Below are 72,089 nucleotides of genomic sequence, written 5' to 3'. Positions count from 1 at the left end.
ATACTGCAGGTGCCCAGCAGGAGACTCGTACCTACTTACAGAGATAAAGAGCTGGCCAAAAAGGTGTGAAGACTGTTGGAGTCACACCCCATTCCCAAGGCAGTGAAAACAAGAGCATACTGGCATCTGCACAGTAGTTACATTTTTACAATACTTCTGCAGTTGGTGTTCTGCTAATGCTGCGAAGATTTTAAAAAAGCGAAGGCTAAAACAAAACCCTCGTGTCCTCAGTGGGAGCATCTAGGGTTTTCATATCACACCACTTACAGATGTATTACAGCTGGTACAAAGTGAACGTGTTGTGAGATTATTGCCTTAAGGTCAAATCACACCACAAGCCTTTATCTGGATGATCTTATAACAGAATTGTGATATACTTGCCATGTCAACTTGAGGCCAAAAAAACACTACTTAACACAATAGATGAGGTATTATTTTATGCAATAATTATTGCTATGGAATTCAAGAAATAACCACCATAAAATCAGTGGTAACTAAACATTCCTTTTCTTAGATGTTGCATATAACATCAGCCAGATAAAACAGCGTGAAGTTTAGATGTTTGGCTAATTCAAAAAGTAAATGCATACTAATAAAATGACCAATTTAGGAGCAATGTGCACACACACGCACGCGCACACACACACACACACACACACACACAAGTTTGTACTCATATTATGTCCAAAGCAGTTGGGTTTCTGACAGCTTTCTTAGTTACATCATAGAAATTTACAACATGGGGCCATTTGGCCCATCATGTCTGTGATGGCTGAAAAAGACCTTTCCGGTGAATTGCACTTTCCAGCTCTTGGTCCATGGGCCCATAGGTTACAGCACCTCAAGTGAATATTCAAGTGCTTTATAAAATGTGATGAGGGTTTCTGCTTCTACCATTCTTTCAGGCAGTGAGTTGCAGACACCCAACACTCTCTGGGTGAAAAGAATTCTCAACTCTCCTCTAATCCTTCCACCAATTGCATTAAATCAATCCCCCTGGTTATTGATCTCTCTACAAAGGGATACAGGTCCTTCTTATCTATTCTATCTCAGCCCTTCATAATTTTATTCACCTCAATTTAATTTTCCGTCAGCCTCCTTTGTTCCAAAGAAACCAACATGGGCCTATTCAATTTTTTCTCATAGCTAACATTTTCCAGTTCTGGCAATATCTTCGTAAATCTCCTCTGTACACTCTCTAATGCAATCCCATCCTTCTTATAATGTGATGACCAGAACAGTAAGCAGTACTGCAGCTGTGGCCTAACTAGTGTTTTATGCAGTTCTAGCATACCCTCCCTGCTCTTATACTCTGCTTTGACTAATAAAGGAAAGTATGTCATATAACTTCTTAGCTACCTCATCTACCTGTCCTGTTACTTTCAGGGGATCTGTGGACATACATTCCAAGGTCCCTCTGTTCCTCTACACTTATTAGGATCCTATTGTGTATTCTATTGCCTTGTCTTCCCCAAACACATTACCTAATTTCTCCAGACTGAATTCCATTTGCCACTTTTCTGTCCACCTGACTAGTCCATTGATATCTGTCTGCTGTCTTCAGTTTTCTTCTTTGTTATCATCAACGCAGCCAATTTTTGTATCATCTGTAAACGCTTTAATAATTCCCCCTACATTTAAGCATAAACCATTGATACATATGATGAAAATCAAGGGATTTAGTTCTGAGTCCTGCAAAACCCCACTGGAAATAGCCTTAGTCACAAAATCACCTGTCAACCATTACCCTTTGTTTCCTGTCACTGAGCCAATTTTTGATCCAACTTGCCACTCCCTTGGATCCAATGGTTTTTACTTTTGTGACCAGTCTGCCATGTGGGGCATTGTGAAATGCCTTGCTAAAATCCATCTAGTCGACATCAAATGTACTACTCATTGACCCTCCTTGTTACCTCCTCAAAAAATTCAATCAACTTTATGCAACGGTTTATCGTCCACCTTAATTTGTGAACCTGTAGCACAAAATGGAGGCAAGGACTAGGCTATAAAAGGTGACCACAATTTTCTGATGTGATTGTTAAATTCAAATTGTTTTGCAAAAATGAAGCAAAGATTTTTTTTGTGGCTAGTTACTGATGTCATCTATTGCAGGACAAATACTGAAAGAAAACTTGAATTTCTATTGAACCTTTTACAACCACAGGACATCCCAAAGCACCTTACAGACAATGAAATATTTTCGGTCTAGTAACAATATAGGAAATGTGACAGCCAATTTGTGCACTGCAAGGTTCCCCAAAACCAGTGCAATAAATGACCAGATCATCCTTTTTCCAGAACATGAGGAAGGACCATGAGAAGATTTCCCCAGTAATGTGAACACTCTACACAAGAAAGCAAAAGTAATGACAGGAAAAGCAGCCCATAAGCAGCATACTTTAACTTCCTTTAATGTGGAACTGGTGATTCTCTCCTATAGATCCATCACAGCAAGGGGAAAGAGGAGGAGGAGTGGGAGAGGAGGAGGAGGAGGAGGAGGAGGAGGATGAGGAGTTGGGTCCCTTTGCTTCAGACAACAGTTTCAGGCAAATCTTCTGTTTTCCCTCTCTCCAAACTCCGCATGAATGTCTAAGTGTGTGGGAGGGAGAGGAGGGGAAAGGTTAGCAGGAATGAAAACCTGAGTCACAGAGCATAAGGGAGTGGAAAGTGGAAGAGAATTCTGCAGCAGAAGCTCAGGGGAATGGAAGATCTTGGCTGATGAACTTGCAGACTTAGATCTCAAGAGTCCTCTCCAATCTTGCTAAACATCACACCTACAACAGGTATGCAGGACAATCTCAAGATGTGCAGCAGATGACAGGAGTCAAAGTTGAGTCTATTGCCAGGGAGTTCTAACCTCATGTAAAATTAATTTACAGAGCTGCCATCTTGGACCACTGTACTCCATGTGGCTAAGGAACTCCCACAGTGCTATTAGGTAGAGAGTTCCAAGGTTTTGGCCTAGCAATGATGAAAGAATGGCACAATTGGTATTGATGTGGTAAAGTAATCTTTGCATTCTGAGATTTACATTTTGAAGTGCACCCTTAGGTTTTGCACCTTAGTGTGGTGGGAAGGGGGAAATGTGGAATATATAGTGGAGGTCATCATAGGTAGAACTGAGGCACTTGCCATGCTTTATATTGAAAATGACCACGTATTTACCGGCTGAAAACCACTGATCCAATTTTAAGAAACTGAAAAACGACTAAGGTGGCTGGAGAGTCAGGTGACTTTTGTAATTTCTGCACAGATTCAGACTCAGGTCTCCGGACATTTCTTAATTAAATGACCATTGGTGGGGTGCCCTCCCTTGAATGCACATGCTGGAGACAAAACCACTTGTGGAATTCACACCTTGCCTATGTACTTATCAAAACTCAAAACGCATGGACTCCCAAACTCACTGGGCAGAATCATCCCAGAATTGCACTAAGTGTGATGCTGGATATGAAAAATGACATTTTCCCTGTTGGCTGCAATGGTGGATTTGCGCAACATATCATCCGCTTCCTGCCTCATTAATTATGCAGCCATAGGAAACACGCTGTCTTGCTGGCGGGCAGCCTCTGAATCACCCACCACACCATTACCTCACCGTTTCCTCAATCTGGGTGCCATACCTAAACTGTAGACGCACACACAGTTCTCAATGCTTGTAGCCTAGGACTGCTTCAGTGAAGACATGGCCCTGAAAGCCAAAAAGAGTTCAGTGACCTGTCACTGGAATGCCTTTCGGAGGTCCATTATGATGTCCTCCACCCCTGCTCTGGCCGCAGGAGGTCCAACAATCTCACCACTCCAGCTTGGGCAGCGGTGGCAGTGGTGCTCAGTGACAATGCTGCACAGGAGAGGTTGGCCATCCAGTGCAGAAAGAGGATGAATGATCTCATCCATGCAGCCAGGGTAAGGCAACATTTGAGTATTGCTGAAAAAAGAGACGTGTCTAAGCTTTTCATCTTGTACTTATTAGGACACTCACAAGAATACCAATATAAGGGGGAAAACAACAATTTATACTGCATGTGAAGAGAATGCTGATTGGTTGGCAAGTGGCATTGCCATGGTGAATATACCACTGATGGTAACTGACAGGTAACTGCCAAGCATTGTTTGAAATTTAAACCACGCTGCTTGACCTTGATTAGTCAAGGCATTGCCCTAAGGGATGAGTCAGCGAATGGCTGTCACTTATTTTGTTTAGCTGAAACAGGTGCAGTATATTGACATGTTGTTTCTCTCTGCTGTGAACAGGGCTTTGTGTATTCATATATGTAGTTTACAGTCTTAATGTCTTACAGCATTGCAAGGCCTTAAGACCAACCTGGACATACACATCAGTAAAACTGACAAAGGGACGGGAATAGTCAACCCTAACAAGTGTGACTATATCAACAAGATACACACCATTCTTAATGGCAGGTCAAAGTTCGTTTGCGTTTGCTCAACATGACTGCACACCCTTCCTTGAAAGTAAGCTAAAAAAAATACCTGCTGAATTTGTGTAAGAGCGATGAACTACTGCATGATATACATGACAGGATTCATCCTCACGATTCGCTACGTCAGTGTATGTATGTACTGCCCAAGACACAAAAGTGATGCCCCTTTACGCTCTATCTTAGCTATGACTGGTTCTGCACAACATGAATTAACCAAATGGTTGGGTGAATTGTTGCAACCAATTTTGACCAAGTTTTCCACATATGCAGTAAAGGTGTCCTTCACATTTGTGAAGGCCATACAGGACTTGCATATCCATGGCAATCCTGGGTCCATGTGCTCATTTGACATTGCTAGCCTAATGTCCACTAAAGGAAGCCATAGGTATTTGCGCTGCAGCACTATTTCATGGCGATCTAAACCCGCCACCATAGTGTGAAGCAGTATTAATTAAACTTATGAACTCAGCAACTCACGCTGTTGAGTTTAGTTTTAATGACACCATGTATGTCTAATTGAATGGCGTTGCCATGGGATCCCCTCGAGACCCAGCTCTCGCAAACATCTTTGTTGGGTTCCATGAGAAACATGTCTTCGATGGAACAACACCTAACCTCCTAACCCTCGCATATTTCCAATATGTGGATGATACCTTTGCTATATTTAAATCCACAGCTGCATTTCCTTACATGTCTTAATGGGGCTCCATCCTGCGCCCAAATTCATCTTTGAAATGAAGCAGTCAAATGAACTCCCCTTCCTTTGATGTACTAGTTGAGAAATCTGCCAGGGGGGGTTCTCTACCACGGTTGACCGCAAGCCTACCTTCACTGGTCAATATACACATTGGGACACTTACAATTCCATGCGCTATCAGATTGGTCTTATCAGCAACCTTGTAAATAGGGCCTGAGCCATTTGCTCACCATGCAAGCTTGATGCTGAAAAAGGGGCATCAAAGGCATCCTGCAGGATAATGGCTACCTTGACCGGATCATTTTGTGCTGTATATCATGCATACTCATGAACGGGCCTAAGGCCGTCACTTTTGGCCCTGAAAAGAGCCCAGGCTAGCTCAGGTTACCCTAGATGGGCAAAGTATCTCAAAAATTTGAGCAACAGCTGAAGCTAGCTGTTTCACGCTGCTACCATACAGCAGCAACACAAGTGGCATTCACCACTATCAGGGTGCTGCCATCAAGCCAAAAAGACGTTCTGTCTATCACACAAATGAGTAATGGCGGATATGAATTTCAGTGCCAGTGTGATGCTAGGTATGTAGGCCGTATGTCCCAAAGACTGGTGGATCGTATCAAACAGCATGTCCCAGTCGCTGTTCACAACGGGCAGATTAGACTGTAGCCAACCAGCCCGTGCTTGCAAAACTCAAAAGGCAGTGTCCAACATTAGATCTGATTCAGTGATTGGACAACATTTGCTAAATAATCCTCAATTTGCAAAGAATTATGCTGACGACCAATTTAAGATTGTCAATCAGGCTCGTAATGTGGCACATTTATGTATACTGGAAGCTACATATATTAATACATAGGGCCCTATTCTTTGCAGATGGAAAGATCATATACACACATTGCACCTGTTTCAGCTAAACAACAAAATAGCCATTCGCTGACTCATTCCTTAGGGCAATGCCTTGACCAATCAGGGTCAAGCAGCGTGGTTTAAATTTCAAACAATGCTTGGCAGTTAACTGTCAGTCACCATCAGTGGTGCATTCTTCATGGCAACGCCACTCGCCAACCAATCAGTACTCTCTTCACATATAGCATAAGTTGTTGTTTCCTCCTTACATTGGTATTCTTGTGAGCGTCCTAATGAATGCAAGACGAAAAGCTTAGACATTTTTATTTAGAAATACCCAAGTTCTGTACTACCAAACGGCCACACACTCATAGGCCCATCACACATTCACTGGCATCTCATTCACTGCCAGCTCAAGGGACATCACAACTCACTCTCTCACACACACCCTCACATCTCCATCCGGCCTCATCTCCTCTGGAGGCTGCCTCCTCAGCCCTCACCATCTTGAGGCCACTTGCACAGATCAACATGTGCCCCACACACAACCTGGGATACCCCCCTTCTCCAGTACAGCCCTTGCCCTGCAGCCGTTGAAAAGCCACCCACCGCTTTATGGCTGGTCTGGTAGGTAGAGACCTGCCCATGAGCACCCCCTAAAAACGACGTGGTGCTGCCTGTGAAGACTGGTGCTGATGACCACGAGTGCCACCCAAAGCATAGTAGACAAACAAACCTCGAAGTCCCAAGCAAAGTGCAGCTCACCAGATGCACAACGCTTACGTACAGTTGTGAAACACGTTGGCATGAGTGCCCGGTTGTTCCAGATTCCGGCGAGCAGGGCTTATAATGATGCTAAAGTATTGCAATTAGGTACCCGACATGGAGAGGCGGGAAACGTGGCACACCATCAACGGGTGGAACAGATGTTTGCGAACTGGTTTTACAATGACGTGAAATCGATTTTTGCAATCTGCTGATATTTTCTGCTCCCATCCACTATGACGCCTGCCGCAAGTGGGAACGGACAATTTCTGGGCAGAGATAGTGGGCCTATCTCCAAACTCAATGCTTAGAGAGCTACAGGGAAACCAATTTATTATAAGCACATGTGAACAGCCACCATGCATTCCCACTGGAAGTTTCCAATCATCTGTGCAGTCAGAGGTAGTGAGCATGTGGTTACATGATCAAAACTGACTTCAGACAACAAATCTTATTACACCAAGCATCAGGGAGAAATGAGCCAGCCTGGAAATGAACTGAGGACAGAAGGTCCCCAAGTAGACATCCTGGGCAGAATTTTCCAAGCCCGATGGCAGCAGGCATGATAGGTGGTGCGCATGGAAAATATAAAGCGATCTGCTTCACAACGGCATGAAGGCAAGTCGCCCACCGACAGTGGGCCGCTTTTCCCACCATCGGTCGGTGGGGAACTAATTGTAATAATTGTAATACATTGGCATATAATTAAAAGGCCATCATGCCAGGCTCTGGGAACCCCGCCATATCGTTCATTCAAGCCGGTGGGAAAGCACGCCGATGTGTTTCACAACAGCACTTGGTGAGGTGCACTTGGCGGCCTTCACTTTGGGGGAATTGAGGTGAGTGACCAGCAGCGTTTGCCACATCTCGGCTGTTGTTTATAGGCCCCAGGGGCGCCGGGGTGGAGGGCGCGGGGCAACTGATATTCGGCCTCGGAAGTGACTGCTGAGGGGGATAGATGATGTCCGGGGGCTTGGGGGGGGGGGGGGGGGGGGGGGGGGGCGGAGGGGGGAGTGCTCGCCAACCTCGGAGGCGACTACTGGGGTCGGGGTGGGGGGGGGGTGTCAAATAATGCCCAGTGCTGCATCCTGCCCACAGGCAATCTAGGTGGGGGGCAGGGTAAGCGAGGGAAATTGTCACGCATTAGGGACACCTGTGTAAACTGACCATGTCTCTGCAACTGAGACAGATCAGGCACAGCCACAGTGATACAATTGGGCTCGGGCTCCTAGCCTGCTCGCCCATGCAAGCAATACAGAAGCACCAAAGGGCCAGCAAGTGCTCCAGACTTTAAACACCCCCCCGCCCTGCACAGACTTCAAGTCTGCCACCACTTCATTGGACCGCTGAGCAGCTAGACTGCACACATTGTACAATCTCCTCACCATCGCTGGCCATGTAGCAGTCATTGCTGGAGGCGCTCACAGCGCCTTGCAATCCCAGCATCCTGGTTTGGACTAGTGTCCCCCATGGCGCAGGCTGACAGGGCAGCCATGCAGCGCACTCAGCTCTGGCCATCCGAGGGGTGACCAGCACTTCCTGGGAAGCATTAAGGGGCAGTCACACAGGGTCAGGAAAAGTGCTAAGTACAGCCATGATAACCACGTCTCTCTCTTTCATGCAGGAGGACCATGTCAGGATCATGGATCCTGGTGACCTAGCTGTATGTTTTATGGTTTACAGAGACCGTAAAAGTCAGAGGAGAAAGCGACTGAGGCTCCTGGCTGTGCAAAGACTGGAGCAGCAACCTCATGAAGGAGCAGCAGGGGCTCCTGCACACGCTGCCGAGGAGTGACAGCGAGCCTTGGCTGGGTCAGCGCCTAGCAACACCCAGGGTCTGTAGACACTGCCTGCCATTCCTGCGGATGACTGAGAACCAGTGTCACCGACGACTGCGCATATCTAGGAACCTGGTGGCTCACATCTGCCAGTTACTGCAGGACTTGGTGCCAAGGGGACATGGAGTCCAAGGGGACACTGCAAGTGGCTGTGAAAGTGACCGCGGCACTCAATTTCTATGCCAGTGGCTCCTTTCAGGGCTCCACAGGTGATCTCTGTGGGATTTCACAATCTGCCACCCACAAATGTATCCATGAGGTCACAGATGCCATCTTCTCCATAGCACACAACTTTGTGCATTTCACCCAGGACCAGGGCAGCCAGGATTTGCACTAATTCCCACAGGTGCAGGGTGCAATTGACTGCACTCATGTGGTGCTCAGGTCTCCACCACTACACTCAGTGGACTTCATCAACCGCAGGGGCTTCCACTCACTGAACGTGCAACTGGTGTGTGACCACCAGAAACATATCCTGCAGGTGTGCGCATGGTTTCCAGGCAGTGTGCACGACGTCTACATCCTCAGTCGCTCGCAGATCCCTGCAGTCTTCCAGGGTCCACAGAGGCTGCAGGGTTGGCTACTCGGGAATGAGGGCTACCCACAGTGGCCGTGGCTGATGACACTCGTGCGGCGGCCTCAGACTGCAGCTATAATATATAAGGCTCATGCAGCAGCTTGCAACTTGGTGGAGCAGACCATTGAGATGCTGAAGATGCAGTTTCGGTGCTCGGACTAGTCTGGTGGAGCCCTGCAATACAGTCCGCAGAGGGTGTCACACATCGTCGTCGCCTACTGCACCCCTTACAACCTGGTGCTGCAATGGGGAGAGGAGCAAGCTGAGGAGAAGATGGAGGAGCTGTGAGGAATCTTCTCTGATGAAGAAGATGCTGACAGGGATGAGGATGAGGGGTTCCTCGGTAGTGAAGATGACGGGGATGTGGCTCTCGCACTGGCTAGACGAGGCAGGCGCTCCCAGGAGGTCCTCGTAGCTGCCAGATTTATGGAGGATGATGACAACATGCAGTGAGGACATTCCATAGATCTTCTCATAGCCTCTGAGAATGTCTGACTCCTGTCTGGCCGAGGGCAGCTCGCATGCGCTCCATAATCAGGGCCATCTCAGAGATGCAGCCTGAAACTTTAGACGCATCTGATGCTCTGTCCACCTTCAGCAGCCGGTGTACAGCTTCACTGGTCACAGATGCTGGTGTGATGGGGGCCAGCCCCACCTTAAAGGTGCTGAGAGCACACAGAGTGTGTGAGAACTCTGTGGCGCCTGCCCACTATGTTCTAGCAGCAACGACCAGCACCGCTGAGGTACAGGCGTCAGTAATGTTTCCAGGGAGTGAGAGGCTGGACCATCACTGTGGTCTGAAGGCTGCACAGAGCACAGGGAAGAGGTCCTGGACTGAGACACCTGCCTTTTATCTTTTGCAGAAAGGTTTCACATCTGAGTGACACCGTTCATCAGAACAAGGAGCTACAGGCAGGGTGACATTCTTAGGAGTTTATTGACAATAGTGAAGAGAATGTACAAGTGATCAACACCCATGGCCAGGCTGTGCAATTACTTTTACCCAACTTTTAGTTTAATTGTTTTAATTTGAAAGAGTTACTTTTACCTAACTTTCCTACGTCTTGGTGCTCCTCGGACATCCACAACATGGGTGGGGGCAGCTTGCTGACTGCAACGCCCTGTGATAAATTTGGCGTCCTCTGGAGGGCCGAGACTTGGAGGGCCCCAGCCTGCTTTCGGGATCCTGCTGTGTGGCAGTGGCACCCTCCTCAGTCTGTGAAGCTGGATCTGCAGAGGTCACAGAAGGTAGGATTCGGATGGACCAGTCACTCCCAGGGTCACATGAGTGGATACCCCTGGAGTGTGCACCTGCTGATTCTCCTCCCAAAGGTGCCCGAGGGCCCCTGGCTGACTCCGCGTGAGCAGAAGGGATAGTGGAGTGAGATCAAGCTGCCCAGCACCCCTCTTGCATACACACCGCTGGAGGCCAATTATAGCATCAGTGACAGAGTTAAGCCCACGCAGCAGTGCAGGAGTGACGTCCTGGACCAAGGTCTCCATGGCGGCCACCATCCTGCTAGTGTTGACCTCCATGTTTTGCAATACTGGTGCTATCACCTCAGCCTGAAGACGGATGGACTCCTCCATCGTGCCTTGCAATCTGAGGAGTGCAGCAGACATCCCTTCTCATTGCTCCCTAGCTTGCCTTTGCAGCTCCAGCAACTGTGACATGACCAAGTCTAGAAGCTTGTCATTTGACTCGGGCTCAGCAACATTCTGGCCTCCAGCAGTCCTCCGAGTGCCGGGGACCTGGGAAGTTCTTGCCTCTGCCTGCTGTGGATCAGAAAGTGCGATGTGCTCACCAGATTGCGATCCCGAAGCTACTCTAAAACTAGGTCCCACTGGACTGTGCTGGTGGAGGGTGTAGGTGAGCACTGTGTTGGGACTTCAGGGAGGGTGCCACAGATTCCTCTTCAGAGGTTTCTTCGTGGCTTGATTGGAGCCCCTGGGTCATGGACTCTGTTGGCTGTTTGGGAGATGTGCTTGTGAAAGCAAGGGGATATAATTAGTACATGGCAGTGGCCTGTGAAAGAGGACACATCACTCACAGCATGGTTGTCTGATGGACATTGCACTGCTGGATCCTCACTTGGTAGGGCAGCGCCAATCTCGCCATCAGCACAGAACCGGACCAGATCCTCGCCGGCCAGAGGAATTTTTGAGTTCTGTTACAACTTTGATTTCCGAAATCCCTCCACCTGTCTGCAACCTTTCCGTCCTGTTGTGAGACAGTTTGTCCTGCAGATTATAAGTATATCTAGCCTATGGGTAGAGTGATCCCATGGACAGTAAGGGGACAATGATGGTGTGTGTGAAAGAGTGAATGGTGATGTCAGTGAGTGAAAGCCCTGTGTATGTGTGATGGGTTTGTGAGTGAGAGATTTGAGAGTGATGATAAAAGTGACTTACCCTGGCGGAACGGAGGAGATCATTCATCTTTTTGCAGCACTGGGTGGCTGTCCTCCTCTGCAAGGCATTCACACTGACCACTGTCTCCCAAGCCCGGTTGGTGACATTGCTACCCATCCTGCAGCCAGAGTGGGGGTAGAGCAAATCCCATCCGACCTCCACATCATCCAGCAGTCACTCAAGGGACCAGTCGTTGAATTGGGGTCTGCAGTCTTTTTGCCTTTGTGGGCCATGTCTCCCAGGCAATGGTGGTGAGCTGGTGGCAATGAGTGTTTTGCTCACAGCTGCGTTTTAAGGATGGCGGCCAGCCTGATTCAACAGCAGGGGTACGGGAAGCGGGCGAATGAGAACCCACCTGCCATGAAATTAGCGTGTTTCCCAGGAATGCATAAATATCAAGGTGAACACGGGAAGGTACGGCATGAGAGCCCACCATTTTCGTCGGCAGGGAGGACTTCATTTTACCTGCCCACTACTGCACTTAGTGCAATTCTGGGAAAATTCCATCCCCTGTCTTCTTTCTCCACCCATCTTGCAAGCTCCAACCTTGTCTGCTGTTTGACCATCCACATGCCATAGGCAGAGGTTTAAAAAAATATCAAGCCAGCAGCTGCCGTCTCCGGAGGAAAAGCTAAATCAACCATCAACATTTAAACTGCCTCAACGCTGATCCCAAGGGGCCACTGAGCCCAGCCTGCACCCATCCAAGTCATCAACGTACAAGATCCGTATGACTTTAATTTTTATTGTACTTTAAAATATCACAATCTATCCTCCCACTTTGTAACCTATTTGTGTGTGTGAGAGAACTGAGTGCATGAAAGCTGGAGCGTTTTTATTATTTTACTTAGACCGGGTCAAGTACAATAAATATTATCGTCTTTACTTTTTAAAAGCTCAAGGATACCTGTACATGCATGTCCTTTAACTGTTTACATGCTGTGAGTGTAAACATTCACTGAATTGGCAAGCTTATGCTTTAAAAAAACCAGTTGGCCAAACAAGGGGTGGGAAAGAGGCGAGCCACTCTACCGATCCTCACCTGATCGTAGCACAGTTCCAGGCACCTGGGACTGTTGCTTTCTCCAATTCCTGTTGTTACTCCTGATGTGTTCTAGTGCCCTTCTGCCAGCTAAAGCTTGCTCCCCTCCTTTGGTGCTTCCTTGATTTTAGGGATTAAAGTTGTGCAATACACAGCAAGCTTCAATGTATGTCAAACCCATTCTGGAGGGTAGCACAGTGCATCCCCCACCCCCCAGATGAGGCCAATCTAGACATCTGAAGCAACACTTAAATTCCCCAACTGTTCTCTTAATGATCATACAAGCAGCTAGACGTACCACATTCAGCCAAAGAGCACATTGCTACTTGAGGAATTGGAATCCCCTCTGGTTAACAGAGCTCACAGAGTTTGCAGATTGAACTCATATACCACCCATAGCTCCTTGTACTTCAGTGAAACCAGCTACTTTACATAATTGTCACACTACTAGTGTAGTCACACCAAAATGAATGAAATGCCGTTTGTGAAGCAACCAGTGACCCGATGAGTGTAGGAACAGAATGTGTAATAACTAATATTGCAGGGGTTCCCAACTATGGCCAGGAAGGAGCCAGAGTAGCAATCAAAATGAGATCTGTTGATCCTTTGACTACCACTAACAAAGCCCTGTGTATATTCGAGATGGGATACAGGTGTGCTGTAAAAAGGTGGTACAAAGGTTTCCTTGTCACTTTAGCCTTTGGCCAGGCCCTAGTGTCTGCAAAGTCATGAAGAGAGGGTGGGTTACAATTCCCAAAAGGAAGGTGGACATGCTGTTGTTCCCTACAGATCTTCTTCCAATAAGGAAACTCATAATTCTGCCTTTGCAGCAGGCAGGAAAATTTTGGTATCCAGAGAATGCCAGAATAAGACAGGGTGAAGGTAAAATTCAAATCGCTCCAAAAGTTTTCAAGTAAAGTTCCCTTTACAGCTTACTTCTGCCAGGATAAACTAATACTGCTTTATACAGGCAGGCACTGAAAGGAAAGTTTTACTAATTTCTGGTCTGCATTAGATTCTCTACCACAGAGGGCTGTAGAAGCTCAGTCACTGAGTATGTTCAAGACAGATAGGGATAGGTTTCTAGTTATTCAAAACATTCAGGGATATGTGGATGGTGCAGGAAAATGGCACGGAGGAACAAGTTCAATCATGATCTAGCTGAATGAGCAGGCATGAGGGGCTGAATAGCCTACTCCTATTTCCTATGTTCATCAATTTTAGTATCACTAGTACAATGAGTGCAAATTTACCACACGAGCACGAGACAAAACAGTGAGCGTGAGACAGTAGCATCTCGAATGATTGAACAATACCAGGGAAAGGAAAGTTGAACTTTATTTGCATATCAAAATGCACATATTTTAAAATTAGTGCAAATGGATCAAAGAAAATTGTTACATGCAAGTCACTTTTAACCCAGAATTTATAAAAGTGATCAAGTTATTGACCAGGTGTGTATAGAATGGTGATAGTACTTTCCAACAGATCCCCCACTCCAATATGTACCAGAGATTGTCCAAACTATCATTCAGTTAATATCTTGCTTATTTAGGCAAGAGGTGACTCCTGGTAACACGTGGCTTTAAGCCCATTCTGGATTCTGATGTAGAGCAAGCAACCATTTGGTATTATTTCACATTGGAATAATAAATCAAGTATTGAGAATAAATTCAAATATTCTTTTGCATCATAGTTTAGGGTGGAACTTTTCCAGAAATCTATCTGAAAATACAATAAAGTAATTTTTGTCTACCTCATTTTGCTATCATTGTTTTGTTTTTTGCAAATACACAACCTCAGGTTCACAAAACATTTGTAAAATGGTACACCTTTAAACAGCAAACAAAGAAAGAAACGTGCCACAAAAAAGTACATACTTAATCAGCATCAGTGTTAAGTGGAAAAGGCCAAATTGTATGGGAACAAAAGAAAACCATTTCGTATTCGATACACAAACATACAAAATCAAAAATAGATCCTCTATAAGAAAATCAGTGTAGAAAAGCCCATTTGACCACACTGTAAATATTATGCATAAAATTATTTTGTTTCTTTCCAAATTAATTAAGGAAGGAAGGATAAGGTCATGAATCAACAGGACTGCAATGGCTGACAGTCCACTTTGGATATCAAATGAACAAACCGCTGACAGCAGGAAGAACAGCATATAAAAAATATTGCTTAAATATGAATACATAACCTGAATAGGAAAGTATTAGTAAATAAGTCAGTACCTGTCTGAAGTTACCCACTCCCCCCCGCACCACCACCACCACCCTCCCTTCACATTCACCAGTCAGCAGCAGGAACAGTACCTCTCCCAATATTCTAGTTAATAAAATATCCGGAAGAGGTGATGCAGCAATGTCAACCCCAGCTGTATTACCTTCTTTCACCAGCAATCTAGTTCAGACTGCCAACAGGAATCTAGAATGTCAGAACTGGTTCTCAAATTCAGGCCTCAGAGTTGGGACTAGGCTGCCACTTTACTACTAAAGTTTAAAAAAGTTTGTTTACCCAATCATTTAGCTGTTCATCGCTTAAGAAGCATTGCATTTTGTAGAATGGACAATTTCAATATTTTCTGGCACTTAGAAGATTTAAGAACAGGAATAATTACATAGGATTTCCAGAAATTCACCATAAATTTTTGAAACAATAGTTTAATCTTGTAAATACTAAATTACAGCAACTTTTTCTTTACACTAAAGGCTTCAAAAGTACTTCCCACTTAAACCCATAGTAACATTGTAAAAGTAAAACCAGCGCTAACAACAGTCAATATGTTATTCCAATAACTTTAGTCTGTTTTATGTCTACTTGAACTCTGCAGGGCTTTTCAGTGGCACCTCGGTACATATTTTATGCAGATGACTATTTGCGCTGCAAGATTCCAAACCTCACCCAAAAGCTTTCACTGGAACAGAAAGATAACTTTGTGGATCCCGCAATTCTTGACGAGTATCTTATTCGGCCTTCTTTGTCCTCCTCTTTTTGATACTTTCACTTTCTTCAGGAGTTGCACCCAAGGAGGCAGGGCACTGTGTGCCCGGGGCTTCCCCTTTATCAGAAGCTTCTGTTTTAAAACTTGGTTCAGTGGAAGTGGACTGCCAACTAAATGCCATATGGTACAAAGCAACTTCCATAGGTGCAAAAGGGGAATGATGAATGTTAAAGAGCACCATTGCAACCTAAAATACAAAATAATACATTTGCCAAATTGTATAGAGCAGAGCAGCCTGAATGATGCCAAAAGAACACAAATAAAAACAGCATGGCAACTTAAAAAAGTATACATGTTCATGTAACTCAAAATTAGCAGCCTTCAAATGTATCTTAGCCTGGTAAATAAAGTCTCCAAAACAAATCCAAAAAGTTATTATTTTAGTGTTGAGGTCGCAGAGCTGATCAAAATAAATACAGTACAGGATTAATGACAAATTCTTCAAATAAAAAGGCTTTATAAGAGGCAAACTGAATATGAAAAGTGCTAAAGTTCTTAAATGTTGCAGATGCCCTAAAAATGATGGGGAAGCAAAAAAAAGTAATGCTTAAATGTTAAGAACTACAGAATTTACTGATCAACTGTTTATACTGCCAGCTTACACGAGTGTTAAACACCACTACACTGTTAGCTGAGAAGCACTCTCACAGCACTGGGTTTTTATTGACAGTGCTCAACCAGATTTAATAAATCATTCAAAAATTCTTCATTTAAGTCCCATAAATGAAGTCATTCAAAACACAGCAAAAGACCAGAAAACAAACAAGGAATGTATGTATTGAAGGCTGGCAGAATAGTGCTTAACCTTTCAGTTAAACATCGTTTTCATGAATGTTTAGTTAGCAATGAATAAACAATCACAAAAAAAATTACCTGAACCACCCTTCATGAGTCTTGCAAATAACATAACTAGTATATGTTAAAGAAACAAATGCATCCATACTGGGTAAGGAAAACATCAGGTTTCAATGAAATCAAAGCACTTGGTTTATTGTGTCTGAACATATCATCCTTTCCAGTCTTTACAGCAGAAACATGCACCCCCACCAACACTAGCACACAACTTCCAAACCACTATAAACAACACCACTGCAGAGCTTCTAGTCTTTAGAACACCTTCATAGAAGATCACATCATGTATTCTAGAGTTTGCATTTGGAGCAGTACATGAAAAGCAGCAGAAAGAATAGTCAAGAAACTAGATCAGAGCGCAATGTATCCTACTGAAGTATTTCAATTTTGTTCTGCACGGATTTGTTGAAACTAACAGGAAAACACATCTGAGCCGGAGGATCCAGTTTTGATCCTTTATCCGTTCAATATTCAAGGACCAAGTGTTCCAAATCAAAGTAGAATTTCTGATGGATTTGACATAGGAATGTGCTTCCTCTTTGGAAAATTACATAGCAATATATATTTTTTAAAAAGTTTCCTAATCAAACAACCGGAAATTTAATTTGAGCTTTCAAAAAATGTCCCTTATGGAATTCAGAAAACACAGTGTTTCTCTCCGCAGATGCTGCCAGACCTGCTGAGTTTTTCGGGGTATTTTTGTTTTTGTTTTGGATTTCCAGCATCTGCAGTTTTTGCTTTTTTTTTTAACAAACCTTCCCTTAAATCAAGCACTCCCTTTCCTCCCACAAGTCTGCCAGACAGGCTTGAGCACAGGAAAAGTACATTCCAAGCAGAAATTGCTACATCATGGTGACATCAAAATATACTCATTGTTGTCACTGATAAATGGTGAATCTCCAGTTTGTTTCAATTAGGTGTTTTATTGTTATAGGAATTGCACCAATTTCAAGAGAAGCCCTTTGATGTCATTCCCAACCGCCCCCGCCACAGCCCCCGGGCCACCCTTGTCTTTAGAAGAAACAATCAATTTTAGGAAAAACTTAACACTGGAGAAGCTTCAGTAAAATGTTCATCTTCACCCAGCAGCATTTCAAATAAAATTCAGCTGAAGACACCAAATGGGAGGAGGAAAAAATAAATCTCCCACTTTCCCCTTACATTCTATTCTTGTGCTTCCAAAGCACCAAGGCCTTTACAGAGAAACTTACATGAGCAGTCCCCAGCAACCCAAAAGCAATTGCATTAGAACAGAAAATTACCAACCACATTACAGTAGCAGTGGTAGAGGACAGCACTTACTGCTTGGAATAATTTTTTTTGTCTTTACTTTCAACAGATATTTGAAAGTGGAAGCTACTAATAAACAGAGTGTATGAGAGGGGCAATGCCTCACCATGGGAGCATAGGTATAAGAAGTAGTCAATCCAGCATTTCTTACATCTGAACCATGTGCACCAAGTCTGAAAAACTGACTCCACATACAAGCTTCAAATGTACAAAATGCAACACCTCCAGGCACATTTCAGTTTGCCATCATAAAAATGGCATGACATTATTTTGCCTGAACAGCCATACAATTAAAGCTATCATGTATTCCTTTAATCTCAAAATGCAATACCATTTGGATCATGGGCACTTTCTATGATGACAAATTCACCAACAGAAACTACACAGCACTATAGTTTATTGTGGGATCTACTGAATACTCCTTTGGTTATTTAAAAGTTGTTGCTCATTTAGGAAATACTGTGCCAGAAGTGGTAGGACCTAGGCTTGGGAAATGAGGGGCGGGGGAAGGGGGTATTGTTGGGGAGAAGAAGAAATGTGAAACAGAAACATAATAATTTCGAAATGAATACTCTCACCTTCTCAACACTAGCACTGCTAATGAAATTGCTAATTGCCGAATCACGTATAAAAAGCAATCAGCTAACTTAAAAACAAACCATAGGTGCCTTGGTAAGAGATCCAAAAATGCTCAGCATTCTAAAGACAAATTTTCAAGAACCTTGTGATTTTAGATGAAATAAAGTAGGGATATTCATGGGACAAATCTAGTTCTTATGCAGCACTCAGGGTCCAAATAGTTGCTGGTCTATAGAAGACTTAAGCAAACACAAATTCAGCATTTATAAAATACATCAGGTACCATCTGTACCAAAGGTGCAATAAAAATTTCAACACCTGTCTGACAATTAAATATCCCCAAAAATGTTAGAGAATATACAAAGTCAGACAGAACAATACAGACTCAATGAACTTGCAAGTGTTGCAGAGAAAAAAAAAGTGTTAAATGGTCTCACACAAATTAAATAGAATGGATTACCTACAGTTCTAGTACTCCATATCAATTTTTCAAAAGACAAATTTACACAACTATAGCAAAATCACAAGTTTAATTACATTTACATACCTCTGTAGAAACTACAAACATAGTGTACAAAAAGATCAGGTTGTGTCTGGTAATAGGCAGATAATTCATCTGTTGAAAAGTAAAGAGTACAGCTCCTATCAGAGTTACCTTTGTTCCACTGTAACAGAAACAGGATAATTAGTATACGTATCAATCAAAAGAAGGTAAAACCTCTTTCAGAATGACTCGACAAAGAGAATAACCCAGAGATAATTCTTCTGTTGACCAATTCATTTAGACTGCATATCCAGCATAAGCATTAATAAATTATTCTTTAATATTGCTGAAAAGGGAGACATGTTGCTGAGTCTTGCACTCATCAGGGTAAATGCAAGAATGCCAAATTTCAAACAATAACAACATTTTATACGACAGGAGAAAAGGGTGCTGACTGGCTGGCAAGTCAACTCTGATTGGCTGTGGCATAGCCATAGAGAAAATAAATGGGGAACTATAGACTCCCCAAGCTCTCGGGTACTTCCAAAAAGGCACAAGGCTTGAACATATTCCTTTTGTTCGCAGGGAATGGGTCCCTACTATTCTTTGAGAATCTAGTCACAAACATTGACCAGGCATTGCCAATATCCACAAGTGTACATTTTCTGGTAGCAGCAAGAACCCCAGCTAACTTTCCCCTCCCTAGCACAAGGATGATGGTAACATAGTGGTATCATGCAATGATGAGGTTGGTGTGCAGCACATGTGCAACAATCCCAATTTATCACTTTAAGGTTACTTACTATAGATACAATCTTCCTCAGTCTTATATTGAGCTTCAGTGTCCACTTACAAATGGAAATTACTGACAGCTGGGGATTGATGGGAAACAAAGGAGAGAGATATCATCTGGGACCAGATCCTTTAAGAATTTTGTTATGAGAGCACCTAATCGTCATTCCTGCTCTTTGCACTGTGAGTGCACTCTTAACCCAGTGAAAGTAGCATTTGCACAAGAACACAATTAACAAAAACATCCCAAAGCTACACTGGGTCAGAAGGTGAAAAAGCAGAGGATAAGCAGGACCCTTTGTGAATGGTTGTTCAACTTCTTTCAAAGAATGAAGTTGATGATTTAGTAAATCATTAACATTCTTACTCTTTTTAAAACAAAGAGCTTATGTCTACATAGAAATAGGATTATATCAGTCATAAAAATTGGCTGTAGTATTCTGAGGAATGGGATCTTTAGAGCAGCTTGGAATATAGCATCACCAAAATGGTTGTTTCTAGCTGTCAAGATGAGAAAATAATGTTTAGCAGAAACATGTATGCTTCCCCAGGTCAGCAGGAATCCTCTATACTGTAGTCCAAGATATAAAATAAGCTCCAATCTTCCACATCAAGTCTGTCATCAACATGCATTATATGCTCCTATGCAATTTTCTAACCCCTTTTTAATAAAATTCTTACCTGAAGTGTTGTCTCAATTGTCAAAATGCCAAGCTACAGTAACAGCTCATCAACCAAGTTATACGTTTCAGTGGAAGAAACACAAGATGAGAAAACATACTCTACAAAAACCATGTTCAATGTCAGATCAGTGAGTGGAATAATCTCTAAAATTCCTGCACCCAGAGTAATTTTCTAGTAACCAAGTTACTTTAGACTCTTGTGTGGCGTTTCACCAGCTCCAAAAGTGGTGTGACAATGGAATACAGTGCTTACAAAAGGGATCAGTGGGGCAGTGTTTGATAGCTTAGAGCTGGAATCTACCTGGTTGGGTAAGTTATAATGGGAAGTTCTCAACATGTTTAAATAAAAAAGAACGAGAATTTTGCAACTTTTGAAAAAAAAAACGATCAGCTTCACCAAATTGGTGCAAAAAGATGTAGTTCAATGATTTTAACCTCAAACTAAGAAGGCAACAAATAGATCATTTTTGAACATTTAGAAACATAATCACTGTCAAAGAGAAACAATTAAAGAAATGTGTGGCCCAAACTCATGTCTTTATATAGAAAGAGGAAAAGATCAGACTCAAGGCACTTTATTTTAAAAATAAAGGTCTTGGGTTTTATGCTACTTTCTCATTGCATACAAATGCAATGCCCTGTCCTCTTGCAAAGATTGAAAAATGAGAAAGAATTTAATATAGTTTCCACGGATCAGTAAATAAATGATTTGCAATGTAGGCATTAATTGGTCTTGTCTATGAATTTAGGATTCTCAGGCAAATTCTTTTACAGTGAGTTACTTCAGATTACTATAATCTTTTTAAAATCCCACAAGTAATGGATTTCCAATAAAATTTTACTGACAGTTCACAATCTTTATCAGATGCTTAAGTACAGTCAACTATGGAAAAAAAACACAAAATAGGGCAATAAGATCCAAAGCAATTTCTTGATAAAAAGTAGCCAAAGAATCTGAAGTGATTTGGAAGGGATTTTTCATCTGTACTTCAGTTTAGAACTGCTTAGAACAAATTTAATGCAATTTTAAAACCATTACGTACTAGGACATTCTCAGCAACTCATTTCTTTCAGGTATCCAGATACCTCGTACTAGTTGTTCAAAGTTAGCTATCAGCCCAGAACCAGCACCTGTAGAGAGAGAAATTTTGTACAGACTATAAACTGGAAACAGATTTTTCTTTTAAAAATAAAATTCAATTTGAAATTGTGCACAGAGGTAAGTGCTGATAGTGATAATAGCAAGTAATTAAGTCAACAAGGCAGAGACAATTAAAAATCACCCACCATAATTTTTTGCAATTAAATCACACCCCACGACTTACTCAACTATGCATTTCCAGGTAGCACAGTTGGTGGTGATCTTTGCAGGGAAAGGGAGGGATAGAAGAAATAAAAAGTAGCCGGAGTTCCTTCTCCTGATTTCTATCAGGGTAGGGGAGGCCACTGGTGCCAACTGAACAGTTGTCACAATATGAATCAGTGCTTTCAGAGCTGAAAGGCAAAAGAAAACCCAAAAAGAAACAAAAAAGCTCAAACCTGACATGTGATGGAAACCAAGAATGAAACAGCCCACTTACCTTTAGCCCATCCAACAGCAATCACGGCAAGCCAGCCATTTCTGTAGCGACTGTGTGCATCTATTACACCACCAATAATTTTGCGGGCTCTTGTTACTTCTTTCATACCAGCTATAAATAACTTAGATGGCAAAAAATTGCAGCATTTGTAGAACTTGTCGTATGGACAGTAGAATATCAAATACCTAAAAATATTGAAAAAATAAAAAATGGATGAGCACAGCACAATGTGTCTCAACGAAGATGTCTTTACTGCAAACTCAAACCTGATTACATATTTCAGGGTTTTTTGGTTCAATTTGTTTGCCCCTCCACCACACCACCCCCCCGCCCCCCCACCCACCCCCGCCACCTCAGGGCGCATCCATGCTGGGGTGTTGATCCACAAGAACTAGTGACCCTTTGTTACCTGAACCAAGTGTAATGGATAGTCTAGGTTATCTGACAGAAGGGAGCATTTCAAAAGATACACGTGCACTTTACTTCAATTGACATGTGCACTTTCCCCCAAGTGTAGCAAACAGCAGAATTGCTGCCGAGGCACATTGAATTGGATCCTTCTGATCTGTACAGGTCAGTTACCCCATTGCATAGTCATAACATTAAAGAACCACCAATATATTCAGTTTCTAAACAATTCAGATAAATTGTTTGATTTTCTGCTCAAGTTTAAAAAAAATAGCATGCTGAAATCAAGCATCCAAAAATGCATCTGCATCTTTTAGGAGAAAGATAACGGCTATATTTCATGGTATTTACCAGAAAACCATTCCTCTTTATCAGAGAGATTTATAATGTTTGGTAAAATGTTGAGAATCCATCCAAACAGGAGTTGTACAAATACTCTTCAAATTAACTTCTGGCTGCTGAACAGGTTAAAAAAAAAGAATTTTCTAAATGTTTCCTCTCTGCCAAACAATAGCAGCAATAAACATCTGACATGTACTAATGACCAGCTTCAGGTGCAAGCATCTCTGTGCTCATCCGCAACCATGAAGACACGGGGCTGGGTTTTATGTTTCTTGGCGGGGTGAGGAAAGCAAAATGGGAACTGAGTGGCCCCTGCCCTGGCCATCTCTGTTCGTTCAATCAAGTGTTGGCTGGCCAATCAACGGCTGTCAGCAGGGAGGAGGCCAATTAGAGGAGCAAAGGAGGGCACCACACCCAATCAGCACTGTAGGCTGCAACATCATGCAGCAGAGCAGTACTGCTGCAAACAGGAAGTTGGTCGTAGTAAAATGAATAGAATTGTACTCTCTGAATCGGTCTTAATTTTGTACTGAAGGTTCAAAGGTGATTAAAAAAAAACAGGTAAAAATTATACAGACGCTGCCAGCTTTTCCAGCAGAATCTGCTGGTATATTCAACCATGGTCCCAGGGGCAGGCATTATCTACCTTCTGCTGCCTCGTTACAGCTGCTGTAAAAGACTCCCAACGTTTTGCTCATCCAATCCCTGAAAAATGCAGCTGGTAACAAAAAATTGCAGGCGATTGGGTTATCAATAAGATTCATAATAACAGCTTGTTAAGTATTGATTTGAAAATAGCTGGTAAGCTGCCAATTTCAGTACCCGCTTGCCCTCCATATTTGGGAGACTGGTGTGGTGGCATCATATTGCTGACCCAACGTCATCACACCAAACTTTTCATCAGGGTGGAGACTGGGAGGGTGGGGACAGCACGCTTGATTTGGGAATGTAAAACCAGCCTATGATTCCATTTAACATAATGGCTAAATACATTTTTTTTTAAAAAAAGGCCCTTTCTCACACAATAAACAAATTCAAAATTGACCTTAGAGGAGGTCAGGGAAATCGCATGTACACTATTTAAAAAAAACTGTGCTACCAAAATAACAGTTAAGCAATAGGCAAAATCATCCCTTAAAAGGAACAAAGTCTGGTGCAATCTCACTCACTGCACACTCTTCAGGAATCTATTTAATGCTGCAGGTACCCCTCATAAATGCAGGAAATAAGCCAACAAATTCCAGGGGTAGCCAAAGAGGAAATAGAAAAGCCTGTGGCTATAATCTTTTAATCATCCTTAAATATGGAGGTTGTGCAAGAAGGATGAAAAGTTCTCGGTGTGAGTCAGCTCCAGATGCTCAGTCCATTTAAGAGAGCAACTCAAACCACCGAATCCAAGAAGATATCCAAGACAAATTCAAAACATATACTGAAATGTTTTATTTAATAATGGTTGCTAAGGTTGCACATAGGATGCTTGTTGACAACATTAATGTGCACAGTATTAATGAGACTGCATAGGAATTTGGTTTAGATGACAAGAAACAGTAGTGGTGAGCAGATACTTTCTGGACTGAGGTATGTGCTACAATATCAAAACTTAAAACTGACACAAAAATAGGAAGCATGGTGAAGCCAACTGTTGGAGATTTCAGAAGGAAAATAAATTAGTAGATGTAGCAGATGTATTGTGGAACTGAGAGTTAATAAATTTTGAGAAGAATACATACAAACTCTAAAATATTACATATGCAGATATTTTCCATTTCAATTTTTTCCCCCGCTATAAGCTTCCATTCCCAAAGTTATAATAGAAATTGTCGCACTGTTATTAAACTCTCCAGACAGTGGTGGAGTTGTGGCATCTCATCCGGCTATGCCCTGAGAATCTGGATGCAACATCACAAGAAATTCAATAACCTCACAAGAGTGGTAAAAGTTAGTGAATGCATCTTCAAATGCCACATCTACCAACTGCAAGAACTAACCCCAGAAACCATATCTCCATCACTCACTTACCAATAACATCTATCCATCAGACTTCATGCCTATACATTCAAATTCTTTACCTCACCTTCATTCATTTAGCACTGCAGCAAGCCTCGCACCTACATTTCAAAAGATTGCACACACACTGCCAACTATTCAACCATGACAGGCACATCACTCATAATGCATCATACTCACTGACACATGTCTCCTTCTCTTGCAATAGCACACAACCAGAGTGACAGCACCTAACCAGTCATGTGGCTGAAGGGGGCAGTGGTCAGCAGTGGGGCTGAAACAATTGAAGATGACAGTATCCTAGTAACTAATCCCCCGTCCCAGACTCACTCTGACTTACAAGCTGCAGACAATGTAAGCATGCACCGCTCACTTCCATTCCCTTGTCTCTTTCTCCTTTCAGATACCCAAGAACTGCCACTTGGCCAACAAGTGCAAGAACACCAAGACAACAGTGATGAAGTCACACCATCACTCAATTTCACATGCACAGCCACTGTGAGGAACCCCTTTTTCAGAAAATTGGAAGGACGTTGAATTTTGGACATTCTCCCTCCGGAGTTATTTTTAAAAGCCTACAAGATTAATGTGCCATTCCTCAAGAAACCACAGGTCAAAACAGATGTCCAGCAGGAACACCTGCAGAGGGAAGAGATACTTTGTATATCTAAGTTAAGAAAGAACTGCTGTTTGCAGGCTAAAGACTCTTGCTAATTGGTTAAAAACACATGGTCTGAGAAGTATTCTCCGAACATTTGATTCTTTAACTCAGTCAGAGAGTGTGTGTACCTTAGAAGCAGGCTGCAAGAAGATGACCCTCCCTTTCACTATCTCTGCCCCACCTTGTGTTACGTGCAGGCTAGAGCAAGTTAAACTTTCAGAAATGTCTCATCAGGACAACATTTGTATTTTTTAATGAAAGTCTGCAAAGTTGTGATAAGTAAAAGTCATCAAGAACAATTTCACCAAAAGCCTGTCTCGAAAGATCTATCGAGACCAGAATTCTGTTAGATCAACACTGTTGAAATCTTTTCAAATTGTATTCTTTTAGAAGAAACATTCCCATACTCCAGCCTCTGCAGGACACTATGTTTTGTCCTGTTTTGTGTTTGCGAGCAAGTGTATGTGGGTTCGAATATCTGTGTTTTGTTAAAAAAGGAGAAAATCATTTCATTTCTAAACGACAGCTTGTACGTTAACCAGTTTTATAACTCGTTTTTAAAAGAAATTTGTTTTATAAGAAATCAATTTTTTTGTGTTTACTGAAAGAAGTCTGGTTAGAGTTTTATTTATGCTGGGAATAACAGTATCAAAGGTAAACAATTGACCAGTTTTGTGGGTGATTTAGACATTTAAACTATTGTTACGACCTGTGGAGAAATGGGGCTAGAATTGACTGCGCACTCCTCCGATCTCAGTCCAAAGGACCACCATCTCAAATATTGACACTACACATAACTTATACATGGATGCAGGATGTGCACATGTTGAGACACCAGACACAAGTGGGCTGGAGCCAGTGGGTGGGGCTGATGACAAGGATTACACAGGTGTCAGCTCACCAGAAGGCGAGGTTGCACACAAGCTCTGCTGCAGAGGATTCAGGTGAGAATTTCAATGCAGCAGCCTACAGGAGAACACTGATGGATATGCACAAAATGTTTGGTGCACTGGGTATCTTCTAAGAAAGATGGTGGTCAATGTCAAAGTGAGGAGGAATCCAGCACCTTACTGGCACAGGGCTTTGCACAGAGCCTGGACCTATCCCTTCCAACACTGAGGTCATGTCCAATTCCATTTACACACTCAACTGACCCAAACATGACGCAGCGTCAGATGGATAATGTAGCAGCGTCCATTTCAGTTGCTTGCATTGCAGCACAATCATCAATCACCCAAAGTCTGAGTGATGCAGTGGAAGCTGAGACTGCTGTCACTTAGCTTGCTACCATGCAAGCTCACCCAGCTGCCATCATGGCTGTGGATTATAGTGCGCACAGCAGCTTGCAGGGTATCATTGCAATCTGCCCTCTAACAGATTAATAGAATTAGTGGTATAGAGTGTCAATGGTTCCACGGAGCAGGAACTTGCTGTCCTCTCTCAGGAAGACAGCATTCAACCCCCCCCAACCCTATCATGCTATCAATGTCCTTGCTGCTGCTGCTCAGCCACCAGTCTAGCCTGCCCATGCAGAGATGGCGGAATGCAGTTGGGCCTTCTAGGTCTAGCTGCTCGAGGTCGTCCTACAGGGCCATCGGCATTCTCCTCTATTTAAAGTCGACAGCCTTCCACCAGTCCTTCTGTAGCCATCGGGGTAGCATTGTGTAAGAGCACTTGAGCAGGCAAAGACACACAGAAGTTAGGCACTAAGGGAATGCAAAAGGTGATTAGTTTATTTTTAATTTAGGACATGGTATGATTTCATTTATAAATTTGGATTGGAGTATTTATTTTGTATTGCTTTTATTTTTGTATTGTGGCCAAACAAACAATGTGATTGTTAATTACAGAGGAAAGGTAAGGTGTGAATTGTTGGTGAATGCAGAAATTGGGGTTGCAGTTACCGATATTACACTCAGATGCGTGCTTCACAATCTAGCCAGTAAGGGCATGTCTAGATTGCTTTTCCCTTCCTCTTCTCCTACCTCTCACTCCTGTTCGTCAGTTACTCACATGGGCTGTCCCATCATAATGGCCAGGTTCCACAGGATACTACCATGAACCCTGACACCCACTCTGCTAAGTACTGCAGGGTTTCTCTAGAATGGTACAGGTTGTGAAAACATTGTTTCAGCATGCCAATGGCTTTCTCTATCACATTTCATGTGGCAGCAAGGATTTCATTGTATGCATGCTGTCCACATATTGTGCACCAGATCAGTCACATGGTCAGCAAATATCCCACGTCGCCCAGTAACCACCCTTTGGGCAGCCAATCTTTGGGAAGTACGGCCTATATACCAGACACAAAGTTATTCAATTGTGTGGTGAGCAGAACATCCTTTTGGACTGATGGCAGAATCAAACATGTTCTTCTGGCTGTTTGTAATAGGCAGAATACAGGTCGCACTCAATCAGCCCATGCGTGCAAAATCAAAAACAAAACATCTACTGTTAGATGTGATTCTACGATTGGGCAGCACTTGTTGAACAATCCTAAGTGCACTAGTAGCAACACGAACAACCAATTTAAGATAATTAGTTGAGCTCATAATGTGGCTCATTTACGCTTGCTTTAAGGGACATAGACATTGTATGCAGGGAACCCATTCTCTGTAAACAAAAGGAATATGTGCAAGCTTTGCACCATTTTTGAAATACCTGGAAGCTTGTGCAACCTATATGCCTTCTAAATGAAGTACCTCAGCCAAACAGAGTCGATTTGCCAACCAATCAGCACCCCTTTTCTCCTGTGGTATAAATTGTTATGATTGTTTAAAATTTGGCATCCTTGCAGTTGTCCTGACAAGTGCAAGGTATAAAGTTTCAGCAATGTGTCTCTCTTTTCAGCAATATTAAAATAATGAATAATAGGAACTAAAAGGCAATTCTTTCAGAAAACCAGCACTAATGAGATAGCCTCCTTATTTTTAAATGTTGAAAACCACTAATAGTCATTATATGTTTATTTTCCACACTTACCAAATTACGGAAGCCAGTATTATATTTCTGTTGTTTGTGAAAGGTTCAACGGGAGGTTCACCAAGAAGCACGGATGCCAGAATTGCTCCACCAAAGCAGCAAAGCATACCACTGAACCAACATGCAATTGGACTGCGATGTGCTACATCTACTGCTCCTGAAACATGGAATATTGAAACAATACTTTTAAGAAGAAGCTTAAATCGCAAATCATAAAAATATTTCAAAGTAGTCTGTTTCAACAATTACTATTATTGATCTAAGAACTAATTTATATCTATTTCTATGCTTAGGATGGCTAAGAAATGCAATAAATACACAGTCCTATACCCAGCAATAACTCAGCAATATTTGGAAACATTTTAATGTTTACACAAATGAATTTACAAATACAGAATTGTAGATTTTTGTACTAGTGAATAAGGTTAGAATTTACTGCAGGGATACAAATGTCCTCAGAAGCCATAGCTTCAATGGAACATGAGATGTCAACATGAATGTTTCCTGTGTCAATGAATGGAAAATGTCAACTTTTGAAACCTTGCTTAAAAGGTAAACCACAGTCAGATATAAAAGAAAGCTCACTCTACTCTGCCTCAGTGATGTTCTCATACCCAAGCTCATTGTATTGAAGAGCACTTTATTCCATTAATTTAAGTGTTATATTTCCCACAAGCTACCTTTGAGGCCAGAATCAGATTTGTCAGATATCCTGGACAATTCTGCACTAATGCTCATCTTACTTAGGATCTTAACAACCAAAGATAGGAGGTTTTCATTCAATAACTACAATAATTCAAATCAAATCAAACATCTGTTAACCAACCATAATAAGTCCCCCTTTCAATACTCTCTATTGTAACGAGATGAGTTTTTCTAATGCCAGAAATAAACTCACTAATGCTAACTTAAATGGAAAAATAAAAGCTGCAAAATTTAAGTTTTAAAAACGTAATGGCTATTTTGTTCTATCTAGTGTAGTGAGAAAAATTCTCTGTCAGCACAAGAATGGAATGAGATTTACCACTTTCTAATGTTCAATACCCTTTTTCAGTTATATCAGTGTGGAGAGGTTCAGATGGTGTGTAGTCTTGATAATTGCACAATTCAAACTGTTATATATTACTACACAGTTGCCTGATTCCTTCTATCATACAGTACTATTCTTTTTCAAATGTCACTTTAAAAAAAGTTACTACCAATGGCTAAATTTTCACTTAACTGTGAAACTAGTACATACACTGAGCACAAAATATGTTATATTCACTAAATTATGCATCATTTCTGGTCAATTCCAGAGTTTACCTGTCTTGTAGGGCAGTTTTCATTTTCCATATGGAGCAAAACTAAACATTGGCTGACCAGGGGTGGTGATGGAACACCTTTAAAAACATTTATTCCGATGATCTTCCCTTTTCCCATGTCACAGAAAGGCATCTCCCTATCCCATATGTACATTTACCACAAAGCAAAGATTTGATGTAACTGTATTATTGATCAAGCCACAACCAAGTATTGCACAGTTTTGAATATCTCAACTGAATTTTAAAAAACATTTTGTTGCCCAAGAAAATCAGTTGAAGCCAAGTTGTCATATATTTCCTTTGTAATTTTCCTATGCCAGATTAGATAAATGAATACGTAAGATGATAATTTGTAAAACCATAGAGATCCTCAACTCCTTAATTAAATGAGGATTGGTTGGTGCTGCTGATTCAGAAGTCAAATATGCAAAATTAAATTATCGTGGGTCCTCTTTAGATGCTTTGGTATCTTGTAAGTTAGCAACTTAGTCTTTTCCAGCAAAGCATTTAGAATTTCAGGAAGCTCTCCGACCTGGTAATGCATCAGTAGCAAAAAAAAACACCTAACTGCATCCTATTTGCCTACCCTCCCTGTAGAAGGTTGTAAATTTTATTTTTCATATAAACACAACATGGCCTGCTATCATACTGGAATGCTGTATTAATAATCACAGCAAAGTTTCAAAGTGGTAGTTTGCAACAGAAAACCCATGCCAATACTTGGAGAAGATACAAATTTTAACGCAATTAGCCTTTGACGTTTTACCCCTTTAGTTTGTTCATGCTGATTAGGCAATTAGTAAATTACAACTGCAGTCTAATTTTATATACCTAGTTCACAAGATTTGCTGGTGAGCTTATTAATCACTTGTTAAGCAGCACTAAGCGCCATCTACTGGCACTAAGGTGCTTCCCATTATATTACAGAACTATACCCAAATAAAAAGACATACAATTGGAACAGAGTTATTATTTTAGGCTTTAACAAATAGTCAGTAAGTAAACTATTTCTATCATCTTCAATTATTCTGCTATTTCTTGACTAAATGCTTCAGCATTCTAATTTCTTTCTTAAACATGGTTATAACTGGAAAATTATTCAATGTGCTTAAATGTGTTTACTATGTTTATCTTTTGGGCCCACCTTGCATCCTCGAGCGTTTTTTTTAATGGTTTCATGATATTATTCCTAAATGCTCTTCTTTTTCAAGGGCTCTTTCCTTATTTCCACTTCAGTTTCTTTTTTCATCCATTTTGGATCTGCTCATTTTTAGCTTGCCTTTATTTTCATTTTGTACATATATTTGTTTGCATATTTACTAAATGGTTTTCCAATTATCCTCAGTTTCAACAAAAATAAAGTCTAACCTTCTGTGCTAATCAGGGTTCCGTTAATGGCATTATAAACAAACAGTCTCCACTTAATCCCTCAGAAAGCTTTTCATCAGAATGCATCCCTAATAAACTGCAATCCTCTCCAACAAGCCCCTGGTTAAATACTGTACTTGCAAATGTAGTGATACGTTCAAAAGGAGCAGAAATCAGTAGAAGGAAACCAATCTGCACTGTCTCACAAACAAGACTTGGGAAAGCAGGTAAGAATCCTGTCTAATCTCACTGAAAGCACACCCTAGTACAAGAGACAAACCAGTTTTGCCATCCGTCACCAGATCTAGCTGGGCCATACCAACCATGATGATTGGGGTCTCCCTGACCTGTGTGCAAGGTAATCCACTGCTTCTTTTCTCCAGTAGAATGGGCAGGATCTCACTGTGAAAATAACAGCAAGGCTAACAGCTTTCACCGTCATTTACAAACAAGTAGTCTTCGGTGAGTGCAAATACACAGTTAAACACAAAAATCTAGAAGCTGCTTGTCATAATACACTGCTCAACCACAAGCTGTACAAGAAGGGCACCTCACTGTTTGGCTCCCTGTCCAAGTGTTTTGAACAATGTGAAGTTCCTGTACTGTGTGTTTACATGAGCTAAACTCGTCACAGAAAGTTAAATTAATGAGCGTAGTTTTAATAACATGGTAAGTCTTAATTACTAACAAACAACCTCGATGGCATTGAAAATGAACCTTTACAAATCTGGAGTCTTAATCCATCACCTATAACAATTTTTAAAAAATATTTTCTTTGTTTCCCATTTGACATTGAATTTCCTATTCTAACACTTCCTGGTTTAAACTCTGGACTGCTTATAAGCCATTTTTCAATTTGACTGGTTAAGGAGATACAGTGGCTAGCCCTTCTCAGATAGGATACAGAAACTCTGCAAGATGGCACCACACTATTTGGATGTCCTACTGATGGCAACTTGCCTTACAAAACCAGATAGCAAGTCTCTTGGCAATTGAAAGACTGAACAAATGCCACAGCTCACAGTAAAAATCTGGCCCAATACATCAAAAAAAAAACCATCTCTGCCTTGTCATTTCACCCTCACCTCCAAAACAAAAAGTACAAGGAGCTTGTAGGCTTGGCTTTAAGCAGATCATCTATTCACCTGCCTCTATTGATTCTCCCTTTTCCCGTCTATCAAATCTATGCCATCCTCACCCTGAACTCAACTCTAAATTTGCTCCAACTCCCTTCATTACTTCTCCAAGTTCATCTCATTTACAAGACTTCTTTTTCCTTTGATCCTATTCCCACCAAACTGCTAACCAGCTGACTCTCCGCTCCAGCATCTTTGGCCTCTCAAGCAACCCCCTTCTCTTCACATCTGTATTGGTGATCATGCTTCAACTGACTAGACCCCATACTCTGGATCTCCTTCCTTGAAACCCTATGCCTTTCCACCTCATGCTCTCCTTCTTTAGGAGCTTCCTTAAAACCCAGCTCTTTGATTAAGTCCTTGGTCACCCGCCTAACAGCTTCTATGGCTAGATGTTCACTTTTTGATGATGCCACTGTGAAACATCTTAGGACGTTTTTCTTCCATTAAAGAAGGTGCCATTATTGTTGTTTTGGTCTGTGGTAGATGATTGTCAATTCCTGGAGTTATGATCTATAACAAGATATTCATGCAGAAAACATCCCAACTATACTTTTTTTGGAGAGGAGGAGGGAAAAACAAACAGGCAAACCAACGTAGGCATTCCAATTAACCAGTGATTTACTTACAGAATAGCATGTTAATAAACTTACTTTTTAAAATGATGATTATGTAGGCAACAACCAAAGGTATATAGTGAATAATCACTGAGGCTGAGTTGAAAGATGAAGTAAATATAAGTTCAGCAATACCAAGCTTGAATTGAAAAATTCCAGAGTTTGTGTTTTTAAAAACATAGAGGGAAGGGTGGGGAAGGTACTGATTACCATAGTTCAGTTGGATTAATTGCTGAATCATTATTTCACTATTCAACAGGCAGCACAAAGAGCATACAGGATGGAATATGCAGAGAGAGACAATGAAAGATTTTCACTGCAGGATAGAGAAGACAAAAATACAGTAATTCAACCAAAGCACTGAAGGAAATGAAGGCTGTGTAGTGAAGATCCCCAGCCCAAGAAATGAGATGAATGTAAAGTAGAATCATGAGACAGTGGACAGGATTGAAAGAAGCGTGGAGGAGGCCACTGATATGGAGAAGCAATAGAGTGGGAGAGAGGAGTTCCAGAGAATCTTAGAGAAGATAAAGTATTGAGTCAGAGACTGAGCAATCAGTTGCAGCACAGAAGAAGCAATCTGAAATACAAACTAGCATAGTCTTGTTGCAACACTGTGCTTACTCAATATCAAATTAACAAAGGGAAACCATCCTTACTGAAATTACCTCACTTGCTGACACCCACATTCAAATCAGGAACAATCAGCAAATATTTAGATAAAAACAAAAAACTGCGGATGCTGGAAATCCAAAACAAAAACAGAATTACCTGGAAAAATTCAGCAGGTCTGGCAGCATCGGCGGAGAAGAAAAGAGTTGACGTTTCGAGTCCTCATGACCCTTCAACAGAACTGATCTTTCTTTACAAGGAGGGAAATTTAAGCTGGTTTAAGGTCAGCGGAGGGGGGGGGGGAGGTGGATGAAGAGAAGTGGGGGGGGGGGGGGGGTGTTAGGATAGGAGTAGATCATCAAAAGATGTCACAGACAAGAGAACACAGAGGTGTTGAAGTTGGTGATATTATCTAAACGAATGTGCTAATTAAGAATGGATGCTAGGCCACTCAAGGTACAGCTCTAGTGGGGGTGGGGGAGCATAAAAGATTTAAAAATAATGGAAATAGGTGGGAAAAGAAAAATCTATATAAATTATTGGAGAGAAAAAAACAAAAGGAAGGGGGGAGAAACAGAAAGGGGGTGGGGATGGAGGAGGGAGCTCAAGACCTAAAGTTGTTGAATTGAATATTCAACAACTTTAGGTCTTGAGCTCCCTCCTCCATCCCCACCCCCTTTCTGTTTCTTCCCCCTTGCTTTTGTTTTTTTCTCTCCAATAATTTATATAGATTTTTCTTTTCCCACCTATTTCCATTAGTTTAAAATCTTTTATGCTCCCCCACCCCCACTAGAGCTATACCTTGAGTGCCCTACCATCCATTCTTAATTAGCACATTCGTTTGGATAATATCACCAACTTCAACACCTGTGTTCTTTTGTCTGTGACATCTTTTGATGATCTGCTCCTATCTAACACCCCCCTCCCTCCCCCTCGACCTTAAACCAGCTTATATTTCCCTCTCCTTGTAAAGAAAGATCAGTTCTGTTGATGGGTCATGAGGACTCGAAATGTCAACTCTTTTCTTCTCCGCCGATGCTGCCAGACCTGCTGAGTTTTTCCAGGTAATTCTGTTTTTGTGCAGCAAATATTTAAGTGCATACAAAAGTGACTGTTAACTGAGGATATTCAGCCATCTTGTAAAATCTAAGGATAGTTAAGTAGATGAGCCCCAGTTTGGGTATAAAATGTCAAGATGAACTTTACACCAGTTGCTGATTGGGATGGGATGGCAGTGGGGAGCTGCACTTTGATGCAAAGTGAACAGTTCAGTTGAGAAATACCACACCGTCAGTGAAAAACCACACCGTCAGTTTAAAATAGACTTCACATGTTATAAACAGAACATGTCAAGATCAGTAGTAAAACATGATAAATATTTCAACATGCAAGGCTGACCACAAGTCCTTCTGTTTTACTTCTCAGCTTGTCTCACTTAGAGTGATCTTGCACACCTTGCAGTAGACATCGGAAGACATCCTGCACAAACTCAAGATGCATCACAAAAAGCTCCTGTCCACCCAACAAAACATATGGATAGTCAACAGTGACATATTACCCTGAAGATGCGAGTATTCACTAATAAGTGTGTGCAGTGAAGCTTTACTGAAGCCCTGGTGTTCAGGTCATGTGCACATTGAATAAATTTATCTTACAACAAAAACGATCACTACAGAACAATACCTTGTTTCATTAGTTAAAAACTTGCATTTATATTGTGCCTTTAAGCAGAGAAAGATAACCTAAATCTCTGGTTTTTTGGGCTCTTCCCTTGAATAGCCAACATGTAATTAATTTCTGGCACAATGGTCATCTTGATGTCACAGCTTTGATAACAGTTGGCAAACCAGCAAAAAAAAAGGTTACTAATCCTTCTGGGAAGATTCTGAACAAGCAGCAAATTAAATGCGAGTAGGCTCGATATCAAATCTACTGCACTTTGTTAAAACATCATTGCTTTAAAGTTATGCCATGCCCAAAGTACCTTCTGAAAATTGATACTAGTTGCTGTTCAAGACCACCCTACACACCATCTCACTGCACTGATACCCTCAGCAAGCACAGCCCAGTGCCCAGGGATTTTTGTTGGGTCAGTTTTGCATTTTGTGTGAAATGAAGGACAAGCTATAGTGGATAGCCATACACTTTGCTGCGGAACTTCTAAAGGACTTGATGCATCACCCGAGTTTCAAAGCCACTCCTGACATCCCTCCCAAGAAGCCTGGCATCCCTCCCAAGAGGTATACATAAAAACATGGAAACTAGGAGCAGGAGTAGGCCATTCAGCCCTTCGAGCCTGCTCCGCCATTCATTATGGTCATGGCTGATAATCCAACTCAACAGCCTGCTACCGCTTTTTCCCCATACCCTTTGATCCCTTTTGCCCCAAGAGCTACATCTTCTTCAAAACACACAATGTTTTGGTCTCAACTATTTTCTGTGGTAACGAATTCCACAGGCTCACAACTCTCTGGGTGAAGAAATTTCTCCTCATCTCAGTCCTAAATGGTCTACCCCATATCCTCAAACTGTGAATCCCTGGTTCTGGACTCCCTCCACCATCGGGAACATCCTTCCTGCATCTACCCTGTCTAGTCCTGTTAGGATTTGATAGGTTTCTATGAGATCCCCCCTCATTCTTCTGAACTCCAGCGAATATAATCCTAATCGATTCAATCTCTCCTCATACGTCAGTCCCGCCATTCCAGGAATCAGTCGGGTAAACCTTTGCTGCACTCCCTCTATAGCAAGTACATCCTTCCTCAGATAAGGAGACCAAAACTACACACAATATTCCAGGTGTGGTCTCACCAAGGCCCTGTACAATTGCAGCAAGACATCCCTGTTCCTTTACTCGAATCCTCTGGCTATGAAGGCCAACATACCATTTGCCTTCTTTACCACCTACTGCACCTGCATGCTTGCCTTCAGCAACAAGGACACCCAGGTCTTGTTGCACATTCCCCTCTCTCAATTTATAGCCATTCAGAAAATAATCTGCCTTCCTGTTTTTGCTACCAAAATGAATAACCTCACATTTATCCACATTATACTGCATCTGCCATGCATTTGCCCATTCGCTCAGCTTGTCCAAATCACACTGAAGCATCTCTGCATCCTCCTCACAACTCACCCTCCCACCCAGCTTTGTGGAGATATTACATTTAATTCCCTCATCTAAATCATTAATATATACTGTGAATAACTGGGGTCCCAGCACCGATCGCTGCGGTACCCCACTAGTCACTGCCTGCCATTCGGAAAAAGACCCGTTTATTCCTACTCTTGATTCCTGTCTGCCAACCAGTTTTCTATCCATCTCAATACACTACCCCCAATCCCATGTACTTTAATTTTACACGCCACACCTGCTGACACTAGAAAGGCTGCCCTGACCTACTAGCTTCAGCCTAGACACTACCTTTTCACTGAGACTGCTAAATACCTAGAATAGTTTGCTTGTTAGGTGAAGAGATCCAGCTTCCAACTCCCTGGTATGCCAGCAACCCCATGTCAAATGTGGCAATGAGGTCAAGGAAAGTAGAATCCTGTTATTCATCTTGATTGGCTTCGCACAACCCAAAGTCTCCACAGCGACGCAGTTCGCTTTGGCCACCATAAAAAGCAGAGAGAAGTTCAAAAACTGAAACTTCAAGGATGAAGGAGCTGGAGTGCAGGATTGTGGGGGCAGGGGGGGGGGGGGTGCGCAGTGGCAAAAAGGTAATAAAGTCAACATAGATAAACTTATTAGGGAGTGAAAAAATCCTAAAGCAGAACTATATAAATAGTATTCAAGAAGGAAAATTATATCAGCAAGATAAAATTACCCCAACTTACACAGTCTCTCACATTTTCTGTTTTAAATGAATTCGCATGGTCCTGGAAAATCCTATTAATTTTCATCAATTCTGTTCACAGCATTTTTTTTTATTCGTTCATAGGATGTGGGCATCGCTGGCTAGGCCAGCATTTATTGCCCATCCCTAATTGCTCTCGAGAAGGTGGTGGTGAGCTGCCTTCTTGAACCACTGCAGTCCACGTGGTGTAGGTACACCCAAAGTGCTGCTAAGGAGGGAGTTCCAGGATTTTGACCAGCAACAGTGAAGGAACGGCGATATATTTCTAAGTCAGGATGGTGAGTGACTTGGAAGGGAACTTCCAGGTAGTGATGTTTCCATCTATCTGCTGCCCTTGTCTTTCTAGATGGTAATGGTCATGATTTGGAAGGAGGCTTGGGCATCTTGTGGATGGTACTGTGCGTCAGTGGTGGAGAGAGTGAATGTCTGTGCATATTGTATCAGCATCTATTTCTACAACCTCACTGGGTACAAATATATTTTTAAAACTAAAATGTATGTTTAAAAAGAAAACAAAACTTGCACTTATACAGCAACTTTCACCTCAGAAGGTTCCAAGTCGCTACACAACCAGTGTACTACTTTTGGAATCCAGTCACTGTTGTAAAATAGGAAATGCTGCACACACAGCAATATGATAATGGCTCTTTCTTGCGATGTTAGCTGACAGATAAATATTGGTCAAGATAGTGGGGAGAATTCCCCTGTTCTTCTTTGAAAGAGTGCAACTGGATCTTTTACATCTACTTGAGAGGGCAGACGGGACCTCTTATCGAAAAGTCAACACCACCAACAGAGCAGCACACCCTCAGTACTGCACTGAATCTTACTGAAGTACACATTGTTGGCAATGACATGATGTCACTGGAATGGATTTTCCTAGCCTATCTAAAATGTGCACCTTGATTTTTCACAGCTAACTTAACAGAAACAGTGATAAAAACAAAAAAACTGCGGATGCTGGAAATCCAAAACAAAAACAGAATTACCTGGAAAAACTCAGCAGGTCTGGCAGCATCGGCGGAGAAGAAAAGAGTTGACGTTTCGAGTCCTCATGACCCTTCGACAGAACTTGCGTTCGAGTCCAAGAAAGAGTTGAAATATAACTCTTTCTTGGACTCGAACGCAAGTTCTGTCGAAGGGTCATGAGGACCCGAAACGTCAACTCTTTTCTTCTCCGCCGATGCTGCCAGACCTGCTGAGTTTTTCCAGGTAATTCTGTTTTTGTTAACAGAAACAGTTCTTGGTTATACAAAGATTTGATATTGGTATGGCAAATGGAGGAGAAAAGATATCAAAATGATATATATTTAATAATGTGGGTACTGTATAAAAGATAAATGCCCAGCAGTAATTCAATTGCAATCCTATAATCAAATCAAATCATGAAAGCAAAGCTCCAGTGGATTATCGTTAGTGAAAATGTAATTACTGTCTTAAACTCTCTTTAAGATTTCCTAATACATAATGGGTTGCTTAATTCCAATAAAGTTCAACGTATTAAAGTATGTGAAAGGGCAGTAAACATGATAGTGTTAGGATATAAAAGTATGTGATGCACTGTGACTAGCTTATTCTCCTCCTCAACAACAGATCTTCACACAAAGACCAGCCATTGCCTTCCATGATGTCAACATAGGTCATCTGCATTGAAAAATAACACAAGGAAAGGCACTTGTACATCTGCATAAAATATTCATCTTTCAGGAACCAAAAAAATTACAAAGGCATGGACTTGAAAGGGAGAATGCATTTGTCCAAAAATGACCCTGCATGACGCCTGAATTGACCACGACCATGCATTGTAATACATGTGGCTCTGCTATACATATAGCTAGACCTAATACTAAACAGTACTGAATTCATCAAACACAGAACACTATCAGATAAACAGATATAACTGCGCATTAACTGCCACCTTTTCTTCATTGGTAATTACCCTCTTCTCCCTGGGTTTTCCTATTCTACTTGTTGGTGAAGGAGAAACGAGAATGTGCAGGTAAATGCTTCAGGGGCCGAACTGAACACCTGAAATTCTACCTGTTTGGATAGACCATCTATTCCTAGGCTTAGTCCTCCCTCAGGTTTCTACCAATTACTAGTCTGTATCAGTATAACAGTGAGTCTTTCTTTTTCAGAAATCTGAAATAAAAACAGAAAATGCTGGAAACACTCAGCAGGCAGCATCTGTGGAGAGAAAAAGTTGTGTTTCAGGTTGATGACCTGGTCAAAAAAACCTCTCTTGTCTTCCATCCTATTACTGACCTTCCTTTAGTTTTCGTCCCACCCACCCAATGCTCAAAACCAATACATCGCTAACTTATCCCAGTTCTGATGAAAAGTCATCGATCTGAAATATTAATTCTGCTTCTCTCTGCACAGATGCTGCCTGACCTGCTGACTTTTCAGAAGCTGATGACTTAATCTACTACAGAGGCCCAGCATTTTTTTAAAACTGGAGTTAAATTTAAAACCACTACCATCACACTGGCTATGTAAGAGATTTGAGGGTGCATTCCTTACCCCAGTTTTAGATCCGGGCTACAGATCTCGCCCTCGCCTGTTGAGCCAGGTGGGAACTACAAAAGAATAACACCTGGCGTCATGGCAAAGCGCCTGCCTAGATGGCTCCTTAAAGCCACGCGCCCACTCCCCTCCGCCGACACAGCATTGCGCCCCTGGGCACAACTGTCCACACCCTCTCTCCCACATTGTGCGAGTCACTAGTCCTTTGTCTCTAACAATTGCCAGTTACTTGCGCCCGAGACCTGGTGGTTCATCAAAGCAACGCCCCCTTTGCTAATTGTCTGCAGGTTCCCCCTATCCAGCACAGCTCAAAGCCACGCCCCCTAATTTAATATGCATAATTTATTGTTACGCCCAATCCAAGTATTTACGTGGCTCGTCCATGTGTGACTTAACTCCAGGAGTAACCACAACCAGGGGAAGGGACTCAGGAGAAAGCGGAGCACAGGAATAACTGACCACAATCCTCAATGTCGACCAAGCGTGGAAATTTATCACATAGGTACTAATGACCAGGTAGCCAATCGCATTGTCAGCGATCTGAAGACCTACCCTGAATACATCATATGATGTGTGATGTTGTCTTAATTAATTACATTAACATAGGAAAAGCTGAATTCAGTTAACATATTTATAATTAATAACATGCACCCACCACCAAAATAATGAACAAAGGTAATAGCCAAAACCACAATGCTAGACTAACAATCATTGTACTAATATGAACAAACTATCTACCCTACCCACCCACCGGGGATCAGGGATTGGACTTCTCACTCTGGGGATATACAATACTGTCTCATAGCAACGTCCCATCCTTCATCTTGGGTTTTGCAATATCGAACCAGGTGAGCTTTGTTGGATGAATCTGATTACTGGTCTCCAAAAATTTGCAAAAAGTTCCAAGGTCAGAGAGATCATCAGTCTTGAGTTAATTTGGATGGATCTTCAGGAATCGCATGAGGCTGTTCAAATCGAGCCACTTTCCTCTTGCGTCCATGACGAACCCGAAGAAGTTCATGGACTTACCCCCAGTCAGTTCTCTTATTTCGTCCTTCAGGTGTTGATATTTCTGTTCTCTCCCTACCCAAGCTTTCTCCAACGAATTGTTGTTGTCACAGTGCGTTTTGAAGGCATCGACAACTGCTAGTACTCCTTCCTTGACGAGTACCAGGTTTGGCTTCTACAGTGTCCCGTCTTTTCTGACGAGTCTCGGTTCCAAGTGGGATGCCCAGCAGTACTTCGAGATAAACTGTTGCAGGTAGTCCAGGATTTTATTACGTCTTTTGATCCGGGCATTATTGACGAACGGACAGTTACTGGAGGTGTGAGCCAATGATTCAAAAAGGGGTTTCACATCATCTGCAAGGCTTGATTGCATGGTGGCGTCCCCTGATTATGGTGGATCTCATTGGATAGAGATTACACCGTAATAAAATACTGCTAATGAGTCTGGATTGCTTGAGATTAAAACAAGATCTGAGCCAGGAATTTGAGGTATTGTCATAGCCATAGTACTTGATGCCCACTGCTTGGCTTTAGAGTTCGGTCCACTTTAAATATTCAACTTCTGTTGACCAGTTTTGGCCTGGACGTTTGGGTAATATCCATCCATCCCAAATCAAGGTTTTCCTCTAGGCCATTTCATTCATGCATCCCTCTTGTATTACACTTCTGCTTGAGGGATTCCTTAATCTCCCTGAGCACTTTAAGATTCCTCAAGGAGTCAACGGTTTCTCTGTTCTTAATGCCACTATACTCAAACGAGGCCTGAATCACCACGTCTGGTGAGGTCTCCAATGCCTCTAACTTCCAGATAATAGCCAAAGGGATTTGTATTTCAAGCCTCAGCATGGCTAGACCTCCACTGTGGTTGCTGCTGTATTCCATCCGTAATGTGCGGTGGAAGGTGGAGGATTTCTTTTGCTGCGTTTCAAATGGAGTGATCAAGTTTTACCAATGTGTTTTGAGATACTTCTGCGAGGATTAAATGAAAGTAGATTCTTGGGATCATGTGGGTTTTAAGGATTTCAATCTTTTAGATAGTGAAATGCTGCCTTCTTCAAACTCTATCCAGCTATCGATTTTGGATCCCCATTGCTCCTCAGTTACCCCCACCTCCTAGTGTTATATATGAGATCAGACCTCCTCTCAACTGCCAATTTGCCACACTAGTACACAGGAACGTCTTCCTCTTGTGGATGAAGTGGAAGCCCTTGTATTCCAGGCATTCATCTCCAACCTCGTACTCTGGCAGAAGTCTTGTATGACGGCCAGGTTCTTAGTCAAGCCTGCATGGGAGTCGCTGAGTAAAGCAAGGTCGTCAGCGAATGCCAGAGCTGAGCAACTGATCTGCCTTCCCTGAAGAAGCAAGTGGACGCCCAACTGTGCCCCCTGTAGGGAACAGATCAGAGGGTCCATTGCAATGTTAAACAGAATTGGTGATAACAGGTCACCTTGCTTGACCCCTCTCATGATAGTGATAGGTTTGGTTTGACCGTCATTACATTCAATAAAGGTGATAGTTTCCGTGCATAGATCTGTGATCATTGTTACGAATCATTTTGGCAGCCCCATTCTTTTAAGTGCCTTGATGAGCATTTTATGCCCTACGGAATCGAACGTTTTAGCCAAATCCACAAAGACAACGGCCAGCTCTTTCCTGTTGCGTTTGGCCCCTTTCATGATGTTACTTAGAATGGCGATATTTTCATTACAGTTGGGGGTCGTCACCAGAAGCCCTTGCAGTCTAGGGTTGATCTGTACCGAAACGAAAACAGAATTACCTGGAAAAACTCAGCAGGTCTGGCAGCATCGGCGGAGAAGAAAAGAGTTGACGTTTCGAGTCCTCATGACCCTTCGACAGAACTTGAGAGTCCAAGAAAGAGGTGAAATATAAGCTGGTTTAAGGTGTGTTGGGGGGGGGGGGCGGGGGAAAGGGAGAGAGAGAGAGAGAGAGAAATGGAGGGGGTTGGTGTACCACACCAACCCCCTCCACTTCTCTCTCTCTCTCTCTCTCTCCCCCCACCCCCCCAACACACCTTAAACCAGCTTATATTTCACCTCTTTCTTGGACTCTCTCAAGTTCTGTCGAAGGGTCATGAGGACTCGAAACGTCAACTCTTTTCTTCTCCGCCGATGCTGCCAGACCTCTGAGTTTTTCCAGGTAATTCTGTTTTTGTTTTGGATTTCCAGCATCCGCAGTTTTTTTGTTTTGATCTGTACTGCTTCACTTAAACACTTGACGATGATCTTAGTGTAGAGCTGTAACAATATTGGACCAATTGTGATTGGTCGCCAGTTGTTCATGCTTTTTAAGTTTTTCAGTGTTGTTTGACTTAGGAATGAGAACAGTGCGACTCTTTTTCAAGGCCCTTGGGATGGAACTTGACTTGAGCCAGAGGGAGAAGAGACGTGGGAGCCTGTCTTCATACTCTGCCTGGATGTTCATGATGTCTTCCACCTTCATTCCGTCAGGTCCCACTGCCATGCTCTTATCCATGCCTTTGATTGCAGCCTCTACCTCCTCCCTCTGTATGGGTTCTTTTAAAGAGTCATAATCTCTCCTTCCATTATACATTGCAAACTTCTGGAGGTTTGCTTTGTTATTTGGTTTTGAGAGCTTATTGGTAAAGCTCTCTTCAAGCTCAGCTTTGCTGAGTGGACATTCTAGGGTGGACAGTGCACCCATGATTAGCCGTGCGATTTTTCTCCAACTAAGTTGCCTTTAACTTGGCTTTTTTAGCTGCCCACTTTCTCTTGGATTTTGTAATTTGGCTTCCGTCTTTGGGACGGGCTTCTTCCTTCCTGGACCTCCTGCCAGTTTTCTCTCCCCTTCCCTCAGTTAACACTGTCCCTGTTATGCTTTCGACGAGGCCAATGGCTATGGCTCTTGTCTCTGTCTGCAGGTTACGCCCGACCCGACACAGCAGCTGAAAGCCATGCCCTCGATCCTAATTGTCTGCAGGGTTCCCCCCGGCCCGATGCGCGGTCGCTTAAAGCCACACCGCTCTTGCCTGCACGAAACCCAGCGACTCATCTATTGCCTCGCCACCCCCCCACGATCGATACCCTTGCCCCCAATCAATACCCTCACCCCCACCCCCAATCAATACCCTCATCCCCAATCGATACCCTCACCCCCAATAAATACCCCCAACCCCTCCCCCAATCAATACCCTCAACTCTCCCACTCCCCCGATCAATGCCCCCGCCCCAGTGCGCGAGAGCAGCTGCTCCTGGTGCCCCCTCACCTGGCTGCTCCTTGAGCTTCATGATGGACAGGGTATAGTGAGCCATGTCAAAGAAAGGGTACATGGAAATCCGGGAAAACTGCATGACGAAATTAGTTAGCCCCAAGGTCGACACGATGTCCATTCCCAATTCCTAACAAACACCACCAACAACCAATGTAAAAAAAGATAATTAAAATAAAAACTAAAAAGGAAGCCCAGCTGCGGGGTAATTGAAGGGGGAGGTGAAGAGGCCGCAGCCGCCTCGTGTTATCGGCGATAAACTCTCAGTTTACACACCAGCGGGTGTTGAACGTCTCTCGCCCGGGCCTGACAACCAGAGCCGGGGGTTGGTTGGTGGGGGCTGGGGGGAGCTGCTGAACAGGGGTTTGGGCCTGGCTGCGGAGCGGTGGTGCCAGCGCCGCACCGCCTGAGGGAAAGGTGGTTTTTTTCTCTCTCTCTCTCTGTCGGGGTTTTAAAACGGTGAAGCGGGTGGCGCGCGCACCAAGTCTAATTCGGGAAGGGCCGAGCGCGGACTGCGCATGCGCCGCGGGCCACCCGCCATCTCAGTACCAGCTCCACCACCGTCACCATTATCACCATCACCTCCATCACCACCATCACCTCCATCATCACCATCACCTCCACCATCATCACCACCATCACCACCACCTCTACCATCACCACCACCATCACCTCCATCACCATCATCACCTCCACCATCAACACCACCATCATCAGCTCCACCACCATCACCATTATCACCATCACCACCATCACCTCTACCATCACCACCACCATCACCTCCATCACCACCATCACCTCCACCATCACCACCATCATCACCTCCATCACCACCATCACCTCCACCATCACCACCATCAACACCTCCATCACCACCATCACCTCCACCATCAACACCATTCATCACCAGCTCCACCACCATCACCATTATCACCATCACCTCCATCACCTCCACCATCAACACCATTCATCACCAGCTCCACCACCATCACCAGCTCCACCACCATCACCATCATCACCAGCTCCACCACCATCACTATCACCTGCAACACCACCACCACCATCACCTCCATCACCACCATCACCTCCACCATCAACACCACCATCACCAGCTCCACCTCCATCTGCATCACCATCACCATTCATCACCAGCTCCACCACCATCATCAACTCCATCACCACCATCACCACCACCATCACCAGCTCCACCACCATCATCACCATCTCCAGCTCCACCATCATCACTATCAACAGCTCCACCACCATCACCAGCTCCACCACCATCACCATCACCAGCTCCACCACCATCACCAGCTCCACCACCATCACCGTCACCAGCTCCATCACCATCCATCAAAATCACCATCCATCACCATCACAATCCATCACCATCACCATCCATCACCATCACCATCCATCATCATCACCATCATTATCCATCACCATCACCATCTCCATCACCATCCATTATCATCACCCTCCATCACTAGCTCCATCACCATAACAAACTCCATCACCATCCATCACCATCACCAGCTCCATCACCATCCATCACCATCACCTGCTCCATCACCATCACCAGCCATCACCATAACCAGCTCCATCAGCATCACCATCCATCACCAGCTCCATCAGCATCACCATCCATCACCAGCTCCATCACCATCCATCGCCATCACCATCACCAGCTCCATCACCATCACCAGCCATCACCATAACCAACTCCATCAGCATCACCATCCATCACCGCTCCATCACCATCCATCACCATCACCAGCTCCATCACCATCACCAACCACCACTAGCTCCATAACCATCACCATCCATCACCATCTCCATCACCATTACCATCACAATCCATCACCAGCACCATCACCATCACCAGCTCCATCACCATCCATCACCATCACTAGCTCCATCACCATCACCATCCATCACCATCACCAGCTCCATCACCAAAATCATCCATCACCAGCTCCATCACCATCACAATCCATCACCATCACCAGCTCCATCTCTATCACCAGCTCCATCACCATCACCATCACCAGCTCCATCACCATCACCATCCATCACCATCACCAGCTCCATCATTATCACCAGCTCCATCACCCTCAATCACCATCACGAGCTCAATCACCATCATCATCCATCACCATCCATCACCATCCATCATCATCACCCTGCGCCATCGCCATCACCAGCTCCATCTATCACCACCACCATCAATGGCTCCATCACCAGCTCCATCACCATCACCATCAGCATCTCCATCAGTATCACCGGTTCCATCACCATTACCAGCTCCATCACCATCACCATCATCATCAGCATCCATCACCATCCATCATCATCACCAGCTCCATCACCATCACCATCCATCACCATCACCAGGTCCATCATCATCACCATCCATCTCCATTAACATCACCAGCAACATCTCCATCACCAGCGCCAGCTCCATCACCAGCTCCATCACCATCATCATCCATCACCATCACCAGCTCCATCACCATCACCATCACCAGCTCCATCACCATCACCATCCATCTCCATTAACATCACCAGCAACATCTCCATCACCAGCTCCAGCTCCATCACCAGCTCCATCACCATCACCAACTCCATCATCATCAGCATCTATCACCATCCATCATCATCACCAGCTCCATCACCATCACCATCACCAGCTCCATCACCATCACCATCACCATCCATCACCATCACCAGCTCCATCATTATCACCAGCTCCATCACCCTTCATCACCATCACTGGCTCCGTCACCATTACCAGCTCCATCACCATCCATCATCAGCTCCATCATAATTACCATCCATCACTTACACCATCAACAACCATCAATGGCTCCATCATCATCACCAGCTCCATCACCCTCCATCACCATCACGAGCTCAATCACCATCATCATCCATCACCATCCATCACCATCACCCAGCGCCATCACCATCTCCAGCTCCATCTATCACCACCACCATCAATGGCTCCATCACCAGCTCCATCACCATCACCATCAGCATCTCCATCACTATCACTGGTTCCATCACCATCACCAGCTCCATCACCATCACCATCATCATCAGCATCCGTCACCATCCATCATCATCACCAGCTCCATCAGCATCACCATCCATCACCATCACCAGGTCCATCACCATCACCATCCATCTCCATTAACATCACCAGCAACATCTCCATCACCAACGCCATCTCCATCACCAGCTCCATCACCAGCTCCATCACCATCACCAGCTCCATCACCATCACCATCACCAGCTCCATCACCATCAGCATCCATCACCATCACCATCACCAGCTCCATCACTATCACCATCAATTACCATCACCATCCATCTCCATCAACATCACCAGCAACATCTCCATCACCAGCTCCATCTATCAACACCACCATCAATGGCTCCATCACCAGCTCCATCACCATCACCATCAGCATCTCCATCACTATCACCGGTTCCATCACCATCACCAGCTCCATCACCATCACCATCATCATCAGTATCCATCACCATCCATCATCATCACCAGCTCCATCAGCATCACCATCCATCACGAATCACCAGGTCCATCATCATCACCATCCATCTCCATTAACATCACTAGCAACATCTCCATCACCGGCTCCAGCTCCATCACCAGCTCCATCACCATCATCATCCATCACCATCACCAACTCCATCACCATCACCATCACCAGCTCCATCACCATCACCATCCATCTCCATTAACATCACCTGCAACATCTCCATCACCAGCTCCAGCTCCATCACCAGCTCCATCACCATCACCAGCTCCATCAGCATCACCATCCATCACCATCACCAGGTCCATCACCATCACCATTCATCTCCATTAACATCACCAGCAACATCTCCATCACAAGCTCCAGCTCCATCACCAGCTCCATCACCATAACCATCACCATCACTGGCTCCATCACCATTACCAGCTCCATCACCATCCATCATCAGCTCCATCATAATTACCATCCATCACTTACACCATCAACAACCATCAACGGCTCCATCATCATCACCAGCTCCATCACCCTCCATCATCATCACGAGCTCAATCACCATCATCATCCATCACCATCCATCACCATCACCCAGCGCCATCACCATCTCCAGCTCCATCTATCACCACCACCATCAATGGCTCCATCACCAGCTCCATCACCATCACCATCAGCATCTCCATCACTATCACTGGTTCCATCACCATCACCATCCATCTCCATTAACATCACCAGCAACATCTCCATCACCAACGCCATCTCCATCACCAGCTCCAGCACCAGCTCCATCACCATCACCAGCTCCATCACCATCACCATCACCAGCTCCATCACCATCAGCATCCATCACCATCACCATCACCAGCTCCATCACTATCACCGGTTCCATCACCATCACCAGCTCCATCACCATCACCATCATCATCAGTATCCATCACCATCCATCATCATCACCAGCTCCATCAGCATCACCATCCATCACCATCACCAGGTCCATCACCATCACCATCCATCTCCATTAACATCACTAGCAACATCTCCATCACCGGCTCCAGCTCCATCACCAGCTCCATCACCATCATCAACCATCACCATCACCAGCTCCATCACCATCACCATCACCAGCTCCATCAGCATCACCATCCATCACCATCACCAGGTCCATCACCATCACCATTCATCTGCATTAACATCACCAGCAACATCTCCATCACAAGCTCCAGCTCCATCACCAGCTCCATCACCATAACCATCACCAGCTCCATCACCATCACCATCACCAGCTCCATCACCATCACCATCACCATCACTGGCTCCATCACCATTACCAGCTCCATCACCATCCATCATCAGCTCCATCATAATTACCATCCATCAGTTACACCATCAACAACCATCAACGGCTCCATCATCATCACCATCACCTGCTCCATCACCATCACCATCCATCTCCATTAACATCACCAGCAACATCTCCATCACAAGCTCCAGCTCCATCAACAGCTCCATCACCATCACCATCACCAGCTCCATCACCATCACCATCAGCATCACCAGCTCCATCACCATCACCATCACCATCACTGGCTCCATCACCATTACCAGCTCCATCACCATCACCATCCATCATCAGCTCCATCATTATTACCATCCATCACATACACCATCAACAACCATCAACGGCTCCATCATCATCACCATCACCAGCTCCATCACCATCACAATCCATCTCCATTAACATCACCAACAACATTTCCATCACCAGCTCCAGCTCCATCACCAGCTCCATCACCATCACCATCTCCATCACCATCAGCATCCATCACCATCCATCATCATCACCAGCTCCATTAGCATCACCATCCATCACCATCACCAGCTCCATCACCATCACCATTCATCTCCATTAACATCACCAGCAACATCTCCATCACCAGCTCCAGCTCCATCACCAGCTCCATCACCATCACCATCACCATCACCAGCTCCATCACCATCACCATCACCATCACCATCACCATCCATCACCATCACCATCCAACACCAGCTCCATCACCATCACCAGCTCCATCACCATCACCATCTCCATGACCATCACCATCCATCACCAGCTCCATCACCATCACCATCACCATCACTGGCTCCATCACCATTACCAGCTCCATCACCATCACCATCCATCATCAGCTCCATCATAATTACCATCCATCACTTACACCATCAACAACCATCAACGGCTCCATCATCATCACCATCACCAGTTCCATCACCATCACCATCTCCATGACCAAAACCATCCATCACCAGCTCCATCACCATCATCATCCATCACCATTCCCAGCTCCATCACCATCACCAGCTCCATCACCATCACCATCACCATCACCATCACCAGCTCTATCACCATCACCATCCATCTCCATTAACATCACCAGCAACATCTCCATCACCGGCTCCAGCTCCATCACCAGCTCCATCACCATCATCATCCATCATCAGCCATCACCATCACCGGCTCCATCTATCACCAGCACCATCAACGGCTCCATCACCATCACCAGCTCCACCACCATCACAATCAGCAGCTCCATCACCATCACCAGCCGTCGCCATCACCATCCATCACCATCACCATCACCAGCTCCATCACCATTACCATCACCATCCTTCACCATCACTGGCTCCATCACCATCACCAGTTCCATCACCATCACCATCAATCACCATCAGCAGCTCCATCACCATCACCATCTGTCACCATCACCAGCTCCATCACCATCACCATCACCATCACTGGCTCCATCACCATTACCAGCTCCATTAGCATCACCATCCATCACTAGCTCCATCCTAATTACCATCCATCACCTTCACCATCAACAATCATCAACGGCTCCATCATCATCTCCATCACCAGCTCCATCACCATTACCATCACCATCCATCACCATCAGTAGCTCCATCACCATCAGCATCTGTCACCATCACCAGCTCCATCACCATCACTGGCTCCATCACCATTACCAGCTCCATCACCATCCATCATCAGCTCCATCATAATTACCATCCATCACTTACACCATCAACAACCATCAACGGCTCCATCATCATCACCATCACCTGCTCCATCACCATCACCATCCATCTCCATTAACATCACCAGCAACATCTCCATCACAAGCTCCAGCTCCATCAACAGCTCCATCACCATCACCATCACCAGCTCCATCACCATCACCATCAGCATCACTGGCTCCATCACCATTACCAGCTCCATCACCATCACCATCCATCATCAGCTCCATCATAATTACCATCCATCACATACACCATCAACAACCATCAACGGCTCCATCATCATCACCATCACCAGCTCCATCACCATCACAATCCATCTCCATTAACATCACCAACAACATTTCCATCACCAGCTCCAGCTCCATCACCAGCTCCATCACCATCACCATCTCCATCACCATCAGCATCCATCACCATCCATCATCATCACCAGCTCCATTAGCATCACCATCCATCACCATCACCAGCTCCATCACCATCACCATCCATCTCCATTAACATCACCAGCAACATCTCCATCACCAGCTCCAGCTCCATCACCAGCTCCATCACCATCACCATCTCCATCACCAGCTCCATCACCATCACCATCACCATCACCATCCATCACCATCACCATCCAACACCAGCTCCATCACCATCACCATCACCATCACTGGCTCCATCACCATTACCAGCTCCATCACCATCACCATCCATCATCAGCTCCATCATAATTACCATCCATCACTTACACCATCAACAACCATCAACGGCTCCATCATCATCACCATCACCAGTTCCATCACCATCACCAGCTCCATCACCATCATCATCCATCACCATTCCCAGCTCCATCACCATCACCAGCTCCATCACCATCACCATCACCATCACCATCACCAGCTCTATCACCATCACCATCCATCTCCATTAACATCACCAGCAACATCTCCATCACCGGCTCCAGCTCCATCACCAGCTCCATCACCATCATCATCCATCACCAGCCATCACCATCACCAGCTCCATCTATCACCAGCACCATCAACGGCTCCATCACCATCACCAGCTCCACCACCATCACAATCAGCAGCTCCATCACCATCACCAGCCGTCGCCATCACCATCCATCACCATCTCCATCACCAGCTCCATCACCATCTCCATCCATCGCCATCTCACCAGCTCCATCATCATCACCAGCTCCATCATCACCATCACCATCATCATCCATCACCATCACCAGCTCCATCACCATCAGCATCCATCACCATCCATCATCATCACCAGCTCCATCAGCATCACCATCCATCACCATCACCAGCTCCATCACCATCACCATCCATCTCCATTAACATCACCAGCAACATCTCCATCACCAGCTCCAGCTCCATCACCAGCTCCATCACCATCACCATCACCAGCTCAATCACCATCACCATCACTATCCATCACCATCACCATCCAACATCAACTCCATCACCATCACCATCCATCACCAGCTCCATCACCATCATCATCCATCACCATTCCCAGCTCCATCACCATCACCAGCTCCATCACCATCACCATCACCAGCTCCATCACCATCACCATCCATCTCCATTAACATCACCAGCAGCATCTCCATCACCAGCTCCAGCTCCATCACAAGCTCCATCACCATCACCAGCTCCATCAACATCATCATCCATCACCAGCCATCACCATCACCAGCTCCATGTATCACCACCACCATCAACGGCTCCATCACCATCAGCAGCTCCATCACCATCACCAGCCGTCGCCATCACCATCCATCACCATCACTATCCATCACCATCACCATCCATCACCATCTCCATGACCATCACCATCCATCACCAGCTCCATCACAATCACCATCACCATCACCATCACCATCACCATCACCATCACCATCACCATCCATCTCCATTAATATCACCAGCAACATCTCCATCACCGGCTCCAGCTCCATCACCAGCTCCATCAACATCATCATCCATCACCAGCCATCACCATCACCAGCTCCATCTATCACCACCACCATCAACGGCTCCATCACCATCACCAGCTCCACCACCATCACCATCTGCAGCTCCATCACCATCATCAGCCATCGCCATCACCATCCATCACCATCACCATCCATCACCATCACCATACATCACCATCACCATCACCAGCTCCATCACTATCACCAGCTCCATCAATATCACCATCAATTACCATCACCATCCATCTCCATTAACATCACCAGCAACATCTCCATCACCAGCTCCATCTATCACCACCACCATCAATGGCTCCATCACCAGCTCCATCACCATCACCATCAGCATCTCCATCACTATCACCGGTTCCATCACCATCACCAGCTCCATCACCATCACCATCATCATCAGCATCCATCACCATCCATCATCATCACCAGCTCCATCAGCATCACCATCCATCACCATCACCATCCATATCCATTCACATCACCAGCAACATCTCCATCACCAGCTCCAGCTCCATCACCAGCTCCATCACCATCATTTTCCATCACCATCACCAGCTCCATCACTATCACCATCACCAGCTCCATCACCATCCATCATCATCACCAGCTCCATCAGAATCACCATCCATCACCATCACCAGGTCCATCACCATCACCATCCATCTCCATTAACATCACCAGCATCATCTCCATCACAAGCTCCAGCTCCATCACCAGCTCCATCTCCATCACCATCACCAGCTCCATCACCATCACCATCACCATCACCATCACCATCACCATCCATTACCATCACCATCCAACACCAGCTCCATCAACATCACCAGCTCCATCACCATCACCATCTCCATGACCATCACCATCCATCACCAGCTCCATCACCATCATCATCCATCACCATTCCCAGCTCCATCACCATCTCCAGCTCCATCACCATCACCATCACCATCACCAGCTCCATCACCATCACCATCCATCTCCATTAACATCACCAGCAACATCTCCATCACCGGCTCCAGTTCCATCACCAGCTCCATCACCATCACCAGCTCCATCACCATCAGCATCCATCACCATCCATCATCATCACCTGCTCCATCAGCATCACCATCCATCACCATCACCATCCATCTCCATTAACATCACCAGCAACATCTCCATCACCAGCTCCAGCTCCATCACCAGCTCCATCACCATCACCAGCTCAATCACCATCACCATCACCATCACCATCACCATCACCATCACCATCCATCACCATCACCATCCAACACCAGCTCCTTTAACATCACCATCACCAGCTCCATCACCATCACCATCACCATCCATCACCATCTCCATCACCATCCATCAGCAGCTCCATCACCATCACCAGCCCCACCACCATCACCATTATCACCATCACCTCCATCACCACCATCACCTCCACCATCAACACCATTCATCACCAGCTCCACCACCATCACCATTATCACCATCACCTCCATCACCACCATCACCTCCACCATCAACACCATTCATCACCAGCTCCACCACCATCACCAGCTCCACCACCATCACTATCACCTGCAACACCACCACCACCATCACCTCCATCACCACCATCACCTCCACCATCAACATCACCATCACCAGCTCCACCTCCATCTGCAGCACCATCGCCATTCATCACCAGCTCCACCACCATCATCAACTCCATCACCACCATCACCACCACCATCACCAGCTCCACCACCATCATCACCACCTCCAGCTCCACCATCATCACCATCAACAGCTCCACCACCATCACCATCTCCACCACCATCACCAGCTCCACCACCTTCACCAGCTCCACCACCATCACCGTCACCAGCTCCATCACCATCCATCAAAATCACCATCCATCACCATCACAATCCATCACCATCACCATCCATCACCATCACGATCCATCATCATCACCATCATTATCCATCACCATCCATCACCATCACCAGCTCCATCACCATCACCAACCACCACTAGCTCCATAACCATCACCATCCATCACCATCTCCATCACCATTACCATCACCATCCATCACCAGCACCATCACCATCACCAGCTCCATCACCATCCATCACCATCACTAGCTCCATCACCTTCCATCACCATCACCATCCATCACCATCACCAGCTCCATCACCAAAATCATCCATCACCAGCTCCATCACCATCACAATCCATCACCATCACCAGCTCCATCTCCATCACCAGCTCCATCTCCATCACCAGCTCCATCACCATCACCATCACCAGCTCCATCACCATCACCATCCATTACCATCACCAGCTCCATCATTATCACCAGCTCCATCACCCTCCATCACCATCATGAGCTCAATCACCATCATCATCCATCACCATCCATCACCATCCATCATCATCACCCTGCGCCATTGCCATCACCAGCTCCATCTATCACCACCACCATCAATGGCTCCATCACCAGCTCCATCACCATCACCATCAGCATCTCCATCAGTATCACCGGTACCATCACCATCAACAGCCCCATCACCATCACCATCATCATCAGCATCCATCACCATCCATCATCATCACCAGCTCCATCACCATCACCATCCATCACCATCACCAGGTCCATCAACATCACCATCCATCTCCATTAACATCACCAGCAACATCTCCATCACCAGCGCCAGCTCCATCACCAGCTCCATCACCATCATCATCCATCACCATCACCAGCTCCATCACCATCACCATCCATCTCCATTAACATCACCAGCAACATTTCCATCACCAGCTCCAGCTCCATCACCCTCCATCACAATCACGAGCTCAATCACCATCATCATCCATCACCATCCATCACCATCACCCAGCGTAATCGCCATCACCAGCTCCATCTATCACCACCACCATCAATGGCTCCATCATCAGCTCCATCACCATCACCATCAGCATCTCCATCACTATCACTGGTTCCATCACCATCACCAGCTCCATCACCATCACCATCATCATCAGCATCCATCACCATCCATCATCATCACCAGCTGCATCAGCATCACCATCCATCACCATCACCAGGTCCATCACCATCACCATCCATCTCCATTAACATCACCAGCAACATCTCCATCACCAGCGCCAGCTCCATCACCAGCTCCATCACCATCAACAGCTGCATCACCATCACCATCACCAGCTCCATCACCATCACCATCCATCACCATCACCATCACCAGCTCCATCACTATCACCATCAATTACCATCACCATCCATCTGCATCAACATCACCAGCAACATCTCCATCACCAGCTCCATCTATCACCACCACCATCAATGGCTCCATCACCAGCTCCATCACCATCACCATCAGCATCTCCATCACTATCACCGGTTCCATCACCATCACCAGCTCCATCACCATCACCATCATCATCAGCATCCATCACCATCCATCATCATCACCAGCTCCATCAGCATCACCATCCATCACCATCACCAGGTCCATCACCATCACCATCCATCTCCATTAACATCACCAGCAACATCTCCATCACCAGCTCCAGCTCCATCACCAGCTCCATCCCCATCACCAGCTCAATCACCATCACCATCACTATCCATCGCCATCACCATCCAACACCAGCTCCATCACCATCACCATCCATCACCAGCTCCATCACCATCATCATCCATCACCATTCCCAGCTCCATCACCATCACCAGCTCCATCACCATCACCATCACCATCACCATCACCAGCTCCATCACCATCACCATCCATCTCCATTAACATCACCAGCAGCATATCTATCACCGGCTCCAGCTCCATCACAAGCTCCATCACCATCACCAGCTCCATCAACATCATCATCCATCACCAGCCCTCACCATCACCAGCTCCATGTATCACCACCACCATCAACGGCTCCATCACCATCACCAGCTCCACCACCATCACCATCAGCAGCTCCATCACCATCACCAGCCATCGCCATCACCATCCATCACCATCACTATCCATCACCATCACCATCCATCACCATCTCCATGACCATCACCATCCATCACCAGCTCCATCACCATCATCATCCATCACCATTCCCAGCTCCATTACCATCACCAGCTCCATCATCATCACCATCACCATCACCGTCACCATTTCCATCACCATCCATCTCCATTAACATCACCAGCAACATCTCCATCACCGGCTCCAGCTCCATCACCAGCTCCATCACCATCACCAGCTCCATCAACATCATCATCCATCACCAGCCATCACCATCACCAGCTCCATCTATCAACACCACCATCAACGGCTCCATCACCATCACCAGCTCCACCACCATCACCATCAGCAGCTCCATCACCATCACCAGCCATCGCCATCACCATCCATCACCATCACCATCCATCACCATCACCATCACCAGCTCCATCACTATCACCAGCTCCATCAATATCACCATCAATTACCATCACCATCCATCTCCATCAACATCACCAGCAACATCTCCATCACCAGCTCCATCTATCACCACCACCATCAGTGGCTCCATCACCAGCTCCATCACCATCACAATCAGCATCTCCATCACTATCACCGGTTCCATCACCATCACCAGCTCCATCACCATCACCATCATCATCAGCATCCATCAACATCCATCACCATCACCAGCTCCATCAGCCTCACCATCCATCACCATCACCAGGTCCATCACCATCACCATCCATCTCCATTAACATCACCAGCAACATCTCCATCACCAGCTCCAGCTCCATCACCAGCTTCATCACCATCACCAACTCCATCATCATCAGCATCCATCACCATCCATGATCTTCACCCAGTGCCATCACCATCACCAGCTCCATCTATCACCACCACTATCAATGGCTCCATCACCAGCTCCATCACCATCACCATCAGCATCTCCATCACTATCACTGGTTCCATCGTAATCACCAGCTCCATCACCATCACCATCATCATCATCAGCACCCATCACCATCCATCATCATCACCAGCTCCATCAGCATCACCATCCATCACCATCACCAGCTCCATCACCATTACCATCCATCTCCATTAACATTACCAGCAACATCTCCATCACCAGCTCCAGCTCCATCACCAGCTCCATCACCATCACCATCACCAGCTCCATCACCATCACCATCACCATCCATCACCATTACCATAAAACACTAGCTCCATCACCATCAACAACTCCATCACCATCACCATCACCATCTATCACCATCTTCATCACCATCACCATCCATCACCAGCTCCATCACCATTACCCGCTCCATCACCATCACCATCCATCGCCATCTCACCAGCTCCATCATCATCACCAGCTCCATTACTCTCCATCACCATCACGAGCTCGATCACCATCATAATCCATCACCATCCATCACCATCACCCAGCGCAATCACCATGACCATCACCAGCTCCATCTATCACCACCACCATCAACGGCTCCATCACCATCACCAGCTCCATCACCATCACCATCACCATCAGCACCTCCATCACCATCACCATCTGTCACCATCACCATCCATCACCATCACCATCCATCACCGTCACCATCACCAGCTCCATCACTATCACCAGCTCCATCAATATCACCATCCATTACCATCACCATCCATCTCCATTAGCCTCACCAGCAACATCTCCATCACCAGCTCCATCACCATCACCAGTTCCATCACCATCACCATCACCAGCTCCATCACCATCACCATCACCATCACCATCACCATCACCAGCTCCAACACCATCAGCATCCGTCACCATCACCAGCTCCATCACCATTACCATCACCATCACTGGCTCCATCACCATCACCAGCTCCATCACCATCACCATCTATCTCCATTAACATCACCAGCAACATCTCCATCAGCAGGTCCAGCTCCATCACCAACTCCATCACCATCACCATCAGCATCAACATCCATCACCATCCAACACCAGCTCCATCACCATCACCATCACCAGCTCCATCACCATCACCATCACCATCCATCACCATTACCATCCAACACTAGCTCCATCACCATCACCAACTCCATCACCATCACCATCACCATCCATCACCATCTTCATCACCATCACCATCCATCACCAGCTCCATCACCATTATCCGCTCCATCACCATCACCATCCATCGCCATCTCACCAGCTCCATCATCATCACCAGTTCCATCACTCTCCATCACCATCACGAGCTCGATCACCATCATAATTCATCACCATCCATCACCATCACCCAGCGCAATCACCATGACCATCACCAGCTCCATCTATCACCACCACCATCAACGGCTCCATCACCATCACCAGCTCCATCACCATCACCATCACCATCAGCAGCTCCATCACCATCACCATCTGTCACCATCACCATCCATCACCATCACCATCCATCACCGTCACCATCACCAGCTCCATCACTATCACCAGCTCCATCACTATCACCGTCCATTACCATCACCATCCATCTCCATTAGCCTCACCAGCAACATCTCCATCACCAGCTCCATCACCATCACCAGTTCCATCAGCATCACCATCACCAGCTCCATCACCATCACCATCACCAGCTCCAACACCATCAGCATCCATCACCATCACCAGCTCCATCACCATTACCATCACCATCACTGGCTCCATCACCATCACCAGCTCCATCACCATCACCATCTATCTCCATTAACATCACCAGCAACATCTCCATCAGCAGCTCCAGCTCCATCACCATCTCCATCACCATCACCATCAGCATCACCATACATCACCATCCAACACCAGCTCCATCACCATCACCATCACCAACTCCATCACCATCTCCATCACCATCATCATCCATCACCAACTCCATCACCATCACCAGCTCCATCACCATCACCATCACCCGCTCCATCACCATCACCATCACCATCACCATCACCATCACCATCCATCACCATCACCATCCAACACCAGATCCATCACCATAATGAGCTCGATCACCATCATCATCCATCACCATCACCATTCATCACCATCTCCATCACATCACCATCCATCTCCATTAGCAACACCAGCAACATCTCCATCACCAGTTCCATCACCGTCACCATCACCAGCTCCATCACCATCACCATCACCATCACCATCACCAGCTCCAACACCATCAGCATCCGTCACCATCACCAGCTCCATCACCATTACCATCACCAACACTGGCTCCATCACCATCACCAGCTCCATCACCATCACCATCAGCATCACCATCCATCACCATCCAACACCAGCTCCATCACCATCACCATCACCAACTCCATCACCATCACCATCACCATCCATCACCATCTCCATCACCATCATCATCCATCACCAGCTCCATCACCATCACCAGCTCCATCACCATCACCATCCGTCACCATCACCAGCTCCATCACCATTACCATCACCATCCATCACCATCACCGGCTCCATCACCATCACCATCTGTCACCATCACCATCCATCACCATCAGCAGCTCCATCACCATCACCATCTGTCACCATCACCATCACTGGCTCCATCACCATCACCAGCTCCATCACCATTACCATCACAATCCATCTCCATTAACATCACCAGCAACATCTTCATCACCAGTTCCAGCTCCATCACCACCTCCATCACCAGCTGCATCACAATCATCATCCATCACCACCACCAGCTCCATCACCATCACCTTCACCGGCTCCATCACCATCACCATCCATCACCATCACCATCACCATCACCAGCTCCATCACCATCACCATCACCATCCATCACGAGCTCCATCACCATCACCACCTCCATCACCATCACCATCCATTGCCATCTCACCAGCTCCATCAACATCACCAGATCCATCACCCTCCATCTCCATCACGAGCTCGATCACCATCATCATCCATCACCATCACCATCCATCAGCATCACCATCCATCACCATCACCATCACGAACTCCATCACCATCACCATCACCATCCATCACCATCTCCATCACCATCAGCATCCATCACCAGCCACGTCACCATCACCAGCTCCAATACCATCACCATCCGTCACCCTCACCAGCTCCATCACCATTACCATCACCATCCATCACCATCACTGGCTCCATCACCATCACCAGCTCCATCACCAGCTGCATCACTATCATCATCCATCACCATCACCAGCTCCATCACCATCAGCATCCATCTCCATTAACATCACCAGCAACATCTCCATCACCAGCTCCAACTCCATCACCAGCTCCATCACCATCACCTTCACCAGCTCCATCACCATCACCATCACCATCAGCATCCATCACCATCACCATCCAACACCAGCTCCATCAACATCACCATCACCAACTCCATCAACATCACCATCCATAACCATCACCATCACCAGCTCCATCACCAGCTCCATCACCATCACCATCACCAGCTCCATCACCAGCTCCATCACCATCAGCATCCATCACCATCACAAGCTCCATCACCATCACCATCCATCTCCATTAACATCACCAGCAACATCTCCATCACCAGCTCCAGCTCCATCACCAGCTCCATCACCATCACCATCACCAGCACCATCACCATCACCATCACCAGCTCCATCACCATCACCATCCATAACCATCACCATCACCAGCTCCATCAACAGCTCCATCACCATCACCATCACCAGCTCCATCACCATCAGCATCCATCACCATCACCAGCTCCATTACCATCACCATCCATCTCCATTAACATCACCAGCAACATCTCAATCACCAGCTCCAGCTCCATCACCATCACCATCACCAGCTCCATCACCATCACCATCACCATCACCATCTATCACCATCACCATCCAACACCAGCTCCATCACCATCACCATCACCAACTCCATCCCCATCACCATCACCATCCATCACCATCTCCATCACCATCCATCACTAGCTCCATCACCATCACCAGCTGCATCACCATCACCATCCATCGCCATCTCACCAGCTCCATCATCATCACCAGATCCATCACCATCACCATTCATCACCATCTCCATCAAATCTCCATCCATCTCCCTTAGCAACACCAGCAACATCTCCATCACCAGTTCCAGCTCCATGACCAGCTCCATCACCAGCTGCATCACCATCATCATCCATCACCATCACCAGCTCCATCACCATCACCATTACCATCACCAGCTCCATCACCATCACAATCCATCTCCATTAACATCACCAGCAGCATCTCCATCACCAGCTCCAGCTCCATCACCAGCTCCATCACCATCGCCAGCTCCATCACCATCAGCATCCATCACCATCCATCATCATCAACAGCTCCATCAGCATCACCATCCCTCACCATCACCAACTCCATCACCATCACCATCCATCTCCATTAACATCACCAGCAACATCTCCATCACCAGCTCCAGCTCCATCACCAGCTCCATCACCATCACTATCTCCATCACCAGCTCCAGCTCCATCACCAGCTCCAGCTCCATCACCAGCTCCATCACCATCACCATCCATCACCAGCTCCATCACCATCACCACCTCCATCACCATCACCATCCATCGCCATTTCTCCAGCTCCATCGTCATCACCAGATCCATCACCCTCCATCTCCATCACGAGCTCGATCACCATCATCATCCATCACCATCCATCACCATCACCATCCATCAGCATCACCATCCATCACCATCACCATCACCAACTCCATCACATCACCATCACCATCCATCATCATCTCCATCACCATCATCATCCAACACCAGCTCCATCACCATCACCAGCTCCAATACCATCACCATCCGTCACCATCACCAGCTCCATCACCATTACCATCACCATCCATCACCATCACCATCCATCATATCAGCAGCTCCATCACCATCACCATCTGTCACCATCACCAGCTCCATCACCATCACCATCACCATCACCATCACCATCACTGTCTCCACCACCATCACCAGCTCTATCACCATTACCAGCACCATCCATCTCCATTAACATCACCATCACCATCACCAACTCCATCACCATCACCATCACCATCCATCACCATCTCCATCACCATCACCATCCATCACCAGCTCCATCACCATCACCAGCTCCATCACCATCACCAGATCCATCACCAGAACGAGCTCGATCACGATCATCATCCATCACCATCACTATTCATCACCATCTCCATCACATCACCATCCATCTCCATTAGCAACACCAGAAACATCTCCATCGCCTGTTCCAGCTCCATGACCAGCTCCATCACCAGCTGCATCACCATCATCATCCATCACCATCACCAGCTCCATCACCATCACTATCACCATCACCAGCTCCATCACCATCCATCTCCATTAACATCACCAGCAACATCTCCATCACCAGCTCCAGCTCCATCACCAGCTCCATCACCATCACCAGCTCCATCACCATCAGCATCCATCACTATCCATCATCATCACCAGATCCATCAGCATCACTATCCCTCACCATCACCAACTCCATCACCATCACCATCACCATCACCAGCTCCATCACCATCACCATCACGATGCATCACCATCACCATCACCATCCATCGCCATCTCAACAGCTCCATCATCATCACCAGATCCATCACCATAACGAGCTCGATCACCATCATCATCCATCACCATCACCATTCATCACCATCTCCATCAAATCTCCATCCATCTCCATTAGCAACACCAGCAACATCTCCATCACCAGTTCCAGCTCCATGACCAGCTCCATCACCAGCTGCATCACCATCATCATCCATCACCATCACCAGCTCCATCACCATCACCATCACCATCACCATCACCAGCTCCATCACCATCCATCTCCATTAACATCACCAGCAACATCTCCATCACCAGCTCCAGCTCCATCACCAGCTCCATCACCATCACCATCTCCATCACCAGCTCCAGCTCCATCACCAGCTCCAGCTCCATCACCAGCTCCATCACCATCACCACCTCCATCACCATCACCATCATTCGCCATCTCACCAGCTCCATGATCATCACCAGATCCATCACCCTCCATCTCCATCACGAGCTCGATCACCATCATCATCCATCACCATCCATCACCATCACCATCCATCAGCATCACCATCCATCACCATCACCATCACCAACTCCATCACCATCAACATCACCATCCATCACCATCTCCATCACCATCATCATCCATCACCAGCTCCATCACCATCACCAGCTCCATCACCATCACCATCTGTCACCATCACCAGCTCCATCACCATCACCATCACCATCACTGTCTCCATCACCATCACCAGCTCCATCACCATTACCAGCACCATCCATCTCCATTAACATCACCATCACCATCACCAACTCCATCACCATCACCATCACCATCCATCACCATCTCCATCACCATCACCATCCATCACCAAATCCATCACCATCACCAGCTCCATCACCATCACCAGATCCATCACCATAACGAGCTCGATCACCATCATCATCCATCACCATCACCATTCATCACCATCTCCATCACATCACCATCCATCTCCATTAGCAACACCAGAAACATCTCCATCGCCAGTTCCAGCTCCATGACCAGCTCCATCACCAGCTGCATCACCATCATCATCCATCACCATCACCAGCTCCATCACCATCACCATCACCATCACCAGCTCCATCACCATCCATCTCCATTAACATCACCAGCAACATCTCCATCACCAGCTCCAGCTCCATCACCAGCTCCATCACCATCACCAGCTCCATCACCATCAGCATCCATCACCATCCATCATCATCACCAGATCCATCAGCATCACTATTCCTCACCATCACCAACTCCATCACCATCACCATCCATCTCCATTAACATCACCAGCAACATCTCCATCACCAGCTCCAGCTCCATCACCAGCTCCATCACCATCACCATCACCATCACCAGCTCCATCACCATCACCATCACGATGCATCACCATCACCATCACCATCAATCACCATCTCACCAGCTCCATCATCATCACCAGATCCATCACCCTCCATCACCATCACCAGCTCCATCACCATCACCATCCATCACCATCAGCAGCTCCATCACCATCACCATCTGTCACCATCACCAGCTCCATCACCATCACCATCACTGGCTCCATCACCATTACCAGCTCCATCACCATCACCATCACCATCCATCAGCAGCTGCATCATAATTACCATCCATCACCTTCACCATCAACAACCATCAACGGCTCCATCATCATCACCATCACCAGCTCCATCACCATCACCATCCGTCACCATCCCCAGCTCCATCACAATTACCATCTCCATCCATCAACATCACTGGCTCCATCACCATCACCAGCTCCATCACCATCACCATCCATCACCATGACCAGCTCCATCACCATCACCATCACCATCCATCTCCATTAGCATCACCAGCAACATCTCCATCACCAGCTCCACCTCCATCACTGGCTCCATCACCAGCACCTTAACATCATCATCCATCACCTTCGCCAGCTCCATCACCATCACCAGCTCCATCACCATCACCATCCATCTCCATTAACATCACCAGCAACATCTTCATCAACAGCTCCATCTCCATCACCATCATCAGCTCCATCACCAGCAACATCTCCATCACCAGCTCCAGCTCCATCACCAGCTCCATCACCATCACCAGCTCCATCACCATCAGCATCCATCACCATCCATCATCATCACCAGCTCCATCACCATCACCATCACCAGGTCCATCACCATCACCATCCATCTCCATTAACATCACCAGCAACATCTCCATCAACAGTTCCATCTCCATCACCATCACCAGCTCAATCACCATCACCATTCATCACCATCAGCAGCTCCGACTCCATCACCATCTGTCACCATCACTGGCTCCATCACCATCATCAGCTCCATCGCCATCACCATCCATCACCATGACCAGCTCCATCACCATCACCATCACCATCCATCTCCATTAACATCACCAGCAACATCTCCATCACCAGCTCCACCTCCATCACTGGCTCCATCACCAGCACCTTAACATCATCATCCATTACCATCACCAGCTCCATCACCATCACCAGCTCCATCATCATCACCATCCATCTCCATTAACATCACCAGCAACATCTTCATCAACAGCTCCATCTCCATCACCATCATCAGCTCCATCACCAGCAACATCTCCATCACCAGCTCCAGCTCCATCACCTGCTCCATCACCATCACCATCACCAGCTCCATCACCATCAGCATCCATCACCATCCATCATCATCACCAGCTCCATCAGCATCACCATCCATCACCAACACCAGCTCCATCACCATCACCATCCATCTCCATTAACATCACCGGCAACATCTCCATCACCAGCTCCAGCTCCATCACCAGCAACATCACCATCACCATTACCAGCTCCATCACCATCACCATCACTATCCATCTCCATCACCATCCAACACCAGCTCCATCACCATCACCATCACCAACTCCATCACCATCACCATCACCATCACCATCCATCACCAGCTCCATCACAATCACCAGCTCCATCACCATCACCATCCATCGCCATCTCACCAGCTCCATCATCATCACCAGCTCCATCACCCTCCATCACCATCACTAGCTCGATCACCATCATCATCCATCACCATCCATCACCATCACCCAGCGCCATCACCATCACCTTCACCAGCTTCCTCTATCACCACCAACATCAACGGCTCCATCACCATCACCAGCTCCGTCACCATCACCATCAATAGCTCCATCACTATTTAAATCCGTCACCATCACCATCCATCACCATCACCATCCATCACCGTCACCATCACCAGCTCCATCACTATCATGAGCTCCATCACTATCACCGTCCATTACCATCACCATCCATCTCCATTAATCTCACCAGCAACATCTCCATCACCAGCTCCATCACCAGCTCCATCACCAGCTCTATCATCATCACCATCACCAGCTCCATCACCATCACCATCCGTCACCATTACCAGTTCCATCACCGTCACCATCCATCACCATCACCATCACCATCACCATCACCATCTCCATCACCAGCTCCATCATCATCACCATCACCAGCTCCATCACCATCACCATCACCATCCGTCACCATCACCAGCTCCATTACCGTTACCATCACCATCACTGGCTCCATCACCATCACCAGCTCCATCACCATCACCATCCATCTCCATTAACATCATCAGCAACATCTCCATCACCAGCTCCATCTATCACCACCACCATCAATGGCTCCATCACCAGCTCCATCACCATCACCATCAGCATCTCCATCAATATCACCGGTTCCATCACCATCACCAGCTCCATCACCATCACCATCATCATCAGCATCCATCACCATCCATCATCATCACCAGCTCCATCAGCATCACCATCCATCACCATCACCATCCATATCCATTCACATCACCAGCAACATCTCCATCACCAGCTCCAGCTCCATCACCAGCTCCATCACCATCATTTTCCATCACCATCACCAGCTCCATCACTATCACCATCACCAGCTCCATCACCATCACCATCATCATCAGCATCCATCACCATCCATCATCATCACCAGCTCCATCAGCATCACCATCCATCACCATCACCAGCTCCATCACCATCACCATCACCATCCATCACCATCTCCATCACCATCCATCAGCAGCTCCATCACCATCACCAGCCCCACCACCATCACCATTATCACCATCACCTCCATCACCACCATCACCTCCACCATCAACACCATTCATCACCAGCTCCACCACCATTACCATTATCACCATCACCTCCATCACCACCATCACCTCCACCATCAACACCATTCATCACCAGCTCCACCACCATCACCAGCTCCACCACCATCACCATCATCACCAGCTCCACCACCATCACTATCACCTGCAACACCACCACCACCATCACCTCCATCACCACCATCACCTCCACCATCAACATCATCATCACCAGCTCCACCTCCATCTGCAGCACCATCACCATTCATCACCAGCTCCACCACCATCAACAACTCCATCACCACCATCACCACCACCATCACCAGCTCCACCACCATCATCACCATCTCCAGCTCCACCATCATCACCATCAACAGCTCCACCACCATCACCATCTCCACCACCTTCACCAGCTCCACCACCTTCACCAGCTCCACCACCATCACCGTCACCAGCTCCATCACCATCCATCAAAATCACCATCCATCACCATCACAATCCATCACCATCACCATCCATCACCATCACCATCCATCATCATCACCATCATTATCCATCACCATCCATCACCATCACCAGCTCCATCACCATCACCAACCACCACTAGCTCCATAACCATCACCATCCATCACCATCTCCATCACCATTACCATCACCATCCATCACCAGCACCATCACCATCACCAGCTCCATCACCATCCATCACCATCACTAGCTCCATCACCTTCCATCACCATCACCATCCATCACCATCACCAGCTCCATCACCAAAATCATCCATCACCAGCTCCATCACCATCACAATCCATCACCATCACCAGCTCCATCACCATCACCAGCTCCATCTCCATCACCAGCTCCATCTCCATCACCAGCTCCATCACCATCACCATCACCAGCTCCATCACCATCACCATCCATTACCATCACCAGCTCCATCATTATCACCAGCTCCATCACCCTCCATCACCATCATGAGCTCAATCACCATCATCATCCATCACCATCCATCACCATCCATCATCATCACCCTGCGCCATTGCCATCACCAGCTCCATCTATCACCACCACCATCAATGGCTCCATCACCAGCTCCATCACCATCACCATCAGCATCTCCATCAGTATCACCGGTACCATCACCATCAACAGCCCCATCACCATCACCATCATCATCAGCATCCATCACCATCCATCATCATCACCAGCTCCATCACCATCACCATCCATCACCATCACCAGGTCCATCAACATCACCATCCATCTCCATTAACATCACCAGCAACATCTCCATCACCAGCGCCAGCTCCATCACCAGCTCCATCACCATCATCATCCATCACCATCACCAGCTCCATCACCATCACCATCACCAGCTCCATCACCATCACCATCCATCTCCATTAACATCACCAGCATCATTTCCATCACCAGCTCCAGCTCCATCACCCTCCATCACCATCACGAGCTCAATCACCATCATCATCCATCACCATCCATCACCATCACCCAGCGTAATCGCCATCACCAGCTCCATCTATCACCACCACCATCAATGGCTCCATCATCAGCTCCATCACCATCACCATCAGCATCTCCATCACTATCACTGGTTCCATCACCATCACCAGCTCCATCACCATCACCATCATCATCAGCATCCATCACCATCCATCATCATCACCAGCGCCATCAGCATCACCATCCATCACCATCACCAGGTCCATCACCATCACCATCCATCTCCATTAACATCACCAGCAACATCTCCATCACCAGCGCCAGCTCCATCACCAGCTCCATCACCATCAACAGCTGCATCACCATCACCATCACCAGCTCCATCACCATCACCATCCATCACCATCACCATCACCAGCTCCATCACTATCACCATCAATTACCATCACCATCCATCTGCATCAACATCACCAGCAACATCTCCATCACCAGCTCCATCTATCACCACCACCATCAATGGCTCCATCACCAGCTCCATCACCATCACCATCAGCATCTCCATTACTATCACCGGTTCCATCACCATCACCAGCTCCATCACCATCACCATCATCATCAGCATCCATCACCATCCATCATCATCACCAGCTCCATCAGCATCACCATCCATCACCATCACCAGGTCCATCACCATCACCATCCATCTCCATTAACATCACCAGCAACATCTCCATCACCAGCTCCAGCTCCATCACCAGCTCCATCACCAGCTCCATCACCATCATCATCCATCACCATCACCAGCTCCATCACCATCACCATCACCAGCTCCATCACCATCACCATCATCATCAGCATCCATCACCATCCATCATCATCACCAGCTCCATCAGCATCACCATCCATCACCATCACCAGGTCCATCACCATCACTATCCATCTCCATTAACATCACCAGCAACATCTCCATCACCAGCTCCAGCTCCATCACCAGCTCCATCCCCATCACCAGCTCAATCACCATCACCATCACTATCCATCGCCATCACCATCCAACACCAGCTCCATCACCATCACCATCCATCACCAGCTCCATCACCATCATCATCCATCACCATTCCCAGCTCCATCACCATCACCAGCTCCATCACCATCACCATCACCATCACCAGCTCCATCACCATCCATCTCCATTAACATCACCAGCAGCATATCTATCACCGGCTCCAGCTCCATCACAAGCTCCATCACCATCACCAGCTCCATCAACATCATCATCCATCACCAGCCATCACCATCACCAGCTCCATGTATCACCACCACCATCAACGGCTCCATCACCATCACCAGCTCCACCACCATCACCATCAGCAGCTCCATCACCATCACCAGCCATCGCCATCACCATCCATCACCATCACTATCCATCACCAGCTCCATCACCATCACCAGCTCCATCAATATCACCATCAATTACCATCACCATCCATCTCCATCAACATCACCAGCAACATCTACATCACCAGCTCCATCTATCACCACCACCATCAATGGCTCCATCACCAGCTCCATCACCATCACCATCAGCATCTCCATCACTATCACCGGTTCCATCACCATCACCAGCTCCATCACCATCACCATCATCATCAGCATCCATCACCATCCATCATCATCACCAGCTCCATCAGCATCACCATCCATCACCATCACCAGGTCCATCACCATCACCATCCACATCCATTCACATCAACAGCAACATCTCCATCACCAGCTCCAGCTCCATCACCAGCTCCATCACCATCATTTTCCATCACCATCACCAGCTCCATCACTATCACCATCACCAGCTCCATCACCATCACCATCATCATCAGCATCCATCACCATCCATCATCATCACCAGCTCCATCAGCATCACCAACCATCACCATCACCATCACCATCACCATCCATCTCCATTAACATCACCAGCAACATCTCCATTACCAGCTCCAGCTCCATCACCAGCTCCATCACCATCATCATCAGCATCCATCACCATCCATCATCATCACCAGCTCCATCAGCATCACCATCCATCACCATCACCAGGTCCATCACCATCACCATCCATCTCCATTAACATCACCAGCAACATCTCCATCACCAACTCCAGCTCCATTGCCAGCTCCATCACCATCACCATCAGCAGCTCCATCACCATTTCCATCCGTCACCATCACCATCCATCACCATCACCATCCAGCACCGTCACCATCACCAGCTCCATCACTATCACCAGCTCCATCACCATCACCATCCATCACTATCACCATCACCAGCTCCATCACCATCACCATCACCAGCTCCATCACCATAACCAGCTCCATCACCGTTATCATCCATCACCATTCCCAGCTCCATTACCATCACCAGATCCATCACCATCACTTTCACCATCACCAGCTCCTTCACCATTACCATCCATCTCCATTAACATCATCAGCAACATCTCCATCACTGGCTCCAGCTCCATCACCAGCTCCATCACCATCACCAGCCCCATCACCATCATCATCCATCACCTTCTATCATCATCACCAGCTCGATATTCATCACCATCCATCACCAGCTCCATCACCATCACCATCCATCTCCATTAACATCACCAGCAACATCTCCATCACCAGCTCCAGCTCCATCACCAGCTCCATCACCATCACCATCACCAGCTCCATCACCATCACCATCACCATCCATCACCATCACAATCCAACACCAGCTCCATCACCATCACCATCACCAGCTGCATCACCATCACCATCACCATCCATGACCATCTCCATCACCATCCATCACCAGCTGCATCACCATCACCAGCTCCAGCTCCATCACCAGCTCCATCACCATCACCAGCTCCATCACCATCAGCATCCATCACCATCCATCATCATCACCAGTTCCATCAGCATCACCATCCCTCACCATCACCAACTCCATCACCATCACCATCCATCTCCATTAACATCACCAGCAACATCTCCATCACCGGCTCCAGCTCCATCACCAGCTCCATCACCATCACCATCACCAACTCCATCACCATCACCATCCATCTCCATTAACATCACCAGCAACATCTCCATCACCAGCTCCAGCTCCATCACCAGCTCCATCACCATCACCATCACCAGCTCCATCACC

General features: G+C 45.8%; 1 protein-coding gene across 5 annotated transcripts; it reads right to left on the bottom strand.

Annotated features, from left to right (window-relative positions):
- Window positions 1–13,939: 13,939 nt before the first annotated feature.
- On the bottom strand, window positions 13,940–44,454 carry LOC121277100 (trimeric intracellular cation channel type B-like). Of its 5 annotated transcripts, XM_041186108.1 has the most exons (7): window positions 43,960–44,454; window positions 39,704–39,759; window positions 28,287–28,443; window positions 21,887–22,071; window positions 21,350–21,437; window positions 18,895–19,012; window positions 13,940–15,813 (listed from the first exon to the last, which is right to left on the bottom strand). In XM_041186108.1, exons 3-7 carry the CDS (start codon window positions 28,391–28,393, stop codon window positions 15,589–15,591), a joined length of 723 nt encoding a protein of 240 aa, XP_041042042.1. In that variant the 5' UTR covers window positions 28,394–28,443; window positions 39,704–39,759; window positions 43,960–44,454; the 3' UTR covers window positions 13,940–15,588. The 5 variants fall into 5 exon arrangements, with proteins under 5 accessions (XP_041042042.1, XP_041042041.1, XP_041042043.1 ...); XM_041186107.1 differs by lacking the exon at window positions 39,704–39,759 and having other exon boundaries at window positions 43,960–44,453; XM_041186109.1 differs by lacking the exons at window positions 39,704–39,759; window positions 43,960–44,454 and adding an exon at window positions 37,161–37,308.
- Window positions 44,455–72,089: the final 27,635 nt, after the last annotated feature.

Source organism: Carcharodon carcharias, chromosome 4, assembly GCF_017639515.1.
Source record: "Carcharodon carcharias isolate sCarCar2 chromosome 4, sCarCar2.pri, whole genome shotgun sequence".
In the NCBI taxonomy this organism is placed as follows: Eukaryota; Metazoa; Chordata; class Chondrichthyes; order Lamniformes; family Lamnidae; genus Carcharodon; species Carcharodon carcharias.
This window is presented reverse-complemented; position numbering and strand designations above follow the sequence as displayed.

Excerpts from the sequence above, each read along its gene's own strand:
- LOC121277100 (XM_041186106.1), bottom strand. The coding sequence starts at position 32,952 with ATGATTCAGCAATTAATCCAACTGAACTATGGTAATCAGTACCTTCCC. Across the intron at positions 28,444-32,747 it reads CATAATCATCATTTTAAAAA|GAGCAGTAGATGTAGCACAT; the intron begins GTAAGTTTATTA and ends TCCATGTTTCAG. Across the intron at positions 19,013-21,349 it reads GAGTTGCTGAGAATGTCCTA|TGGAACAAAGGTAACTCTGA; the intron begins GTACGTAATGGT and ends TTTCTGTTACAG.